The 60,948-nt window shown below is 39.6% G+C and overlaps 1 protein-coding gene and 2 long non-coding RNA genes across 3 annotated transcripts in view; 1 reads left to right on the forward strand and 2 right to left on the reverse strand.

The window, feature by feature from the left end:
* LOC121439530 overlaps positions 1 to 5,505 on the reverse strand; it is a 22,429-nt gene extending 16,924 nt beyond the window's left edge. The window contains exon 1 of the long non-coding RNA XR_005973261.1: positions 5,320 to 5,505. This is a non-coding gene — a long non-coding RNA (uncharacterized LOC121439530). The remainder of the gene's footprint in view (positions 1 to 5,319) is intronic.
* Positions 5,506 to 9,793: 4,288 nt separating this feature from the next.
* LOC121439529 lies at positions 9,794 to 12,783 on the reverse strand. Its single transcript, XR_005973260.1, has 3 exons — positions 12,687 to 12,783; positions 10,074 to 10,141; positions 9,794 to 9,847 (listed from the first exon to the last, which is right to left on the reverse strand). It is a non-coding gene; the product is annotated as an uncharacterized LOC121439529 (long non-coding RNA).
* A 1,705-nt stretch (positions 12,784 to 14,488) lies between these two features.
* LOC121439471 (X-linked inhibitor of apoptosis) lies at positions 14,489 to 60,721 on the forward strand. The gene is made up of 7 exons (XM_041639965.1): positions 14,489 to 14,612; positions 38,835 to 39,740; positions 40,936 to 41,035; positions 43,123 to 43,201; positions 44,330 to 44,372; positions 46,444 to 46,644; positions 57,989 to 60,721. Exons 2-7 carry the CDS (start codon positions 38,867 to 38,869, stop codon positions 58,180 to 58,182), a joined length of 1,491 nt encoding a protein of 496 aa, XP_041495899.1. The 5' UTR covers positions 14,489 to 14,612; positions 38,835 to 38,866; the 3' UTR covers positions 58,183 to 60,721.
* Positions 60,722 to 60,948: the final 227 nt, after the last annotated feature.

Here is a 60,948-nt window from a genome sequence, read left to right on the forward strand (position 1 = left end):
AGAGTAGGGCTCGAAATGGTACACTCCTAGCTGCCTTGGGGTACTAAATGGAGCATAGTATGTGCATGCTTTTGATTGGCCCATTCCTGGCTATCCTTGAGGCAGCACCATTCCAACTATTATCAGCTACAGCCAGATGGTCCTTGTCGCATACTCTCTGTTTTTCTGAAGTGTTTTTCAAACTAACTTAGACAGAGTGACCAACTTAAGCAAAAGCAATAAAGTTGCTCTGACATTCTTATTCCTCTCTTACATTTTGTAATTGAGTTGTTTTCTTTTTCACTATTAAGGTATTTTTTGCTTATTTGTTTTTGAAACAGAGTCTTGCTACATAGCCCAGGCTGACCTGGAACTTAATATATAACTCAGGTTGGCCTTAAATTTACCATCCTTTTGCCATAGTCTGCCAAGTGCTGGAATTGTAGCATGTTTTGATGTGGGGTTCCCCTTTCTATGCTGTGAATATGTTTCATTACCATTAGTTAATAAATAATGCTCTTTCAGCCAATGGCTTAGCAGAGCAAAGCCAGGTGGGAAATCTGAAGATAGATAGATAGATAGATAGATAGATAGACAGACAGATAGATATGCAATGTAGCTGCTGAAGGAGACAGACTCCGGATCCTTACCAGTAAGCCACAGCCTCATGCCAATACATAGATTAATAGGAATGGGTTAATTTAAGATGTAAGTGCTTCTTAACTTCTGAGCTATCTCTCCAGCCCCATGGAAAGCACTTTGGCTTTAGTTGTTTTTGTTTTGTTGTTGTTTTACGAGACAAGGTTTCACATAGCCAAGGCTCGCCTTGAAATTTTCGTCTTCCTGTCTCCACCTCCGAGATTCTGAGATGGTCCATACCTGCTTTATATGACACTGGTACAAGCATTCTACCAACTAAAGTACATCTGCATCCCCAGGTATTCTTTTTATTCGTGTACTGATCCAAAACATAGAAGAATGCCAAGCATGCAGGATATTCTCAAGTTAGGTTCCCTCTACCCAAAGCCCTCTACCACCCATCTACCTAAGCCCACCCCTGCAGTGACTTCTATCTCTGTTGTGGAGGCAACAAGAAAGGCCCTGGATGCAGATCAAAGCAGGCTACACCAGACTTCAGCAGTAATTTGCTTTTTAATATAGGGTCTCATGTAGCCCAGGCTGGCCTCAAACTTGCTATATAACCAAGGCTGGCTATGGACACTTTTTTACTGTTCTGCTTTTTTTTCAAGGCAGGGTCTCATTATGTAGCTTTGACTGTTCTGGAACTTACTCTGTGCACCAGACTGGCCTTGAACTCAGAGACCCACTTTCGACTTTGCTTCCTAAATAATAGCACCAAAGGCGTGCATGCGCCACTAAACTGGGCTGTGGCTCTGAACTCTTGATATTCCTGTGATGAGATTATAGGTGTTCAGCACCTTAACTTGCTAAACTTCCATCCTGAAGGACAACAAAGAATTAGGTAAATGAAGCAGTGAGACAAAACATAATAAGGCATAGAAATGGAACAAAAAGCCTTGTACACTGGAATGGCAGTTAATGCCTTCTGTTCTCTCTCTTGTTCTCTCTCTCTCTCTCTCTCTCTCTCTCTTTCTCTCTCTCTCTCTCTCTCTCTTTCGTGACAGGGTTTCTCTGTGTAACAGCTCTAGCTGTCCTAGAACTAGCTCTGAGACCAGGCTAGCCTTAAAGTCACAAAGATCCGCCTGCCTCTACCTTCTGAGTGCTGGGATTAATGGCGTGCACCACCAGCACCCGGCTCTGCTGCCGTTCTCACACTGTGTGCTGATTGTGCTACACAGTGACAAAGCCTCTCGGACACAGGGTTGTGTCCTAAGTACAGTTAGTCCAGTTTTTCTAAACACCTGAGTTTCTAGCAACCACCACCCTCAGTATCTGATCAAATTTCCTCATTCTGTGCTCATCACACTGGCCTGCCTCCAGCAAAAATTCCCCTAGAATTTGACATTTCCTCTTGGTAGTTTACCATCTGCTGACCCCTATCCTTTCCCTTGGCTACAAATTATGGGGTCCTTCCTTGCTATGCGCGCAGCTGAGCCTAACTAACTTCCTCTTACTGACAAACCTCACTGCCGTGGTCACTATAGCAATCACGAGAGAGCCTTTCTTTACTAGATATCATTAAAAGGATGTTAAGAAACATCACGTTTGTTCTCCATGGAACCCCACGAGGGGCATACTTTGCTAACACCATCTTCCAGACCAGAATACGGGAGGGGACTCGAGAAGTATGCTGACGATTCAGATTTTAACAGGGCTGAGTGGGAGGGAGGATGGAAAGAGTGAGAGAGGTTCTAGGGAACTCTTCCGACAAATTTGTCCTAGTCCATCTGAGCTGCTATAACAAATATAGCAGATGCAATTTTGTTTGGTCTCAGGTCAGAAGGCTAAAAGTCTTTTTGTTGTTTTTGAAGGACAAATTCTAAGCTCAAGGTGTGAGCAAGTTCTAAGTAAGGCTGCTGTTGTTTGTGGGCTTTTTGGTTTTGTTTTGATTTTTGAGACAGGGTTTCTCTGTGTAGTCCTAGAACTAGCTTTGTAGACCAGGCTGGGCTTGAACTCACAGAGATCTGCCTGCCTAAGCCTCTGAAGTGCTGGGATTAAACGTGTGTACTACCACCGCCCAGTTGATGTTTCTTTTAATGGTCTTCTGTCCTATGATAAGGACAGCAATAAGGTTTTAGCAGGTTCCACCCTGAGAGTTGCACTTGAATTTAAATACCTCTTCAAAGGCCCTTTCTCAAAATACAGTCACATTCTAAGGTACTAGGAGATAGGGATCCAGCACACACATTGGAGAAGAGACAACTGAGTGCACACATGTCTTAGAATGGATTTGAGCTTTAATCTATAGAGAAGTTATTCTGAAACCTGGTGGTGAGTCAGATGCACTGGAAGATCTTTGGGAAAGTTCTAGTTCCAGGCCATGATTCATATTCAGTCACTCTGGGCTAGATTCTGGGGAGAAGTTTAGTTCCTCTGTCCTTTCCATTTGATTCTGGGAAGTCGGATTTTTCTCCCTACCCCCCTCTTCATCCAGGTACTAGGATTGAACACAGGATCTTGTATGTGCTAGATAAGCACTTATCACCAAGTTACATCTTCAGCCCTTTTATTAAAATTCTGAGGGCCAAGAAAATGGCTTGAGGGTAAAAGCATGTATTTGCCTTGCAAGCCTGATGATCTGAGTTCAATTCCCAGATTTAAAGGTGGAAGGAGAGAATCAACATGTGAAAATTGTCTTCTGATCTCCAAACCCAGACACTGCACACAAACACCCATGCTCACACATCATACATACACAATCACAGTCACATAATAAAATTAAAAATTTAAAAATAAAAAAACAAAAAGAACACATAGACTGTGACGAACATTCAGCAGGCACTAACTGCAATTATCTACATTTAAGATATGAATCTGTTCAGTACTCTGGCTTCTGGTTCATACTCTTTCTATCTAAACACACATCTGATTATTCATAGTGACCCTCTAATAAGCCAGCTTCCCTCCTGGACCTCAACTCCAGTAGTTTTTTACTTCCCCCAATCCAGACTCACAGGGACAATTCCCTGACCTTGACTGTTTTGAGATTGTTGTCTCTTTGAACACTGCAGAGACAGTGTATAGCCATAGGACTGGACTAGTATATAGAAAGCTTAGATGGGGGCTGGAGAGATGTCTCAAAGGTTAAGAGCACTGGCTGATCTTCCAGAGGTCCTGAGTTCAATTCCCAGCAACCATCTGTCATTTGATCTGGCTCCCTCTTCTGGCCTGCAGACTGAACACTGTGTAATAATAAATAAATATTTTTTTTAAAAAAAAGAAAGCTTGGATGGACTTTTCTCTTAGTTTGAGATGACTGTGTGCTCTTTTGATCCCACCCCAAACTATGACCATGTCCCTAGAAGATAAAGCCAGAGAAGGAAAAGGGAGGGCTAGATAGAGATAGCAGCTTTGTCAGCTCATGATTTACACAGACAGGAAATTACAGCTGCAAGAAGTGAGGGAAAGTTCAGGTATAGAGATACCAGAGCAAAATTCAGGAGATAATCCAGAATGATTGGCCCACACCTCACATTACAGGAAGTTGAAGTGGGAGGAGTTCCAGGAGTTCCAAGCCAGTCTAGCCTACAGTAGGAGACCTTATTAAGAAAGAAAAGAGGGGGGATAGAAGGAGAGGGGGGAGAGAGGAAGGAAGGGAGGGAGGGAGGGAGGGAGGGAGGGAGGGAAAGAGGGAAAGAAAGGAGAAGAAGGGAGGGAGGGTAAAGGAGGGCAGGAGGGGGGAGAAAGGAGGAGGGAAGAAAGGAAGGAGGAAAGGAAGTAGCCAGAGGGGAGAAAAGCAGATGCTACAAGTAGTTGCCAATTGATGACCATAAATGATCTTCAGGAAGGCCATCCTCTCTGACATACCAGTGTGATCCTTGACAGGTATGTACCTCTTCCTGTAAAAACGCATACGACAATAGTTCTAATGGCAAAGGCTGAACTCACCCTACCCACACCCCTTCAATCAAGGGAGTTCTGCTTTCGATCTACTATATTTGGGCTCTAACTTAAAACTTCTTGCAAAAAAGTTCCAATGTTAAACCACTGTGACTGTAAGTATGAATTTTGCTTTCAATGAAACCTAGTTACCACTCAAGTGTGGCGACTACTGTCAAATATTCTCCTCTATTTAGCTGCATCCAATGCATTTTAGTCTTGGAAGGAGTGTACTTTCTCCTACTCAAAGCAGATGCTTCTGTTTGTACATGATTCTTTTATCTTTTCCTAATTTCCTATGACTTCTTAGGCCATTCATTTTTTTTCTCCTATGTGGCAGCATACTAAATTCCTGTTTTAATCATTTAGAGGGCCACTGGAAGGGTTTTGATTTTCTGTTTCTTGTTTGTTTGTTTTGAGTTTGGGTCTCAAGCGTCTCAGGTTGGCTTGAAACTCACTATGTAGCCATGGATGATCTTGAACTTCTGGCCCTCCTGTCTTCACTTTATAAATACTAAGATTACAGGTGTGTGCCATCATGCCTAAGCTTAAACATTGTTGCTTTCACTGGTTGCAGTCTTGGATCCTGTATACTTTTCTCTAATATTTTCCTTAGCTTAGAAAATTCCAAGCAAATATCCTTGCACAGGTAAGAATAAGCTCTCAATAGATTTTTTTCTAATTTAGCATTTCTATGAGTCCTTGGACATAGAACCTAGACATCATATCTCCCAATGGACAATTCACTATTTACCAAGGGTCTAAATTAGTCACAAAATGCTTGTTTATCCATTCTACAAACATCTGCTGAACACTTACCACATCAGATGTTGTTGTGAGCACTTGGGCTATATCTCTGAACAACAGAAAGGCCTCTGCTCTTTGTAGCTTTTTTCCTTTCTTCCTTTCTTTTTTTTTCTTATTTGTATGTGAGGCTGCAAGAGTTCGTTTACACTACCTGATGATTCAGGCAGAGAGTGGGCATCAGATCACCAGTAACTGGAGTTAACAGATGGTTTGGAATCACTATGTGAGCACTGGGGACTTAGTGAAGGTCCTCTGCAAAAACAGAAAGCATTTTTAATCAGTAATCCATCTTTCCAGTCCCTGTTTTATCTTTATTTGAGACAAGGTTTGACTATGGAGTAGCGCTGTCCTCAAACTCTTGCTTTTTGCAGCACCCTCTTAAATGCTGGGGTTACAGAAGTACAGGACCATGCTTGGCTCCTGATCCTTTTGTTCTTGAAGGTTTTATTATAGCAGGGATAAAAGGAGGAAATACACAGTAAATAAAACAGATGAGGGCTTGAAAGATGGCTCAGTGGTTAAGAGCACTGGCTGCTCTTCCAAAGGACCTGGATTCGATTCCCAGAACCCACATGGCAGTTTACAACCACCTGTAAATTCAGTTCCAGTGGATCCAGTGCTTTATTCTGACCCCTGCAAGTACCAGGGATGCACAAACTGCACAGACATACATGCAGGCAAAACATTAATACATATAAAATAAGAAAACAAGAACAGCTGAGAGGACATGGAATGGGGGGTATGTTGAGGCTGCCTAAGGAGAAGTGGGAAGGAGGTAGGAGTTCCTATGTGGAGTGGGAAAGGGGAATTTGGGTGCATATGATCAACATTTATTGTTTACATATATAAAATTGTCAAAGAATAAATAAAAGATAATTTTTTTTTTGGTTTTTCAAGACACGGTTTCTCTGTAGCTTTGAAGCCTGTCCTGGAACTCGTTCCATAGACCAGGTTGGTCTCGAACTCACAGAGATCTGCCTGCCTCTGCCTCCCAAGGGCTGGGATTAAAGACGTGTGCCACCACCACGCAGCAATAAAAGATATTCTATCGAAAACAAAAACAAGAGAAACAGCTGGATCCCACCCCAAGTGGTTAGAAAAAAAAAGAAAAAAAAAGAGAAACAGCTGGAGAGATGTTTCAATGGTTAAGAGCAGGTACTGCTGTTCCTGAGGACCTCAGTTCAATTCCCAGCATTCACAGTGTTCATGCTGGGAGGTCTGTAACTACTATAGTTCCAATAGATCTGATGTCCTCTTATGGCTTTTCTGAGTATCTACACTCGTGCACATACTCCCCAACACAGATATTTACATATACACATAATTAAAAATAAAAATAAATATTTTTAAAAGAGAAAAGAGTAAGATAACTATATACTGCATCAGAAAATACAGGCGATGGATGAAAAGAGTGGGAGGAATATGAGCAAGACAGCTGATATTTTAAGTATGAAAATATCATAATAAAATCTATTATTCTGAGCCAGGCTGTGGGTTACACGCCTTTAATCCCAGCACTTGGGAGGCAGAGGCAGGAGGATCACTGTGAGTTCAAGGCCAGTCTGGTCTATAGAGCCTGTTTCAGGACAGCCAAGGCTGTACAGAGAAACCCTGTCTCCAAAAATCAAAAAAATAAAAGAATAAAAAAACAAAAAACAATGAAAAGAAAAAACTCTATTATTTTTAAACTAAGTATAAAAATATTAAAAAGGAAAAATAGCTGATCATAGTGGAACACACCTTTAGTCCCAGTACTTAAGAGGCCAAGGCAGAAGAATCTCTCTGAGTTTGAGGCCAGCCTGTTCTACATAGCAATTCAGGCCGGCCTGGACTATTTAGAGAGGCCCTGTCTCAAAAAAAAATTTAAAATGAAATAATAGATGCTGTTGGAACAGAAAATATAGAGTTGGGGAAAGGAGAATGAGAGAATTGGTTGGATCAATTATAATTTTAATTCTTGGGAACAATCCTGGGGACTCACTGCTACATGTCCTAAACATGGTGGTTCCTGGAGGCCTTTTGGAGAAGGTGACAACTAAGCAAAGATGACAAGAGAGGTGAAGGACAAGCCATAGACAGACTGGGCATGAAGACAGTGCTCCAGGCAGCATGGGCAGTGATGACTCTGAAGCATGAAAGCTAAGGGAATAAAAGGTGAGAGGAGAGGACATGGGGATGACAGGGAGGAGGGCTGTGGATAACTTTTAGTATCTGCCTGTGTGTAATACACTAGTAAATCGCTCTAAAACTTAGCTTCTGAAAAACAAAGAAGTAAGGCTGTAAGGCTGGGAGGAAGGATAGTGCTTTCCTCACAAGCATCAAGACCTGACTTGAACACCCAGAACCTATGGTGGAAACAGGTATGGTAGCACACGGCCTTGTAAGCCAAGCATTGCGGAGGTGGAGACAGGTGGACTCCCTGGCTAGTCAGCCTGGTACACACAGTGAGCTCCAGGCAACACGAGAGTCCTTGGCTCCAGAGCCAGGTCTGCAGCTCCTGTCTTAGTTTGCTTCTCTGCTGATGTAATAGACAACACGATCAAAAGCAACTTGGGGTCAAAGGGGCTTTTTTCATTTTACAGTTTACAGCTTATCATGGAAGGAAGTCAGGCCAGGAACTCGAGGCAGGACTCTGGAGGCAGGAACTGAAGCAGAGAAATTTAAGAGGAATGTTTGCTTTCTGGCTTGTTTTCATGGCTTGCTCAATATGCTTTTTTTTTATCCCGCCCAGGCCCATCTGCCTAGGGGTGGCACCACTCACAGTGGGCTGGGCCCGCCAACATCATTCATCAAGAAAATACCACACAGACTTGCCTATATGTCAATATGATAGAGGTATTTTTTTTCAAATGAGGTTATCACAAACTTTAGCTTGTGACAAATGAACAAAAATCTAATCAGCATAGCTCTTGAGAAACATTATCTGAAGTTGTCTGACTCACATACAAAAGGAAAAAGAAAAACAAACAATGCACCCAAGTTCAGGAGAAAGGTTTATCTGGCTAGCTCTAGCTTTGGTTCTCAATAGGTTATATGGTTTTGTTTGGGGGATGCAGTAGTTTGAAAGTAATTGGCTCCCACAATCTCATAGGCAGTGACACTATTAGGAAGGGTGGCTTTTTTGGAGTGGGTGTGGCTTTGCTGGAGGAAGTATGTCACTGTGGGAGCCGGTTTTGAAGTTTTCTATGCTTGGGATACCTAGAACCCAGGGTCTAAGAGCACTTCCTGTTGCCTGCAAGATGTGGGACTCTCTAGCACATCTGTTGGCCCGCTGCCATGCTCCCTGCCATGATAATAATGGATTGAAGCTCTGAAATTGTAAGCGAGCCCCCTCAATGAAATGTTTTCCTTATAAGAGTTGCCATGGTCATGGTGTCTCTTCACAGCAACAGAAACCTTAACTAAGACTAAGGGATTTGTTTATTATTTATTTATTTATTGTTTGTTTGTTTGGTTTTTCGAGAAGGTTTCTCTGTGTAGCTCTGGCTGTCCTGAAACTCACTCTGGAGACCAGGCTAGCCTCGAACTTACAGAGATCCACCTGCCTCTGCCTCCTGAGTGCTGGGACTAAAGGTGTGTGCCATTACCACCTAACTTGATTTATTTTTTTTAAGAAAGGGTCTCATGTATCCCAAGCTGGCTTTAAATTCACTATGTCACTGAGGATAACCTCCCAGGTGCTGAAATTATAGGTATGTACCACCATAGTAAGTTTACATGGTACTGGAGATCAAACTCAGGGCTTCATGCATGCTGGGCAAGTGCTGTATGACCAATTGAGCTACATGCCAATCAGTCCTCAAGAGATTGTAGCCACAGTAATCTTAGGCTTGAAGTAGCCTCTTCAAAGTGTGTCAACTGGCTGGTCCACAGGGAAAAAAGATGGGAAAGGGTAGAACTCATTTTCTCCTTATTAGTTCTAGTTTCTCACCTTTCATTCTTTTCCTTCTCTCCTCTCTTTTGGGTGGGGTTTGAGATATGTAGCCCTGATTGGCTTCCTAGGTAGCTAAGGGTGATCTGGAAATCCTGGTCTTCCTGCCTCCACCTCTGCCTCCAAGGACTAGACTACAGGCTTGTGCCAATAGTCTGTTTTCTTTCTTGAATTAAGGTCTTACTATGTAGACTAGGCTGGCTTGAGATTCCTAACCTGCTTGCCTTGGCTTCCTGAGTATTGGGATTAGAGTACCGAACCACTGCAGTTAGTTTCACCTTCTGGTTTGAGGACTCAAACATGCCTGGCTTAATGCACAGCAACCAACCCAAGAGAGCAAGGGAGAAACCACAAGGCCTTTAATGACCTCACCTTAAATGTCATGCATCGCCACTTCTGTATTCTATCAGTCACATGAGCCAGCACTAATTCTATGCAAAAGAAACACATGTAAGCACACGACTAGTAAGAGATGAAGACTGTGGGATGTCATGTAGTAGCAGACACATTACCTTTGGAGGTGGCCTTTGGTTGAGTGAACTGGAGAGCCAGCGAAGGGATCTGAGCAGAAAAGTGATCTATATTGTGGTTTCCACGTGTAACTGGCTGCTGTGGAAACAAAGGGGAGAAGGAACTGAGAAGACCAATGAGGAAGGTACTGCAAGCCAGGAGAGGGATGGACTTGATGAAGGAGGGGGGTGACGTTGATGGAAACTGGTATTCTGAACCTATTTGAAGAGAGCAATGGCAAGCTTTCCTGGTGGGTTGGATGTGAGATGAGAGGGTCTAGATGTGTCCAGGGGTTGGGGGCCACAGCTGTGGGGAGAAGGCTTACCTAGTATGCAGAGTCCCCAGTTCACCAGCAAAGCATAAGCAGGGCGTGGCAGTACACACCTATAATCCCTGCAACAGGGAGGTAGAGAAAGGAAGATAAATTCAAGGTTGGGCCTACAAGAGAGCTCAGCAGGTAAAAGCATCTCTCTTGCAAGCATGGTAGCCTGAATTTGATTCCTGGAAGCAATGGTAGAGGTAGAAAACTACTGAAATATGCCCTCTGACCCCCACATATACGTGCCTGTCATGTGCCTGTGGAACGGACAAGCCTGTACTTAAACACATCTCTCTCACACACACCTTAATAAGAAAAAAGAAAAAAGTTCCAGCTATGTAATAAGCCTGGGATATACAAGACTGTCTTGAAAAACAACAAAGGAAGAGCTAGCGAGAGGGAGCAAAGGGTAAAGAGACTCACTAACAAGCCTGGCGGCCTGACTTTGATTCCTAGAACCGAAATGGTGGAGGGAGAGGCAACTCTAGCAAGCTGTCCTTTGACCTCCACACACGTGACATGGCATCTGCTCCCGTGAATAAACTGAAAATTCGTAAAAGATGACTTTTAAGGATTTTCCAAAAATGAGTTTGACATAGATCTTCCCATAAATGAGCTTACCCCATCGGAGAGAAGAGACATTTATATAAGCAGCCGTACTGTGTGACATACTGCACTGCGCGCTGTAACAAAGCACTGACTTTCACCATGAAGTGAGATGGAAAAGTTCTAGAAATGGACAGTGTGATGGTTGCGCAATAACAGGAATGGACGCGATGCCACTGAACTATGCACTTCCTGCCAGATCCCAAAGACACCCAGGAGATGGACTACTCACAGAACCCATGGCTCCACCCAGCACTTCTCCCCCCACTCCCTACCCTTGAAAGACCCTCAGAGAGGACCTTTCCTCTCTGATGACGACCCCAGAACCAGGACACTCCGAGACCAGGCCACAGGATACAATTAGCAAGAGGTTTATTGAGTAAACACAGGTACCTGCGGGCAGCAAGTCTTTCGGAGGACTTGCACGCTCCCAGGTTGGAGCAGTGGGTTTTTTATAGGGTAGGGAAGCAGAAGCGCGGTGACAGAAGCGAGAAGCATAGTTACAGGGTTCTGATTGGGCAATTTAAATAAGGCTCGGGTTCAAACTGAGTACAGTTCTGTAGTTTCCAAGAAATCAGATATGCATGCTGACTCGGCCCATCTAGGGTACAAACTCTTCTTCTGGACCCCAAGTCCCCTGCTGGCAGTCCAGATGGTCGACCATAGATATCCTGTCTGGCCCAACGCCCTTGCCCCTAAGTTGACCAACGCCCTTGTCTCTAAATTGAACTCCCCTGTCCTAGCTTTCAGTTATGTTGCTCAAAAATTCAAGCCTTGCAAAATATCGTTATTGCTGCTGCTAACTTAATGCTGCTAGGTAGGGGTCTTTCACTGTTGGTAGGGGTCTTTCACCCTGAACCTTTCCTGTCCAGGGACTAACCTTTGCTTCCCTTTCCCCAGCTTCTCATTCTTATACAAACCTGCCATTTTCTCCAAGAGTACTCTTGGTCCTTGGCTTCTCTCTTGATTCTCTTGCCCCCTCTCCTTTTCTCTTTCTCTTCTCTTCCTCTCTTGCTCCTTGCTCTCTCTCGTGGCCTAGTTCAGCCTTGGCCCTCCCAGATGCCTCTGACTGAATCCTCCTCTTCAGCCATACCTTGGAGCGGTCATGTGCTCATTTTCTTTCACTTACAATGGTTAAAATAGTAAATTTGTGTATGCTTTACAATAAAAACAATGCTATCTGATCGGGACATAATCTCGAATGTATAATCTCAGCACTCAAAAGGTGGAGGCATAGGACTGCCATGAATGAGTTTGAGACCAGCTTGGAATATGTAGCCAGAGAAGGCTAGGTAGCACAGCCTTGCCTCACAAAATAAAGCCAGGCGTGGTGTGTCAATCACATTACTGCAATACCCCCAGGCAAGAAGATCAGCAATTCAAGGTTGTCCTCAGCCAAGTAGCAAGTTTACAGCAAACACGAGGTACATGAGACCTTGATGCAAAAAACCCAAGCCAGCACTTAAAAGGATCACTGGTTTCAGGCTGGCCTGGCCTACACAATGACTTCTGAGACAGCCTGGGCTATTTAGTGAGGCCTTGTCTCAAAAAACAAAATAACAAAAGCCCCAAACAAAAATAAAGACTCTAAAAAACACTTTAAGTTCAAAGAATAAACGAGAACAGAAAATGAGAAAACATAATCTTCAGGTAAGGGGGTTAGAGAAGGCGCTGTTTCTGTTGAGCTAATTTCAATAAATTACCAGAAGGCAGGGAAACTGGCAAGAGAGCCAGGGCAAGATAAGTAGTTTTCTTAGAAGCCACTATACATTGTCATAGTGGAGCGTGAACTCACAGCTAAGGGGATTTACTCTTATCCTGACGTCAGAATGGAAGGATTTAACTCAGCCTCCTGAAAGCTAGACTGGGGGAAGTGGGACAAGCCTAAGACCAGAGAAATCCGACTGGGTGATGGTTGGGCAGATGTGTGAGCAGAAGATCCAGGGTTGAATAACACAGACTAGCACAAGTACTTCAGCCTTTTTAAAATGTGGCGATGACAGACCAACTTACTATAAAGACAAAGAAGGGTCGCTTGAGGTGAATTTTTGTTTGTTTTGTTTTGAGACAGGGTCCCATTCATCTTAGGCTGGACTCAAACTTGCTACCTTGAACTCCTGATTTTTCTCAAGGAAATTGAAGGTGGCTTGATAAGATTTTCATCTAAAGAAAAAAAAGGGGGGAGGTTACTAATTCATATTTAAGTAAGAGTGCTCTGAAAAATAAGGTAAATATTTGTTTACAGTTTTGTTTTGGCAGTGATAAGGTTGGAATCCCAGACCTCACACACACTAGACAAGTGCTCCACCAATGAGTTCCATCCCCAGTCTTTGCAGGCAATTGCTATTATCACAGTAGATCAGAAGGAATCCTCAGCGCTCTAAGAGTAACACCAGGGCCTGGATTCATCTCTGGAACCCACGTGCTGGGAGAGAAAGAACTCCCCAAGTTGCCTCTAGCCTCACACACTAAATCAGTGTAGTCATTTAAAAGAAAAAAAGATGGCATCAGAAGAGGTTTTACGTTAGTAAAAGTTTAAGGGCCAAAAATACTCTTCTTCTTTTCCAAGTTCCTTTTCATCAAAGGCAGCATTATTTAACCAGGCAGATGGTACTCATGATCTTGGAAATGAGATTCAGAATCCATCTTACTACACTAGCCACCAAGTGCCCACATTCCTGAAACCTAAATTCACGTTTCTCTGACAACCCTACAAGCATACATATCTGAATAACCTAGGGGCATGATCATCATTTTGTGTACAAAGACTTCTTCGTGTTTCTTTTCCATCTTCGTTCTTTTCCTTTTTTTTTCTCTTCGCAAATCAAACATCTCTCACTTTCTCTAGGTCTCAGTTTCCCCCGGACAGGGAGTTTAATAGGGGTGTCCTGCCATTTAGGCTTTACAAAATAACAACAAAGAATACGTTATAAAAGTCCCTGGTATCCAGTAAGGAACCAGAATGTTCTGATCCTTCCCCCTCGGATTTTAATCCTCTTACCTGTATTCCCCTACTCCTCACCCTAAAGTCCAGGTAAAGACCATGGGGGGAAAACAAAAAGTCCTGGATGCTAAAAGAGGAAACGCATGAGTTGGGGGCGGGGACTGCGAGGTGACCTGTGCGCATGTGCACCAGCTGGGTCAGGGTCTGGCTTGGAGCAGGAGGGGGGGGGTCGGGCTGCATAATGAGAAGGACTGGCTTTTTTTCTCCATGCCCCCTTCCGGCTCCAGAAAGTGGCGGGACGTTGGCGGTCGCCTGAGCGGGTGATACGCTAATCGAGGGCCACTTGGGCCCGAGCGGTAGGTTGGAAGATGGCAGAGCGGAAAAGAAGGAGGGGCTTTGTCAGGCGGGAGCCAAGCACCCCGGGGGGGGGAGGTGGGAAGGACATGGCCTTAGGCCAATGGCTGGGCTGGCCTGGAAAGCTGGCAGACTGCACCCTGTGGCTTTTTTGACGTGGACGCACTTGGTTCCGGTCCCAGAGTTTTCTCTGAGAGGACCGTCCGGCCTGTGGAGGCCGAGGGAGGGGGTCATAGCGATTTCCGTTTCCTTCTCCTAGGCCGCGGCCGGCCGCCCAGCGGAGTTGGGTTTTCCTGATCCGGCTCGGGCTGCCCCTCCTATGGGACCCTCCCCTCGGGAACGGTCGCTCATGGTGCTTGGGACAAGCTCACTCTGTGTGGTGGGTACAGTTCTTGTGGGTTTCCCGCCCTCCCCTCCTTTTCCTCTCTCCTCCCTCCTCCTCCTCCCCGCCCTCATCCTCTTCCCCCTCCCTTCCGCTTGGGCTAGTTCTGCCTAGTTGGGCGGGAAGGCCGCGCCTGCCCGCTGGGAATGCTGGACTGGGCTCCTTGTCCAAAGTTCCCGGGATTGATCCTGGAAGCCGTGGGTAGGGTGGCCGGCTTCAAGCTTTCGGGTCAGCCTCCTTAAACTTCGTGACACCTAAGGTAAATCTAGTTAATTAAAAAAAAAGGTGATCAACCTCCCTATCCCCCCAGTCTCACGTATGGGGCAGGAGAGTGTGTTCCTGGCAAGGCTGTGCGAAACCAGAAGAATGAGGGCCAAAGAGCTTCCAGAGGAGGAAATAGCTGATCATTCTTGCCACCCCTGGTCACTTGCCCTGCATGGTTTTGAAAGAAAAATGTCAAATTGACTTTCAGTTTCATTATTGTAACTCCACAGTTTGCTTGAGTTGGGGAGGTGTTGTTCTTCTAAGGGAGGGCAATGGTGACTGCAGTGGCGCTCCAGAAAGGAAGACGTTTTCACGGAAACTTTGGGAAGAACAAACTTCCCAGATTTTATTAATCTACTACTTTGCCTTCAAGCACAATTATGTCACTACTTCCGTCATCACATCCGTACCTTGATAATGAGCCAGTCATCACATCTGTGCCTTGATAATGAAGGAGTCATTGAGATTTAATCTTGTAAGACTGGGGATTGCTGTAGTATTCTTCGTTCTTTTCTCCTTAATACTTTTTTTTTTTTTTTGGTGGCCAGTTCAAGAGAACACTATTAAGAGCCGGCCATCTTAGAATCAGCTATGATTCTTTTAGAGTTGGCTCAATCCTTTGCTTTACAAAACAGAAACTGAGGCTCAAGGTTTCATGACTTGCCTAAGGTTACAAGATTAGAACTCAGTTTCCGTGGCTCCTGACCACCTCGCTCCTGTAGCTTCATATATCCTCTAAGTACAAAATCTAACACTGTTCTTTGTAACATTTCTGTACTGCATAATACTAATTCATTTTGGCGCCCGCACCTTTCCCAGTGAACTGAACATGTATGTACTGAACATATGTGTAAAGATTGTGCCTGGGATTGCTTTCCCCCATTACTTAAGAACGGAAAACATCTTAGGCCAAACAGAATTCTGACAGACACAAAAACCTAAGTTTGTGTCTTCTTGGACTGGGTTCCCTGGATCCTTGAAAGACACATCGGAAAAGTGATTAACACTGGATACTTCGAAGAAGAGAGATGGAAAGCTTTTCTCTTTGCTTTTCTCCTGTGCCTTAAATGTATGTTTGAATGTTTTGCTATAAATGAGTTTTGATTTTATTACTAAAAAGTTTTAAAGTATACAAAGCTGGGTATCAGCATAAGTATTTGGAATAGGTATTTATTGCCATATCTAGTCATGTCAGTGATTTATACTATATAATAATGTGTGGCTTATGTTGTCTTAACAGAGCAGGTTTGATTATTTGGGTATTCATGTTTCTCTTTTGACTACCACTTATTGTTCCCCTGTTCGTGTGAAATGGTAAAAAGGTTATGGTAGGCTTCCTGATTATCAAATTGTGTAGCAAACTGTAGAATTCAGATATCAAACTTGACATGTAGATAAATCTGAATCACATGGTCTTTCTGAATTACAATTATTTTTTTAAAAATTTTGAGCATGTAAAGATTGTATTGGGAGATTTAGCTCAGTTTGGTACAATGAGTGCTTGCTTACCATGTACAAGGCTCTGGGTTTGATTTTGAACATCTCAAAGAAAAGGTTAAAAGTTGACCAGAGTACATTATATAATATGTGGAAATATAACATTGTTTTGTACAATGAATATACACCAATAGAAGAAAGGGTGGGGGGAAGCAAGACTTGGCAGCTTAATCACTGTAAACAGTGCAGGGTAACTGCAAATTCTTGTTCAACCTAGGCTACATTATGAGTCCCTGCTTCAAAAACAAAGATAGATTGAAGAGATGGCTCAGTGTTTAAGCTTCCTGACAGCTTGCTCTTCCAGAGGACCTGGGTTCTATTCCCAGCACACACACGGTTTCTCACAGCCAACTCTAACTCCAATCCCAGGGGATTCAGTGCCCCCTTTTGGCCTTCATGGGCACTGCATGCAAACCACCCATACACATAAAATTATAAAATAAAGAGAGTAAATGCTCACAATTGTAATGTCTGCATTTGATAGAAAAAGGATCATGTGCTCAAAGCCAGCTCTGGATGTATCAGACTGTACAAACAGAATCATAATCAATAATATTTTTATATAGCATTGTATTATTTGGTACTTAAGTGTTTGCTTTTTTCCATATTTACCAACCTCATTCACGTTATGCAGTTTTTAAAATGGTAAATATTTTGGATTGGGGATAAATGCTTCAAAGAGTTTGGGATTCTAATTCAGTACAGAATGTTTGCATAATATTCACTAGGCCCTGTAGTCAGTCCCTAGAACTTAAAAAGAACAGGTAAGACTGCACACATCCCCAGTATGAAATTCTCTTTTTCAGGCTGATAAGGATCCAAAGATGAAAAAATGAATTGCTCAGTGTTATATTGCTTATATTAGCAGACTTTGGATTGGGCTCTACATTCTAGTCTAGAACACTTGTAGTTTATTGTTTTCATTCAGTGAGGCCAGATAAGGCAACAAAATAATGCTGGCTAAAGGTTAGTCAGACATTTCAGTGGGCAAGCAATATAATTAATATGCCAGTTAATTTAGTATAGCACTTAGAATTTTAACATCAATTTTCCCCTTTCATGTTGTGCATTAATTTAGCCTATCCTCTGTATCTAATGATTGATAACTCCAAATGTAACATAGTGAGATTTCACTGTTTTTGCTTGATTCAACAGTTAAGTCTAGTAGCAAGTGCTAGCAAGAGGGAAAAGGCTATGTTTTAGAAGATAAACATTTATTGAGTACCTAATAGGTGCCAAGAAACTACACTTTGTTTGAGAATCTAGAGATGAATAGATATCATATACAGTCATATACATTTGTAATTTTTGTACTTGGGAAAGTTAGGCAAGAAGGTAACATGTACTAGGACAGCCTGCGCTGCATATTGAGACTACCCACCTCAAAAAAGGCATTAAAAGATGAATAAGGTAAAGTGCCCTTGTTATTTTGAGGCAATAAGATTATGATAAGCTGGTGATTCTTAAATTTTATCTCTGGGGTAATCTGTTAATAGTATTATATAACCTGTTAACATTGTTTAAGGTCATTGTACATGTCGATTCAAGGAGACAGACAGACAGTATTAGAAAATGAGAAATTAATACTGAACTTAAATAATATACAGTGGAAAATACCCTGAATTGGATCCATTGGTACTTGTTTGTTTGTTTGTTTTGGGAGGAGTCTTGGCTTTATATCCAGTTATCTTTGGGATTGTGACTCTTAAGTGTTACCATGTTTATTTTCTTTTTCACAAAGATAGGTTTATTCTATTTAATTCAGTACAAAAAGTGTGTTTTGTGTATTTCAAAGGGCATGTTCTAGAAAGTTTATGAAGTTTGAGGTAGGATAGAAAACTAGGGCCCTGTTATTCAGTACTTTCACAATCAGAATTTTGTTGTGTTTCCTGTGTCAAAAAAGTCTCACAAGGGCCTGGATAGATGACTCGGGGGTTAAAAACTGACTGTTCTTCCAGAGGACCTGGGTTCAATTCCCAGGACCCACCTGGCAGCTCACAACTATCTGTAGCTCCAGTTCCAGGGGAGCTAACACCTTCACACCAGCGTACATAAAATAAAATTAAATAAATTTTATAAAGTCTTTAGTTCCAGGACAGGCTCTAAAACTACAGTGAAACCCTGTCTCAAACACCGCCCCCAACAAAGTCTTTCAAAATGTAATATTTGGGGGGGGGTCTGATTCACGAGGAAAGGGGTAAGTGCTAAGCTCCAGGCAGCTCCATGTCACTCAGGTCTCCCTTATTTTTTATTTTATTTGAGACAGTGTTTCTCAATGTGTAGAGCTTACTGTCCAGGAATTCTTTCTGTCTGCCAGGCCAAATTTAAACTCAGCGATCCAGCTGCTTCTGCTTCCCGAGTGCTGGGAGTAAAGGCTGAAAATAGAATTTTTATCTTATAACCTATTTAAACTGTACAGATTTGAGCTTCTTGATTTCAAAGATTCAGATTCTGTTATATTTTTAATTATGTCACTTTGTTGTTCTTGTTGTTGTTTGGTTACCTTGACATGGGATTTCTCTGTGTAGCCCTGGCTGCCCTGGAACTTGCTCTGTAGATCAGGCTGGCCTGGAACCCACAGAAATCCATCTGCCTCTACCTTCTGAGTCCTGGGATTAAAGGGACACACCACCACCTGAATCTTATTTTTTTATTTTGCATTTTGTGGCAAGGTTTTGCTGTGTAACTTAGACTGGCACATTTATATAGTGCCAGCTACTCTGGGTCTTAAGCAGAAAGATGTTTTTGGGGTGGATGTTTTTATTTTCAATTGATTTTTGCTGAACGATCTCTTGAGCTTGGGATTTTAAAAACAGACTGGCAACCGTGAGACCATGCCATTTTTAAAAGTCTTATAATAATATCAGTTATATTTTAAAGAGACAAGAAAGTAAGAGCAAGGTGAAAGTAGAACCTTAGTAACTTGTGGTTCATACTTTATTTTTTGAGATAGGTTAGACCCTAATGTGTATCTTCAGGGTGACCTAAAACCCTCCCCTTGCCTTATTGAGACTTCAGTTTCCTGAGTGCTAGGATTATAGATGGATGCTTCCACACCTAGCTTTCTTTCATTTAATTTTATGTATTTATTATTATTGTATATTTTATAAAACAATTTTATTATATGTGTTATAATAAAATATTTATTTTGTTATATTAGTGGTGGTGGTATTTTGAGATTCAATCTGTCTGTTTAGTTCTGGCTAGGTGTAAATGCACAGAAATCCTCCTGCCTCTGCCTCCTGAGTGCTGGGATTACTCAGAGCCTCTTGGCATTTAATTTCAAACTTCTTATGCTAAGTATTTCAATTTGAATTTTTTGGAAGTATAAATGGCAGTTGCTGGTCTGTTTTTGTTTTGTATGGTAAGTTCAGAATGGGATTTTAAAAAGAAAGAAGCAGACTTCTAGATTTGAGAGTAGGAAAATTTATGGGAGCTTGTAGGAGAAGGGCCCACTTTTTGTCCCGGCCACCCAGAACTGGAATAACCACACAGAAATTGTATTAATCAAATCACTGCTTGTCCCATTAGCTCTAACTTCTTATTGGCTAACTCTTATATCCATTTAACCCATTTCTATTAATCTGTATATTGCCACGTGGCAGTGGCTTACTGGGTAAAATTCCCAGCGTCTGTCTCTGGCAGCTCCATGGCTTCTCTCTGACTCTACTTTCTTTCTCCCAGCATTCAGTTCTGTCTTCCCCGCCTACCTAAGTTCTGCCCTATCAACAGACCAAGGCAGTTTCTTTATTAACCAATGAAAACAACATAGACAGAAGGACCTCCTACACCAGGAGCTCACAGACTCCTTTTCTGGGCAAACAGTTGTAGAGATAACATCAAAAATCAATGCATAAATTCTAACTATACCCATAATACCCCATATGGTGGTGCACACCTTTAATACTAGCACGTGGGAGCCAGAATGAGGCGGATCTCTTGAGTTTGAGGTCAGTCTGGTCTACAAAATGAGTTCTGGGCCAGCCAAATCTGCATGACACCTTGTCTCAAAAACCCAGAGACAAAAATGACATTGACTATAATATTAGATGAAGTTCTTAGTAAAAATAATTATTAACCCAGTGTTCATCAGTTAAGAGCACTTGTGGCACTTCTTCAGGACCATTTGGTCCCCAGCATACACATCATGTAGCTCACAGCTACCTGTAACTCCATTTCCTGGAAATGAGCCTTCTTGTAACCTGTTAGCACACCTTCATATATATTTGAGCATGTTTTGTTGTGTAGCCCATGCCAGTCTGGTATTCCCTGTGTACCCCCGGGAGGCCTTGAATTTGGGATCCTCCTACCTCAGCCTCATGAGGAATTGGGATTATACATGTAATTTGCTCTACCTGTTTCATGATCTGGTTTTATAGTTATTTTCAAGAATTTGAGACATGGTGAAAAGCAATTAATTACTAATCGTAGACCGGGAATAAGTAACACTGATTGAATGGTCAGACTGAGTGAGTTTAGACGTTTTACATTTTGAGGTAAGGCATGCTATGTAGCCCAGGTAGGACTTGAATTCGTTTTTTTTGTTGTTGTTTTGTTCTGTTTTTGTTTATCGACACAGGGTTTCTCTGTATAGCTCTCGCTGTCCAGGAACTCCTGTTGACTAGGCTAGCCTTGAACTTACAAGATCAACCTAATGGCAAGCACCACAGTCACCCAGCTGGGATTTGGATTCTTAATCTTCCTGCTTTAGCTCCATGGTCTTGAATGCTGGGATTATAGGTCTGATATATCCATGTCAGGCTAAGATCAACCTTTTTTTTTTTTTTTTGATTTTCAAGACAGGGTTTCTCTGTAGTTTTGGAGTCTGTCCTAGAACTCACACTGTAGTAGACCAGGCTGGCCTTGAATTTACAGAGATCCATTTCCTCCCCAAGTGCTGAGATTAAAGGTGTGCTGTGACTGTGTAGAGTTGGCTAGTCGTGAATTTGTGGTTGGTCCTCCCATCTGCTTCATAAGTACTGAGATTACAGATAATGTGCCACCATGGCTGGCAAAGACTACCTTTTTTAAAGGGTATTTGGTTAAATGGAGAAAAGGTGCTGCTACTATGCATTCCATGGCATCTATACTTACGTGTTTAATTTATATTTTTATATATCTGTAACCATTTTTTGACCTTAGAACATAGACTTGGAGTCTGTCCAGGATGGGACACTATGTTAGTAGTTGTGAGTAGAGAAAGGAAGACTTTTAGTTCATGGACAGCCTTGGCAACATAGTAAAACCCTTTCTCAAAGTGAACAAAATAGGCCCCTCACTGTACATGCCTGTGTGATCTGATCTGACTTTCATGCTTCAGAACATTTTCAAGCATAGAAAGGTTGGGAAGCCTCACATTTTCTTATACCTCTGTAGATGCTACCAGTAATATTTATGGTACTTTCTCTAGAACCATATTAATAACAAACGGGTTTTTTCTCTTTCATTTGCTACGTTATGTCTGACAACCACCAGTCAGAACCACAGTTTGCCCATTTTATACCTGAGAGTTATAAGTGTGTTTTGTAAAGTTAAATCAGATATCACATATCAAAACCCCCAACTAAATTTTAAAAGTTCACTGACAAATTATAGTTATGATCAAAAGAAATATGGTAAAAGAAGGAAAGAGGACAAGATATGAAATTACACAAATATATACTTAAATTCATTTCTTTTCAGCATGTTTTCTAGATTGGAGCAAATATTTACCTACAGCTAAGCATTTAGTTATAATATGGTGTTAAGGAAAATAAAAATTGCAAGGTAATGTTTGGTACTTGAGAACATTAAATACATACTCTTTTTTGTTTTTTTGAGACAGGGTTTCTCTGTGTAGCAGCCCTGGCTGTCCTGGAACTTTCTCTGTAGAAACAACCTGGCCTCGAACTCACAGAATCCCTCTGCCTCTGCCTCTGCCTCCTGAGTGCTGGGATTAAAGGTGTGCGCCACCACCACCCAGTTTAAAAAATACTTTTAAAATCAAGGCTAGCATAACTGAGGTAGATTACTTTCTCCAGTATTTAAGCTAAAACCCAAGTTTAGTGATGCATGCCTATAAGTACTTGGTAGGTGAAAGGAGGAGGATCACGAATTGTAGGCCAGCCCACGATACATAGTAAGTTTTAAGCCTGATTTTCATGACACCTTACCATTAAGAAAAGGTAAAATTAATTCAATAAAGATAAAACCTAGACAGACTACACCTACTAAATGTTTTAGTATAGACAACAAAGTTGTTTACAGATAGAGCAAAATATTTGTTGTGGGAAAAGGAAAAAAAATAGACTCCCGTCAGGAATTTGTTTCAAGGGCTTGACACAGTGGTGCGTGTTTGTCATTCCAGCACTCAGGAGACCAAAGCAGAAAGATCACAACTTTTGAAGTTAGCCTGAACTACATAATGTGACTCTATCTCAAAAATAATAATAAAATAGCTAGGCATATTTTATATTACAGCGGTCTACACCTCTGTAATCATAGCACTTGGGAGATAGAGACAGATGGATCAAGAGTTCCAATCAAGATCTGTTGTAATAAGAGCAGCGGGGCCACCCACATGGCTAGCTTATGCCCCAAAATAATTACACGGAAACTGTATTCTTTTAAACACTGCCTGACCCATTAGTTTTAGCCTCTTAACCCATTTTTAATAATCTATGTAGCACCACGAGGTGCGCTTACCAGGAAAGATCTTAATCTGCATCTGTCTGGAGTGGGAAAACCATGGTGACTCTCTGATTCAGCTTTTTTCTCCCAGCATTCTGTTCTGTTTTCTCCGCCTACCTAAGGGTTGGCCTATCAAATGGGTCTAGGCAGTTTCTTTATTAATAAGAAATCACTCTCACATCATTTCCCCTTTTTCTGTTTAAACAAAAAAGAAAGGCTTTAACTTTAACATAGTAAAATTACATATAGCAAAACAGTTATTATGCAAGAATTACAGTTACATTATTTATATCTATTTTATCCTTTATAATAACTAAGGAAAACTATGATTATCTATCCATTCTTCAACTCCATCAAAGACTCCAGAAAGATACAATATTACCTAAGTAAACAAGAAATAAGAAAACTCTAGAAATGACAGAGACATCTCACTGCCTGTATAGTCACCCAAAGTTCTTTTGTACCGTTGGGGCATCCATCTTCGGCCTACAGGCCCATAGTATCCAGCAGACATTTCCATGAAGCAGGAAATTTCAAAGGCAGTTCAGTCACTATCTGCTGTGTCCTGCAGAATGTCTTGCAGACTCTATGAATCAGAAACCCCGAAAGATCATCTCACCTTTAGGCAAGTTCAGCAGTCCTCTCTCTGCAGGTTCTTTGTGTCCAGTTTATGCAACAGTCCAGGCAAGAACAGTTTCTTGCCCAAATGGCTATCAAACTCCATAAGGAGCCTCTTCGATGCCCATCTTCTTCTCGAAGTAGATTGGTGCCGCCAGGAGCAGACATGTCTCATTGTCATGAAAAGTCCTAAGTTATTAAAACATTTAAAATGCCATGCTCTATAATCTTTGAAAAATATGAAGAATGCCTATCTAAAATATATCTATGTACATCTAGAAAATCTTAACTAACATGACTACAAGCTTGACTATTATTATCCATTAACAACCTATATACATTACATTTTACACGAACTACACAATCACAATATCTTAATCAATAGCAGAAATATGCATATACATATAACAAAATTGACCTTAAAATCCATAACAATGTAAATTATTCATATCTATATCATATCCCCCTTTAAATGTAAAAGAACATTTATAAACAATGTTTGGGAACATGGGCACAGTTTTTTCTCTCCAAACTGCCTCCTGCTGAACGGGGGCGCTGTTAATCAGATCATTTAGGGTGTAACCTGTGTGCCAGGTTTATCTCAGTTGGCAGTTGAGTGAAGTAATTTTTTGAGGGTGTTCACAGCAACTTTTCGGGAGGTCATGGTCTATCATACCATATCGGGATAGAATCAATCCACAGGGTCTGGTCCTCTGTGAAAACAAAAGAAGACCCTCTCCAAAGCATCATATCCTTAGACCCAAATTTTGAAATTGTAATACTCTTATATCCATTCTGGTTTAGCTTGGCAGCCCATTTAATGAAATGTCTCTCTGTACTTAGCTCCTTCACAGTCAAAAATTTTAAGGAAAACACAATGTACATAATCCAGACTCTCTGTGAATTTTCCATTTTTATGTGGATTATTTTTTTTTATTTCTTTTAATCTCTTAACTATCTGTACTCTGTCTCTTTAAAGACTTTACCTTTTTTTTAAGACATTAACTTTATTCTTTATATTCTTTTTCTTCTCTCTCTCAAGCCTACGTACATTCATCCAACAGTGTCTGAATCTGTTTTATTGTGAATCTGTAATTTTTTTTTTTACTATCCAGGAGCACTTTGTTTTGCTCCTTTAAATCACTAAGCGTTTAAGAATCTAAGCTGTGACATTCCTAGGTCAAAAACCAGGTACTGCCTGCTGGCCCCGCCCAGTCCAACATGGCGGAGCCGCTCATGCCTCTGATCCTTGCACATTGCACCACTAGCATGGCAGAGCTGCTTGTGCCTCTGAGCTGCGCACAGTTCCATGTACAGAGCAGTCCACATTGACATCAAGCAAGCCGTAGCATTTTACTCCAAATGCTCCATTCAAAAGCTCTGTCTCCTGCAGGAGCCAGACAGAGATCATAATGGCGGCACAGCCCAGAAAGCCGGCATTTTAAAACAGCCAGTTTTTTACTGCTGCTGAGTCAGGATAATTTCTTTGTGGCACGCAACCCAGAAACAGCAAAAAGCTGTCTTAAATTCTCTCTCTCCTTTTTAAGCCCTCTCAGGTTTTACGTGGAGTTCATTAGCACGTTGGGTGCCACTCTGTTGAAATAAGAGTGGTGGGCTGCATCCCTGGCACCCGGCCGCCCGCACGGCTAGCTTTACCCGAAATAATTACACGGAAACTGTATTCTTTTAAACACTGCCTGGCCCATTAGTTTTAGCCTCTTAACCCATTTATAATAATCTATGTACGAGGTGCGCTTACCAGGAAAGATCTTAACCTGCATCTGTCTGGAGTGGGAGAACCATGGTGACTCTCTGATTCAGCTTCTTTCTCCCAGCATTCTGTTCTGTTTTCACCGCCTACCTAAGGGTTGGCCTATCAAATGGGTCTAGGCAGTTTCTTTATTAATAAGAAATCACTCTCACATCAAAGATCCGTGCTGGTGAGATGGCTCAGTATGTGAACTTTCTTGCCTCCAGTCTGATAACCTGGATTAAGTCCCATAGTGAAATGAGAGCGCCAGTGACTGCGAGTATTCTTCTGCACATGCTCCCCAAACTAAATAAATAAGTAAATGTGATTTCATATTTTTTTTTTTTTGGTTTTTCGAGACAGGGTTTCTCTGTGGCTTTGGAGCTCGTCCTGGAACTAGCTCTGTAGACCAGGCTGGTCTCGAACTCACAGAGATCCGCCTGCCTCTGCCTCCCGAGTGCTGGGATTAAAGGCGTGCGCCACCATCGCCCGGCGTGATTTCATATTTTTAAGTTCATGACTAACCTTCCATGCCCACTATAAAACAAGTGTATGGCTAGCCTGAGCTATGTGAGGCCTCATCTCAAAGTAAACAAATAAAAAAGGTTGTTTAGCACTTGCTTGAGATTCCTAGCATGAACATAAGATAAATATTTCATGCTGGGGTTTCAAAGTACAGCCTGGTAAAATGTTTTCCTTGCATGCATGGGCCTTGGTTTCCATCCCAAGCATATTTAATTATTATTAAATTAATAATTTATTCTGTGAAATTTCTAGGTTAAGTAATATAACCCACTTGCCAAAACGTTCACTAAATGAACACCGACAGGGCATTGTGAGATCACCTGATTGTCAATACTGACCCTGATCCCAGAGTTATGTAATCAAGTACAGAAGATCAGAATAACTTGTCAGTAATCAGCTATGTGGCCTTGGTCAAATTTTCTTTTCTGTGTGCCTTAGTATCTGTATCTATGAAAGGAGCGATTTCTGCTCTCCTGTTCAGCACATAGTCTCATATATGAAATTTTTTAATCTTTTGAGACTATCTCACTTTGTACCTCTAACTGGCCTGAACTCACAAATGTCTGCTGCCTCTGCCTCCCAAGTACTGGGATTAAAGTCATGGATACCATGCCCAGTTCATTGTGTGCAAGTTTGCTTTTGAATGGCTATAAAATGAAATATTTCTAATTTTCAGTATAATTGTTTCTCAATCAGCTGCCCCTTTGTAAGATATATGAGGGATAGAATAAAAAGGAAAGTAAAATGAGAGACATTTTTGGCTAGAGGTAGGCATAATCCTTTGTTCTTATTAGGTTTTTAAAAACCATTGTCCTTTTTCCTTTTTTAATTTCTTTTTTGAGACAGGGTCTCACTATGTAGCCTTAGGTGAGTTGTAATTCACTATGTAGATCTGACTGGACTCAGATTCACAGATTTACCTGACTATGCTTCCCTAGTGCTGAGAGATTAAAGGCATGCATCATCAGGTCCTCCTAATTATTTTTACATGCCAGTATATTAATGGTTAACTACAGATCAGTTAAAAATGCTTTTAAACAAAACCCATTTATTTTCAACTCAAAACTAATGAGCCAGATAGAAATGTGGCTTATACCGGTAATACCAGCATTGGTAAGCTAAAGCAGGAGACATTGCAGACCATCATGAGCTATCTAGTAAGTTCTAGGCCAACACAACCCATTGTACAGAGTAAGATCCTATCTATCTCCAAAATTGAGAAATTTACCCTCCTCTCCAGCAAAGTGACAATCAGGATTAAGTGGGTTTTTTCCCCTTTTTGTAGCTGAGTTATTTCCACGTAACCAGTGGATCAAAAAGCATTTGTTTCCTGGCAAGTACCAGGAACATAACCTGTCCATCGCTAAGACTTCACCTTTATCTTCTCCATCTCTTGTCTAACCTGTTGATCAACACTGTTAACATCAATTTACAGTTTCTCCTCTCTTGTTTGTTTTCCTCCTAGACAGTTATCTAAGTAGCAAACTGGCAGGAAATCTTAGACTAGGTAGCAAACTAAAGAATGTATTGTTCTCTCTTCCGTAATTTATGAAACTTGTCTTTAATGGAAAGTCAAAACCTGGCAGTACAAGGCCCCAATACTCAGCTTATTAGGTCAATGTATTCACAGATGAAGGAAGCATTTTGACATGGATAGTAGCCAGATGACACTCTTGTGGGCAGGATTGTATAATGATCCCCTGACAAATTAAGAGTCTGCCTGCTTATTCTATTTATTAGAGTTCAGTATACTAGCTGGATAAAAAAAAAGAAAGCACAAAGAAGAAAATAAATCAGTAATAGCATTACCCAGAGATAACAGGTTTTTTTTAATAGGGTCTCCCATTGTGATCCAAGCTGGTTTGGAAATCACTGTGTATCCCAGGCTAATCTCAAACTTTGAGCAGTTTTCCTGCCTCAACCTCCTGTATATGGAGATACATTTGTCAGTCACCATGCCCTCAACAATAGAATTTCAGTGTATAACACTGCCATTTTATATGTTCTTATTATTGGGGTTACACAGCTTATAGCAATATCATTATGCTATTCTGGGGATCCCAGGACCTCGTGCATGCTAAGCAGGCATTGCACGACTTAATTACACCAAAACTCTGCAAACAGCTTCTTAATACAGTATCATGAAAATATGTTTGCTGTACGTTAGTATTCATCCACAACCCAAATTTTGTGACTTTTTGTTGTTGCTTGCTATGGTTCTGGGGATGGAACACCACACAAGTATTTGATCTAATATACCCCTGGCTCTACAATCTGGGGTTTGCTTTTTTTAATGATTTGCACGGGGGGCACATGTGCCACAATGTCACCTGGGAACTGCAGATTGAACTCAGGTTGCCAGGCTTTTACCTGATGAACAGCCTCATCTGTCCAACCTGAGTTTATAATTATTACTGTTTTTTCCAAGACAGGGTTTCTCAGTGTAACAGCCCTGAGCTGACTTGGAACTCACTTTATAGACCAGGCTGGCCTCGAACTCACAGAGATCCTTTTGCCTCTGTTTCCCTGAGTGCTGGGATTAAAGGCGTGTGCCACTATTACCCAGAAAGTTTATAATTATTGCTTCTGTTTCTGGTACAGAGAATTGAGCCCAGGTTCTATGATAAGTGCACTGTGTGCTGTTAAACTGAACTTACATCTTTTTTTTTCTTTTTGGTTTTTTTATGATAGGGTTTCTCTGTAGCTTTGGAGCCTGTCCTGGAACTTGCTTTATATACCAGGATAATTTCCAAATCACAGAGATCCACCTGTCCTGTCTCCCTTTAAAGGTGTGTGCTACCACTGCCTGGCCTATATACTTTTTTTGAGATAGGATCTCCTGTAGTCTAGGCTAGCCTCAATTTAGCAGGATTACAAATATGTGACTATGTTGATTTGGATGCAAATGGCCCCTATGGGCTCATAGGGTGTGGCAGTATTAGTAGGTAGGGCCTTGTTGGAGTAGATGTGACCTTGTTGAAGGAAATGTGTCACTATCGAGGTGGGTATTGAGGTTTCATTATGCTCAAGTCATGCCCAGTGTGGCAGTGCACTTCCTGTTGCCTATGGATCAAGATACAGAACTCTTAGCTCCTTCTCCAGCACCATGTCTGCCTACATGCTGCCATGCTTCCTGCTAGTCTTCCCGCCATGATGACAATGGACTAAAACTCTGAAACTGTAAGCCAGTGCCAATTGTTTTCCTTCTTAAGAGTTGCCGTGGCCGTGGTGTCTCTTCACAGCAGTAAAAGCCTAAGTAAGTCAGCCATTTGTTTTATTTCCCTAAGCACAATGTATCAGGTTTTGTCTGTCCAATTCCTTCCAATGTTTATGGGTATATTGACTTGTGATAGTGATCTTTGCCGAATAGGATAAAAAAGTATCATGTAATTATTCATTTTTGATTACAAATGAGATTCAGTAATTTTGCTGATCTTTATTTGCAAATATTCTGAATCTCTGTTGGGATGTTCAACTTTTTCGTATAGAATTCTGAGTGAATTTGATGATTGCTGAGGTTTTTTTTTTCTAAATTGGGAGCATGTGTCTCAAATTCTGTGCCTACACCACTTGCAAAGCTCACTGAATTTGAGGGTGAAACCCATTCTTTCAGACTCAGCTGAATTTGTTCTTTAGCTGTAGGAACACCGTTAGCTAGTAGCATACCACTGTTTTTGTGATAATGTGATTTTCATCGTTATCCTTTTTTTGTTTTATTTGACTTAGGGCTTTGTGTAGGTTAGTCTACCCTCAAATTCATATAGTGGTGGCTGGCCTTAAATTGGTATATAACCCAGGTATTAAGCCTGTGTGGTTGCTTGTCTCCCAAAAACTTGGACTTACTGAGGTATCATGCTTGACATATACCATTGACCTTTTTTTTGGTCTTTGGAGACAGGGTTTCTCTGTGTAACATTCTTAACTGTCCTGGAGCAGGACCTGGCTGGCCTCTAACTCACAGAGATCCCTCTGCCTCCTAAATGCTGGGATTAAAGGTGTGCACCACCACCATCCAGCTACCATTAACTTCTAAAAGCTAACATTCTTCTGTTGTGAGCCAGAGTTCCTGATATAAGGATCCCTATTTCATTTTTCCTAAGCCATATGTTATATTCTCTTAAGGTGAAAACATCCCAGATATAGAATTCTGGGGAATATTTAATGTTGTGATTGTAGATGGAAACCCTTTGATAAGTTTATGGGAGAGCATCCGTGTCTATAATAGAAAATAGAAGTCTAAAGTCTTAAAGCATACTAGTGAATAGATATTGCCTTTCTGTGGTTAATAGAACAGAGTGAATCAGCTAAAACATTCTGTGTGTGTGTGTGTGTGTGTGTGTGCGTGTGTGCGTGTGTGCGTGTGTGTATGTGTGTATGTGCACATGCACACGGACGCATGTGTACACACACCTGTTCGTATATGGATGCATGTGTGTGGAGGTCAGAAGACAACCTTGATCCCCTCCTTTCACCTGGGATTAAAGGCGTGCGCCACCACCGGCTTATCAGCCTTGTTTTTAAGCTCGACAATTACAGTTCATGTTGAGTATTCCCTTAGGAATGATAGGCTTGTAAGCACCTGTAACCCATGAGCCCATAGATGCATGTGCCTGAAGATGTAGCTGGTGTCTAGCCTTGAGTTCCACTGCTGTTAGTACAATTTTGCTGCTTTTCTTTGTGGGGGCTGAGCAATCTACTTTTTTGCTCCTTTTCACAACTTTGTGGGCACTTGACCAGCATGTAGGAACAAGTTGACAGTTTTTAAGTGATAATACTAGTTTTTGTAAGGAAAGAATAATTTATCCTGAACCAAATAATACTAGTTTTCTTTCTTTTTTGAGATAAAGAGCATTTGTAATCTTGCCAGTATAACATTTTTTTTTTCTAAAATGGTCTCACTATGTTGTAGACCAAGCTGACTTCGAACTCATAGATATCCTCCCACCTCTGTCTTCTCTCCTAAGTGCTGAGGTTGAAGGCTTGCATCTACTCCTAACACTTTAGTTTTCTATTAGCAATAATCATGTCCCAGTAAACTTTATTGGCTGTGATACTATTACTGAACAAAGCTAGCATTATTTTCAAATCATTGATTACTACATTCTGGGTCTTGATCATTAGTATGCTCTAATACGGTAGCAATATTATGGCTTATATCCCTTTTTTGTTCTTTTTTTCCCTTTCAAATAACCTTTATTTTACATCTCTTAATAAAAATTTAGGAGAAAAACTTTTGTGTTGTCTGTAAACAGAAAAATGGCAGGGTTTTTTTGTTTCTGTATGTCTCAACCTACTTCCTTTTTTTTCTCCAGGTTAGCAGTCTTCTATTCTTAGCACCTGCCCATAGTTTTATTCACAGAGCTGACTAGGATGTGTGTGTCTGTGTACACATGTGTATTTTACTTTTTTGAGGGGGAGACAGGATTTTATGTGATCAGGTTTATTTTGAACTCACCATGTAACAGGCTGCACTTGAACTCCTGCTTCTACCTCCCAAGTGCTAAGATTGCAGGCATGCGCCATTAATCCCAGCATTTCATGTGTGTTTTAAACCACCTATATTGCCATTATAAAGTACTTCAAATCCATCATAAAAGCATGCACCATTTCTTGCTGCTCCATTTCATTTCATTATTGACTTCCATGGTATAGTTTTTCCCAATCATTATTTCCCTCAAGATTTCCAATTGCCTTCCCCCTTTTGGCAAAGGTTTCTTTGACATTGTGCTCCCTGCTTTTCTCAATTTCTGGTTACCCAGTACAAAGCCTGAATATATTGATACAGAGAAGTCTTAAATTATCTCAGCATACATTATTGCTCCTTGGATCTTTTCCTTCTTTTCTTTCTTTTATTTTTTAACATGCAAAGCCATTCTGTAACCTTTCGCCAATAGGCATATACCCAATTTTCTTCTATATTCACAATTTTCTGCTTTTATAGAATTATGCTTCCCTCCGGTCCCTTCCCAGCCTTTATTTCACGTGACTCCTTACTTTACTGTTACCTTCTTCCAACCCCGGGTTTGTTTGTTTTGGTGTGTGTGTGTGTGTGTGTGTGTGTGTGTGTGTGTGTATTGCACTCACATATGTGTGAGAGAGAGACACACACAAAGTGCATGACCAAGTACAACTTTTTAGAGTTGTTTCCATCCTTTGCCTTTTATATCAGTTATCAGGATTTAACTCTGGCCACAGAATTGTGTGGAAGAAGCACTTTAACCTACCAAGCCATGCTAGGTGGTGGTGGCGCATGCCTTTAATTCCAGCACCTCGGAATGCAGAGGCAGGCGGGTGAGTTCAAGGCCAGCCTAGTCTACAGAGCTAGTTCTAGGACAGGCTCCAAAGTGTAGTGGGGAGCGGTGGGCTGCGTTCAGGCCACCCTGGGTCCCGCATGACTAGCTTATGCCCCGAAATAATTACACGGAAACTGTATTCTTTTAAATACTGCTTGGCCCATTAGTTCCAGCCTCTTATTGGCTAGCTCTTACATATTGATCTAACCCATTTCTAATAATCTGTGTAGCCCACGAGGTGGCTTACCAGGGAAGATCTTAACCTGCTGCTGTGTCGGGTGGGAGAATCATGGCGACTCACTGACTCGGCTTCTTTCTCCCAGCATTCTCTGTTCTGTCTACTCCGCCTACCTAATTTTCTGTCCTATCAGGCCAAGCAGTTTTCTTTATTAGTTAACCAATGAAAGCAACAGATAAGATACAAGACCTACCTCCATCACCAAAGTCACAGAGAAACCTTGTCTCGGAAAAAAAAAACCACCTATTGAGCCATTTTTACCTCCCCCCACCCCCAGGTTTCTCTTGAGTCACTTCTCTGTCACTTTTAGCTTATCTGATATCTCTTATTTTGGTGCCCTTCTACATCTTATAACGTTATATTTAGTATTCATTCAAATACCGGCTTTTCAAACCTGTGTAACCTAAATCAACAGCATGCAATTGGTCCCTGAGAAAGTGAAGTCTCCTTTTATTTATTTATTTATTTTTGAGACAAGGTCTTAAACTCATCTTGAACTCATCGCCTTTCTGCCCTAGACTCCAGAATGCCAGGATTACATGAATGTGCCACTATATTATCCACTTAAAGTCTCCTCTTTGAAGCTTCACACAGAGATACTTCTGTAGAATGACAAAGTTCCACTATTTGGAATGGGATAAATAATTGAACCTCACAAAATTTCTGTCACTGCTAAATAAGACTAGATCTTTAATTTTATATGTTTTGATCATCTCAAGATATGTAATATTACCTCAGGGACAATGAGTTTCATGATTTTGTTTATGCTGACCATTCTTCAGGATAATTACAGAGTTGAAAATGCTTAGTCTTCTGATCTACACTGAAGAGTGTAGTAATAGGGGCGGCGGGGCTGCGTCCCCAACACCCCAGCCGCCTGCTCGGCTAGCTTATGCCCCAAAATAATTACACGGACACTGTATTCATTTAAACACTGCTTGGCCCATTCTCTTCTAGGCTTATTCTCGCATATTAATTTAGCCCATTTCTAATCATCTGTGTGTAGCACCCCAAGGTGCGCTTACCGGGAAGATTCTAGCCTATGTCCATCCTGGGTCGGAGCTTCATCCCGGGAGCGGGGCATGGTGTCTCTCTCAGGCGTCTGCCCCCGAGAGGAGAGCTGTTGAGTCTGAGCTCACTTCCTCTTCCTCCCAGCGTTCTGTTCTGTTTACTCCTCCCACCTATCTCTAACCAATAAGATGGGCCAAGGCAGTTCCTTTATTAGCCAATGACCTTCCTCCATCAGAAGAGGTCTCTTACTAAATGGGAAGAACTCACAATCTTCAAGGCAACCCAACTCATTTTGTACCACACTTGCTTGTTTGAAAGTTGATTTATATATGAGGCTAAAATGTATTTGTTATGAGCCAGCCAGAGGACTCATCACAAAAGCATTTGTTGCCAAACCTGATGATCTGATTTTTATCTTTGGAGATCACATGGTAGAAGAAGAAAACTGGGTCCTGTGAGTGGTCCTCTGACCTGTGGCACATACCCTGCTGTGTGTGTGTATTTGTTTGCATGTGCGTGTCTGTGCAAATTTTAAAATGCAAAAAATAAAATACTAAATATATCCATTGGCTTTAATTCCACCGTGAGGGTAAAGATACATGGAATTTGAATTGCTTTTCCACATGCTAATCATTCCTCCTTTTAGGATAAATAGTCTTGGCTTTTTCAACTATTCCTCATATGATAATATCTTTTTTTTTTGGTTTTTTGAGACAGGGTTTCTCTGTAGCTTTGGGGCCTGTCCTGGAACTCGCTCTTGTAGACCAGGCTGACCTTGAACTCACAGAGATCCGCCTACCTCTGCCTCCCAAGTGCTGGGATTAAAGGCGTGCGCCACCACTGCCCGGCATATGATAATATCTTGATTGTTCTTCTGAGGACATGAATATTTGTCAGTGTTCCTCCAAAAATGTGTTTGGAACTGGAGGTAGTATTCATTATGCTGAATTGGATGTAAATGTTCCACATCTGGACACTAACACAGTCTGAAGGCTGTGAGTTTTTTAGCAGCCATGTAATGTTGGCTTGTAATGAATTTGCAATTAACTAAAATCCCAAGGTTTTAAACTGGAAGTTTGCATTTATATGACTTCATTCTAAACCATTTCTTCATTTTCCTTAGTTATACAACAATTTTAAAATATATATATAAATTTTACATATTTATTAAAGTTTTTCTTGCTTGCTTATCAAATAGACTTTTGTTTCTTTGAATTTCTTGCTTAATCATCTAGCTTATGCTGAGTCAACAAAGAACTTTGAACATTATTGTCAGAATGTTTTCAAACATCTGGAAAATGCTAGTCAAAAGTATCTAAAACTGTGTTCCAAAAAGTTGCTCAGAGACAGATAAAAGTCAGCTCTTAAGGGATATATGAATACTAGTGAAAATTGGCAAGGCCACACAAGTCTGAAATTTATTGTCATCTTTCAAGAGAGGCATTTTTTAAATATTACTCAAAAGGAAATTAATGTTCTATGACATAATGTGTTAACATAGTGCCCAAAGTTCTGCATAAGTCTTCCCAAGATCCCAAAAAATTAGTGTCTAGAGGCACACAAGACATCATGTCCGCCGGGCGATGGTGGCACACGCCTTTAATCCCAGCACTCGGGAGGCAGAGGCAGGCGGATCTCTCTGAGTTCGATACCAGCCTGGTCTACAGAGCTAGTTCCAGGACAGGTTCCAAAGCCACAGAGAAACCCTGTCTCGAAAAATAAAAAAAAAAAAAAACAGACATCATGACCATTCTGAGGTGTGTGTGTATTTGTGTTTTCAGAAGGGCCTTATTATGTAGCCCAGGCTGGTCTCTAATTCAGTGTCCCCTACCTCAGCCCTCTGTAGTCTTTAATATATATGTATATGTGTGTATATATTCTTTAATATATATGTATACATAGTTTGTTTCTTCAAATGATTTTTTCATGTGCATTGGTTTTTTTGCCTGCATATATGTCTGTATAAGGGTATTGAATCCCCTAGAAATGGGATTACAGACAACTGTGAGGTGTTGGAAAATGAACCCTGGTCTTCTGGAAGAGCAACCAGTGCTCTTAATTGCTGAGCCATCTTTCTAGCCCTTAAAATATATTTTTAATTGACACAGTAATTATGTGTATATGATACAGTGTCACAAGTTTCACTACATGGGAAATATATACTGAATCATATCAGTAATATTCATTATCATTTCAGACATTTATTTTCTTTGAATTCAGAATATTCAAAACTTGTCTATTAATTAAAGTATCTGGTTAGTTATTTTCATCCATAGTTTTTCTAGTTTACTACAGAACATTAGTAATCAGGACTGAGTAGTTGGCTAAGTAAGGAAACCATTTGCATGCAAGTATGAGGACCTAAGTTTTGATTCCCAGGGCCCAAATAAATGCTGGGTGGACATAGTGGCATACCTTTAATTCCAGGAGGAGACAGGCTTTGGCAGGGCATGCTGGCTGACAGACTGGACATTATCAGTATGCCTACGTTTTATTTAGAGATCTTGTCTCAACAGTTAAGATGGAAGGGAAATTGGGGGTGATTCCCAACACCAGCATTAGGCTTCCACATGCACAGGCCTGCACTTGCATATTCACCCACACACATGAAACAGGAAAAAGAAAAGAAAAAATTCCTTGTCCTGCAGGGCTTGGTGGTACATGCCTGTAATCCCAGGTCTCTGGAGGCTTGGGCAGTGAATATGAGGTCAGCTTGGATATGTAGTGAAACTCTGTGTCCAAACAAAATGGAAAAAAGTAAGTCACTTCTGTTCAACTATACCCTTGTGCCCATTAACCTTTTAGCTTCCACATATGTACCTAACGTGTTTTAATTCACATAATTTCATCCAGTTCTATTCATGTTTCTGCCAGTGGTAGAATTTTAATCTTTTTAATGCTAAATAGTATTTTGTATCCATATACTATATTTTCTTTGTCTGTTCAACAATGGTTACCTAAAGCTGATTCCTCATACAAACAGTACTATATTAAATGTGCAAATACAGGTAATCTCTTCAGCATACTGATTTCACTTCCCTGGATGTATGCCCAGTGGTGAGACTGCTAGATGCTGAGTTAGAGCTGCCTCTGCTTTGTTTGTTTTTGAGATTGTGTTTCACAGGCTGGCCTAAAATTTGTTATGTAGCTGAGAATGAGCTTGATATTCTGATCCTCTACCTCAGGAGTTCTGAGATTACTACATGGGAAATATGTACTATACAGAAATATATATATATATATATATATATATATATATATATATATACAGATTATTGTACCACCGCACCCAGTTTAAGTAGTGCTAAGAATTAAACCCAGGGATAGGTAAGTACTCTACTACATTAGCAACATCCCCATCATTGTCTAGTTGGTTTTGAAACTTATTTTTAATTATGTGCGCGCACATGTGTGTACCTGTAAGTGTGGGCATGTAAGTGTAGGTGCCCAAGGAGGTTGGAGATGTTAGATCCTGTGAAAGTGAAGTTACGATGATTGTGAGCAGCCTGATGTGGATATAGATGCTGGGAACTGAACTCGGGTGCTCTGCAAGAGCAGTAAATGCTCTTAACTGCTAAGCCACCTCCCCAAACCCCAACTCTGTCTTATTTTTGAAGAGACTCCATTTAGGGGCTAGAGAGATGGCCCAGTGCATTGCCAAGGCAGAAACTGGCTAGATCAGCCCAGTCAGTGAGAGATTTTGCCTTAACAAAGTAGAGAATAGTAGAGAATAATAGATATCCATGCACATGCATGTATACCAGGCACACATATTTATATAAAAATCAAAAGGGTGGTAATGGCGCACGCCTTTAATCTCAGCACTTGGGAGGCAGGCAGATGTCTGTGAGTTCAAGGCCAACCTGATCTACAGAGTGAGTTTCAGTATAGCTAAAGCTACATAGTGAGGCCCTTTCTTGAAAAACTGAAACAAAACAATAACAACAAAATAAAAGCAAAAAGAACCTCCATTTTGTTTTTCATAATGGCTGTGCTAGCTTACATTCCTCTTTGCAGGTCCCTTTTTTCATATTTTCAGCAACATATGTTGGTTTTTGTCTTTCAAATAATAGCTATTCTAATAGGTGTGAGGTGATACCTCATTGTGGCTTTAATTTGCATTCTCCTGGTATTTGATGTGATGGTTGGCTATTTGTAAATCCTCCTTAGAGAAATATCCAGATATGTATTCATTTTTACATCAAAATTTTCATTTTTGCAGTTATTTGAGTTTTAGCCATTTGTTTATTTTTCATTTGACAAATATACTGAGGACAGTATGGCATTGTGGAAGATTCTGGAGAAGCAGAACCAGGTTTGTCTTGTAGGTGGGGTAACCACATGTTCTTTTGACTGCTGTGCCTAAGGTGACTATGATTTCCACTTTGTAGTACTTGTGCAATTAATAGTAGCATCATTTTGCAATTTACTGAGTTAGAGGACAAACTATCTTACCACTCTTCCCATGATGTAGCTGATTCCTTTTGGTGTGTTAGTTGGGCTAAACATTACATAATTGTAATTGGACAATTCTAATGAGGCTGCTAAATTCTCTCCCATTTAAACAGACTGTTCCTTGACCAACGGAAAATGATAGCAAAAGTAATTTCAATTAATATCCGTAAATATTAAGCCATTATCTGCCTGGCAGTTTTGGGTATATGGGGTGTGTATACATAAAATAAGGAGTGGTCTATTTCCAGCAAAATGGGCTCTGGACATGAAAATGAGGAAGCATTTAATATCCTTAACATGATGGACCCAATTTTGTGAATACTTTCTTTGTTTGCTTAATACTTTTATTCTATGAGAATTTTATACATTGCATTTTGGTCATTGTCACCTACCTTTCCATCTCCTCCCAGATTCACCATGCGACTTTGTCTTTTTTAAATTTGTGCTTCCTATATATTCTTGGGTATGACATTCACTAGAGCACTCTTTTTTTTTTGCTAAGCAAGAAAGCAAAAATATATTTTAAATTAATCCATGAACATTCTAAGCGTTCATTTCTTTTTAAATAGTAAAAATGAACTTTGATTCCTTGAATATGAAATGATTCATTATAACAATTATGCATAGTCTTTATTTAATAATCTGCATATTTTATGCTACTTTCATGTCTTTCCTAATTAATGACTTCACGGGTTTAATATTTATAATTTTTCTGTGCATAATTTACATAGTTATATAAAATGAGTGATTAAGATTAGTAATTCTGCTCTGTTTGTTTACATATTGTTTTCTATCAAAAGAGAAAATGGGACTGAGATAGAGGCTCATTTGTAGAGTGCGCTTGCCTAAAATGCAAAAAGCCCTGAGATGGATATCCAAGACTGTAATAAATAAGAGAGAGAAACAGGCTGGAACTGTGTTAGAGCAGGTGTCTGGCATTATGTGAAGCCTTGCCACTGAAAAGAGAAACCAAAAGCATCAGATTTTAAAGCTCAAGTAGCTTGGTAATGTAAGGCTCTAGTGTTTAGAATTAAAGTGTGCCTTAGTAATTGTGCCATTGTTTTTAATGTTATCACTGGATTATTTGTTAGTGCTTAGTATCAGAAATAAGTTCCTTATGTTATGTGCTTGGGATTTCCTAATGCAATGTTCTCTTTTTAGAAAAGGTGGTCAAGTCCTCTTTTCAAGAGAAGATGACTTTTAACAGTTTGGAAGGATCTAGAACTTGTGTACCTGCAGACACCAATAAGGATGAAGAATTTGTAGAAGAGTTTAATAGATTAAAAACGTTTGCTACCTTTCCAAGTAGTAGTCCTGTTTCAGCATCAACATTGGCACGGGCAGGGTTTCTTTATACTGGTGAAGGAGATACTGTGCAGTGCTTTAGTTGTCATGCATCAGTAGATAGATGGCAATATGGAGACTCAGCTGTTGGAAGACACAGGAAAATATCCCCAAATTGCAGATTTATCAATGGTTTTTATTTTGAAAACAGTGCCACACAGTCTACAAATCCTGGTGTCCAAAATGGCCAGTACAAAGCTGAAAACTATGTGGGAAACAGAAATCATTTTGCTCTTGACAGACCATCTGAGACTCAAGCTGATTATCTTTTGAGAACTGGACAGGTTGTAGATATTTCAGACACCATATTCCCGAGGAACCCTGCCATGTGTAGTGAAGAAGCCAGACTGAAGTCATTTCAGAACTGGCCAGACTATGCCCATATAACCCCCAGAGAGTTAGCTAGTGCTGGCCTCTACTACACAGGGATTGATGATCAAGTGCAGTGTTTTTGTTGTGGTGGAAAACTGAAAAATTGGGAGCCCTGTGACCGTGCCTGGTCAGAACACAGGAGACACTTTCCCAACTGCTTCTTTGTTTTGGGCCGGAATGTTAATGTTCGAAGTGAATCTGGTGTGAGTTCTGATAGGAATTTCCCAAATTCGACAATTTCTCCAAGAAATCCAACCATGGCAGAATATGAAGCACGGATCATTACTTTTGGAACATGGATATACTCAGTTAACAAGGAGCAGCTTGCAAGAGCTGGATTTTATGCTTTAGGTAAACTTAACCAATACATTACTTTCCAACTGTCATAGGGCCCTTAAAAAGAAAATCATTGTCTTTAGTCTTCTGAACTGATAAATATTTAGGTATAAGTTTTCAGTATTGTTTATCATCAGTATCATTTTCTGAACTCATATGTTAACTCTTTAATGTAACTACTAAATTTATGTTAAAGGCTATGCAATTATGAGTCAAATGTGTTCATATAATTGTTTGGGGGTAGAATTGAGAGAAAAAATATTTATTCCTGATAGATAATGAATGGGTCTAATAGTAATAATAGCTACCATTTATTGAACATCTCTGTGTGCTTCAAATACCTATTACATGGATTTTTCTCTAAGCTTTAACTACAACCCTATAAAAAGAGTTAACAGAGAAGTTAGTTTGGTTCATGGTAAATTGACATCAAGCTAACCATGGTGCCACACACCTATAATTCCAGCAATCCATAGGTTAAGGTAGGAAGATCAGCCTGAGTTTGAGGGCAGTTTGAGCTTCATCATGATACCCTCTCTCAGAAAGCCAACCACAAAATTACCATCTACCTTTAAAGCATACACTACATGTTTGAAAGCTACCCGGTATTATGCCTTATTGCTTCAGAACAATTTTGAAACAGTTCCTGTAGATATCTCAAGAAAATCCAGTATTGTGGTGGCTTCTAGGAATATTTTATATCTACATGCCTGGCCCATTTATTTTAAGATTAAATAATGCCAAATTCAAATATAAATTATTTCAAATCTTTTCATTTATCTAACATAGTAATCTTAAAGGTCATTTTCATGTCAGAGGGCTCTATCCTCGAAGACACTTGTAATTTATGCTGAGTTTTATTGTTTTTAACATTTGGAATATAACTTGTACAAATTTCAGTTTGATGAAGTAAGTATAATAGTTATGACCTAAATGACATACACTAGAATGTAACAATTATAGTTTCTAGCATTAAAAAGTTTGATTTTACTTTTGTAGTCTTCTACAAAGCACCTCATATTGAGATGGTGAATTTAGTATGTATTTCCCCTCAAATGACAGAGATCATATCTAGATAGAATGTGAATGTCTTCTTTTAAGCCATGAAATTCTTACGTAACATAGACACCCCTTAAATATTAGCACGGGCATTTTTCTGAAAACATCTCCTTGCACAAATACACATAGTTTTACTTGTCTGTTTTCTTAGGTGAAGGTGATAAAGTGAAATGCTTTCACTGTGGAGGAGGGCTCACAGATTGGAAGCCAAATGAAGACCCTTGGGAACAGCATGCTAAATGGTTTCCAGGGTAAGATTCTTAATCGCTCATTCAGTAATAGGCAAGTTGGACAATGTTCAGTGGAAAGATTTGAATTACTTTTTACCTCAACTATTTTTTGCCTTCACTAGGCTTGAAATTCACACCAGGTTTATAGAAACAGGGTCACCTACTTTGTAGGCAAAAAAAAAAAGAAAAACCACAGAAGACTTCTGGTAACCAAAAACAATCACTGTTCCTATATCATATGATACTTAGATGGTCTGTTTCTAAACACCAAATTATAAAAATGTGTACATTTTATTTATTATACTATAGAAAAATGTATGCCTTTCATTTAGAAGTAGGCTCTTTGGAAAATGGCCTGAGCCCATGGTACCATGAGAAGTCCTGAATATTATTATTTATTATTTGTGTTTTGTTTGGTTTTAACTTGAATCAAAGTCTCAAATTAGCTGAGGTTGGCCTAAATTCACGATGTTTTCCAGGCTACCCTCCATCTTGAAACCCTCTAGTTGTTTCATGTTCCTTTGTCATCTTGCCTCTGTAAAATATAGTACTCAGCTATATAAGTTGTATGAGTTTATAATATAAAAATAATCCAACTTAAATCTTTGGATGATTCATTTGAAATGAATCTTCCTTAAACTACCTTAAAATTAAATGAGAAAATAAAAGCTAAGATTTTTAAGTATTCACTATTGACTAAAAAAAAGATTTACCATTTTGAACTTATGAAAAGTGTTGGCTAGGTGTTGGTGGCCCATGCATTTAACCCCAGCACTCAGGAGGCAAAGGCAGGTGGACCTCTTAAATTCAAGGACAGCCTGCTCTATGGAGTTCTAGGACAGCCAGGGTTACCCAGAGAAACCCTGTCTAGTAACCAACACCCCAAAAAGATCAGTGTTGGAGTACTACTTTAATAGCTTCTTTTGTCTGTTTTTAATTTTGAATTTTTGTTTGCATTTTTGTATGTGTGTTTTAAAAATAATGGTCTTGTTATGTAACCTTAATTGGCCTGCAGCTTCCTAAGTAGACTGATCTGGACTTAAGCCTTGTAGCAGTCCTCCAGCTTCTGCCTCTTGAGTATTATAGAGGTGTGGTACCATGCCTGTCTTTTTTATTTTCTTTCTATTTAGAGACAGGATCTCTTGGAGCTCAGGCTAGCAAGAATTCACTATATAGCCAATGATAGTGCTGAAATTCTTATTTTATTGGCTTAACCCCCTAAATGCATAAATTCCAGGTATTTGCCACCATACCTGACTAATAACTTTTTCAACTTTTTTTTTGGGGGGGGGGTCTGGCTATATATAGCCCAGGCTAGCCTGGTTTTCATATGCTGGAATTACAGACATATGCCACCAAAATTGGCTCCTAATTTAGTAACTCTTGCTTAAAAATCGAAAGTTCTAAAATTTATATTATTAGCATGAATAATAGGAGCATTGTTTTAGCCTTGAAATGACAACTGGATAACGAATTGAGTAACAGTTTGCTTTGTGGCTCCCTAGAAACAGTGATGCTGAGGCCTTTAATCTTAGGAGTCTGATAAAATAGATTTCAAGGCCTGTCGCGGTTAGAAAGCACAGTCAAGGCCCTATCTCAAATGAAAAGTTGTATTTTTAAAAGAATAGGGTGATTTGTGCCTGTTCCTGACTATAATCCCAGCACTGGAGGTATATAGGCAGGAGGATTAGAAGTTCAGGGTCATCTTTGGCTACATAGCAAGTTCGAGAATCATAGTTTGGATCACATGAGAACTTGCATGAAAAAAGGAAGGAGGTGGGAATATATATATATATATATGAAAATGATATATAGTTTAAGTGATAGAATGCTTGTTTTGTATGCACATGGCCCTGAATTTAAACCCTAGTACCATGTACAAAAAAGACAATAATAATGAAAAGGTACATTTTTAAATTACCTTTATTTATTTATTACATGGGGTGATGCACATCTTCTTAGTACACGAGTGGAGGGTAGTACAGCTTGCAGGAGTTTGTTCTCTTCCACTGTGTGAGTTCCTGGGATTGAATTCAGAGAGAGATTGGCTTTAGTAATACTTCACTGATTTATCAGTTAGTAGAGTTTAATTTTCTTTAATCTTTTAGGTGTAAATATCTATTGGATGAGAAGGGGCAAGAATATATAAATAATATTCATTTAACCCATTCTCTTGGGGAATCTTTGGTAAGTTGCCTATTATGTATATATGGCTTCAAATTCTATACCATTTGTTTTTCTAAAGATTTCTTCCAGTAAAATGCATGGTATACTCATAATTAATGTGTAGTAAACTTTAAAGCGGAGATACTTGAAGAAAGCTTCTAATTCTTAACTCTGAAGCAAATTTTTGAGAAGATTGGGGTAAAATAATGTATTACTGTGGTCAGAATGGGTGTAAAGAATTTAAAATACTGAAATCATTTAGCCTTCAGAAATTCTGTGTAATGTACTTTGAACTCACAAATTGTTTCTACCTTTTTTTTTAAAAAAAAAAAAAGCATTTCACCCCGTAGACCAGGCTGACCTTGTGAACACACAAGATGTGTCTGCCTTTGTCTCTTGAGTGCTGAGATTTAAAGAATCTGCCACCATACCTGGCAGTTTTCACCTTTAAAAAAAGATTGATTGATTGATCGATCGATTGATTGATTTAGAGAGTGTGTGTTTGTGTGTGTGTACATCATGTGTTATATGTATTGTGCAGGTACTTGAGGAAAACAAAAGAGGGCATCAGATCCCTAGAGCTGGCATTACAGTTACAGGCAGTTGTGAGTTGCCCAATACGGATTCTGGGAACTGAACTCTGGTCTTCTGCAAGAGCAGCTGAGGCATCTCTTTAGTTACCTTTTAGCACATAGTACTTAAAGTTGCAAAAATAGGACTGGAGATATCCATCAATTATACCTTATCTGGCTATCATAAACAATGGCCTGGGACAAAATAAAATGTAAAACATATCTGAATAGATAAATAGGACAAGGGTTCTCAAATCATTAGTAAAATGTGGGAAGAATCCTGGACTGGATTGGGAGTCTAAAATTAACATGATAGTTCTGCCACTGGTTTTTTAGTTTAGTTTGTATTTGTTTCTCCTCCAGGAAGTTGTTTGATCTCATGGGGCCTCAGCTTCTTGCCTGTAGTGTTGTTGAATTAAATATTCCTAACTTCTTCTGTTCTATTAGGCTATGTTCTTGTTAATAGTCATGTTTTAAATTAGAATAAAGCCGTTTTGTTTTAAGTTCATTAATTTTTCAAATTGAAACAATTGCTTTCTACTAAAGTGAATTCTTACCATTCATAATTTTATTTTAGGTAAGAACTGCTGAAAAAACACCTTCACTAACTAAAAGAATCGGTAAATATGCTTATTAAAATGAATCTTTAATTTTGTGGCCAAATTAGTATGTTTAATGAGGTCACTGTAAATCTCAGAAGTTAATGAAGTGCTTATACTTTTATACCATGTATTTCTATAGTGAGGATGTTAATAGGAAGCCAGGTATTGCTGGGCAATGATGGCACATGCTTTTAATCCCAGCACTCAAGAGGCAGAGGTATGTGGATCTCTGTGAGTTCAAGTCCAGCCTGGTCTATAGACTGAGTTCTAGGATAGCCTAAGCTGTTATATAGAGCAACCCTGTCTCAAAAAAACAAAAGAAAGAAAGGAAAGAAAGAAAGAGAGAGAGAGAGAGAAAGAAAGAAAGAAAGAAAACCAGGTGTTGTGGCTTAAATCCATAATACTAGCACTTGGGATATTAAAGCAGGGGAATTCCAAATCTATGGCTAGTTTGGGTTGCATGACATGGGTTTAAAAAAGCTAGGGAGGGAGGAAAACTTGTTTCCACTTATTTATTTATTCATTTATTCATTCATTTAATGTGTATGGGTGTTCAACCTTCACAAATGTCTACCATGTGCATGCCTGGTTCCCCCAAGCAAGAAAAGAATGTCAGATCTCCTGGAACTGCAGTTATAGGTGATTGTAAGCTATAATGTAAGTTCCAAGAACTGAACCCAAGTCCTCTAAAAAAACCAGTACTTTTAACATTTGAGTCATCTCAGTGGTCTACTGTGTAGACCAAACTGGCCTGGATCTCTCTTTTTGCCTCAGTCTTTAAGTAACCCCACACACAGCTAAAGCAGATTCTGTGATGGTGTTTATTGTTTTTCCAGGCTGGTGATTGAGCCCAAAGCCTTTCTAATGATGAGTACTCTGAGCTACAGCTCTAGCAGTTATTCCTACTTTTCAACCAGAGAAACAAGGAGGTTATATGCTCTACTCACAGCCACATTATATGTTTTTGTTGTTGTTGTTGTTTTGTGGTTATTTTTTTTTCCGAGACAGGGTTCTTCTGTGTGTATTCCTGGCTGTCCTGGAACTCACTCTGTAGACCAGATTGGCCACAAACTCAGAGATCTGCCTGTCTCTGCCTCCTGAGTGCTGGTATTAAAAGCATGTGACATTATAAATAATGAATAGATCTAGAACTGTAAACAAGATCCTAAATCCCGTAGCACATTGTAGATCTAAGTTTTGGTGGGGTTATTTATGGGTTTTTGATGATGTTTTGTTGGTGTTATGGAACAGGGTTTCTCTGTTTAAAAAACATGGCTGCGCTGGAACTCATTATGAAGGCCTGGCTGGCCTCCAAACCCCAGACACCATCTTGCCTCTGCCTTCAGAGTGCTGAAATTAAAGATATGTACTACAATATCCAGCTCTGGTGTTGTTTTTGTTTTGTATTTTTAGATTTCATTTTTCAATTGAGGCAGTATGTTTCAGAAATAGAAAATTTAATTTAGAGTACCTGGTGAGTCCTTATTCCCTGATGTTGTACCATCACTATTTGTATACCTACCCTGCATCAGTCATTCTCTATTTTCCTACTGCTGGGCCCTGACAAATGCAGGTGTTTTTTTTTCTTAAGACATTTTACTATATGTAGAATCATCTTCTGTGTCTATATATAGTTTCATGTATTGAGTACATCATTCTTTATTGTTTTGCTTTATTTTGAGACAGGATCTAGTGTATCCTAGACTGGGCTTGAATTTGGTAGATGGCTGAATATGACCTTGGTCTCCTAGTCCTCCGACTTCTACTTTGTCATTTCTTGGGACACACACTACCATACTATGTTGATGTTTTGCTGGAGATTTAATGCCAAGACTGCATGCCTACCAGGCAATCACTCTTCCAACAGCCTCATCCTCTGGATACTTTTCTTACCTGTTTTAACCTATCTTGCATTTTTCTTTCCAACTTTGGGAATCAAAGCCTCAGCAACGCACATAGTAGCAGACAGTCTACCAGTGAAGTACTTCTCAGCGATGGCATGGTCTTAAAGCCCTATTTAATTGTTTATTTGTGTTAATGAAAATATTTGTTTCTGCTATGTTCTTTCTTCATCCAACTTTGATTTCAGATGATACCATCTTCCAGAATCCTATGGTACAAGAAGCTATACAAATGGGATTCAGTTTCAGGGATATTAAGAAAACATTGGAAGAAAAAATCCAAACATCTGGGAGCAGCTATCTATCACTTGAGGTTCTGATTGCAGATCTAGTGAGTGCTCAGAAAGATAATACACAGGATGAATCAAGTCAGACTTCATTGCAGAAAGGTATGGATTGGGTATTTTGTTTGTTTGTTTGTTTGTTTGATTTGGGGGGGTTGTTTTGGTTTGGTTTGGTTTTGGTTTTTCAAGACAGGGTTTTTCTGTGTATCTTTGAAGACTGTCCTGCAACTCACTCTGTAGACAGGCTGGCCTCTAACTCAAAGAGATTCATCTGTCTCCCAAGTGCTGGGATTAAAGGTGTGTGCCGCCGCCACCTGGTACATTGTTTATTTTTTGAAACAAAAATAACAACTTTGCAACCCATTCATTTCTTTTTTTTTTATAATATCCCCATGGGGAGGCCTCACCCTTTCTGAGCAGTGGATTGAGGGTGGGATTCGAGGAAGGTTGTGGGAGAAGGAACTGGGATTAGGATGTAAAATAAAAAAGATTCTTTGGCCAGGCAATGGTGGCGCACGCCTTTAATCCCAGCACTTGGGAGGCAGAGCCAGGTAGATCTCTGTGAGTTCGAGACCAGCCTGGTCTACAGAGCTAGTTCCAGGACAGGCTCCAAAGCCACAGAGAAACCCTGTCTCGAAAACCAAAAAAAAAAAAAAAAAAAAAGATTCTTTGATTAAAAAAAGGAATAGAAAAAGAAAAATGAAAAAAATCACCATGAAATAAAGTTTTAATTTTTATTCCAATAAATTTCAAACATACACAGAAGTAAAAAGAATGATAAATTAGCTTCAATAATAAGCAGCTCTTCCCCATCTTGATCCTCTTCTCCTATCTTTTTCCCCAAAGCACTTCAAAGTCAATATAAGACATCCTGTGTATCATTAGCTACAAATACTTCAGTATATATTCAAGGGTATTTTTTAAGTTTGCACTCAGTGCTGTGTTTCTCAAGCTACTATAACAAAATGCATTTGTTTCTCACAGACTGAGAAGTCTAAAATCTAGGTCTTTTTGCAGATAGTTGCCTTCCCAAAGTAGTGTGTATAACGTCAGGTCTTTCTTCCTCTTCTTACAAGAATGTTATTTCCCCCAGGAGTTCTCATGCTCATGAGTTAATATACACCTATTGTATTCATGCATTGCTTAACAGTGGAGATATGTTCTGAGAAATGCATTGTTAAACAATCTCATCGATGAGTGAATGTCATCAAATATACTTACACAAACATAGATGCCATATGTTAATCAATTTATCTGGCTTCTTGATGCAATCCAGATATTTTGTAAACATGAGATGTGTGCCATGAGGTTCCTGCTGATGTGATATGGCATATTATTTCATTGTAGTTTATTTATATAAAGGAATATATTCTAATAATAAAGTATGCAAGGTAATAGAGAAACCAGTAGCATAATTGTTGGGTTTTTTCTTTTCTTTTTTTTTTCAGGACAGGGTTTCTCTGTGTAACAGCCCAGGCTGCCCTAGAACTCACTTTGTAGACCAGGCTACAACTCACTTTGTAGACTTTTGTAGACCTCGAACTCACAGAAATCTGCCTGTCTCTACCTTCCTAGTGCAGGGATTAAAGGTGTGAGACACCACCGCCCGGCTGGTTTTCTTCTCTTCATTATCATGTTTTAATTATGTGCTATACTTTCATATGACCCAGGTTAGTTAATATCACCATTATCCCAAAACATTAGGCTGGCTGAAACATCATTAGATGATAGGATTTTTTCAATTCACTTCTGATCTTCTGGAACAAATACATGCTTTCTGGTTTATCAAAGTACTGTTCAATAACACATTACTACCTAAAGCCCTTCTTCTGACCATCACTATGTAGAACATTAAGGCTGTAGCATGTGAATGTTAGGAACACAAATATTCAGCCCATATCACATTCTTATCACACTTGACAAAATAAACTTATTCTCTAAAGCATCAGAAACCTAGTTGGCTTTAACACCCTGCCTTATTTTTAGTGCTCTAAGGTAAGCTCAGGGCCTGGTACATTTTAAGAAGGTACTCTACCAATGAGCCATACCCCTCATTTCTCCAGTTTCTTAAAACATGTCTACACTTGATCCATTTTAATAAAGATCTAAGTAAGATTCTCCAGTTTCTTCATTTTATTTTTAAATACCTCAATTGCATATATTAATTATATATAATGATAGGTTTCATGGTGTTTTTGTACATGTACTTGTATTTATCCCCCATTCCTTCTACTAATCTGCTATTTCATGCCCCCCACCCACCCTTTGTAACCCAATTAGGAGCACATGGTTTATGTGTGTGTGTGTGTTTGTGTGTGTATGTGTGTGTGCATGCTCATATGTGTGCATATGCATGTGTGTGCAAATAATTGTAAAGGCAAGAAGTCAGCCTCAGGTGCCCTTCACCCTGTTTTTTTTTTTAATGGGTAATTTTTCAGTGACAGTAAGATTAAATAAAATGTCTCCAATAACCATTAACTGTGTATGAATTCTCAGGGAAGAGTGGGGCCCTATGAGATTCTCCCCATTACATGGCAGGATGTTTACTGACTTAATCTTGGAAGATCTTATACAGAAATCATACTTTAATTTTGTTTTTAAGATAGAGTCTCTAACACAAGCTGGTTTTGAACTATTAGTAGCTGAGGATGACCTTGAATTTCTGTTCCTCCTGCCTCCACTTCCCAAAGTTGTGGGAGTACAGGCAGGCAACATTACCCAGTTTATGAGGTACATGGGATTGAGCCTAGGACCTTGTGCATACTAGACAAATATCCCCAGCCTTGATTTTAAAAGTATGAATTAAATTAATTTTTTGATTGTTTGAGATGGGCTCTCACCTTGTAACAGCCCTGACTGTGCTGGAACTCGCTTTGTAGACCATGCTGGTTAAGTAATAAGGGCGGCGGGGCTGCGTCCCCAGCACCCCGGCTGCCTGCTCGGCTAGCTTATGCCCCGAAATAATTACACGGACACTGTATTCCTCCAAACACTGCCTGGCCCATTCTCTTCTAGGCTAATTCTCACATATTAATTTAGCCCACCTCTAATCATCTGTATGTAGCACCCCAAGGTGCGCTTACCGGGGAGATTCCAGCCTAGTCCATCCTGGGTTGGAGCTTCATCCTGGGAGCGGGGCATGGCGTCTCTCTCTGAGGCGTCTGCTCCCGAGAGAGCTGTGGAGTCTCTGAGCTCACTTCCTCTTCCTCCCAGCATTTTGTTCTGTTTACTCCTCCCACCTATCCTCTAACCAATAAAATGGGCCAGGGTAGTGTCATTATTAGCCAATGACCTTCCTCCATCATTTCCCCTTTTTCGGTTTAAACAAAAAAAAAAGGCTTTAACATAGCAAAATTACATATAACAAAACAGTTATCAAGTAAAAGTTACAATAATCTTTATCATAACTAAGGAAAACTATAACTATAACTAACTATTCTTAACTCCATCAAAGACTCCAGAAAGATATATTACCTAAGTAAACAAGAACTAAGAAACTTCAAACTCTAGAAATGACAAAGACATCTCGCTGCCTGGACAGTCACCCAAAGTTCTTTTGTACTGTTGGGGCATCCATCTTCAGCCTTCAGGCCCATGGTATCCAGCAGACATTTCCATAAAGCAGGAAAATTCAAAGTCAGTTCAGTCACTATCTGTTGTGTCCTGCAGAATGTCTCCCAGACTCTTTCAAAATGAATCAGGAACCCCAAAAGATCATCTCACCTTAGGCAAGTTCAGTAGTCCTCTCTCTGCGGGTTCTCTGTGTCCAGTTTATGCAATAGTCCAGGCAAGAGCAGTTTCTTGCCCAAATGGCTATCAGACTCCATAAGGTGCCTCTTCGATGCCCATCTTCCTCTTGAAGTACATTGGTGCTGCCAGGAGCAGAGTGTCTCATTGTCATGAAAAGTCCTCAGTTATTAAAACATTAAATGTCCTATTCTGTAATCTTTGAAAGACATGAAGAATGTCTATCTAAAATATATCTCTATATATCTAGAAAATCTAACTAACATGACTACAAGCTTTACTATTATCGATGATTATCCATTAACAATCTATATTTCTTAATTATACAGTACATATTTAAATGAACTACACAATCACAATACCTTAATCAAAATCAGAAACACTTATACATATAACAAAATTGACCTTAAATCTCTATCAATAAAGCAAAATCTATACTAATGCAAATTATTCATATCTATATCATATCCCCCTTTAAATGTAAAAGAACATTTATAAACATTTTTTGGGAATTTGGGCGCAGTTATTTCTCTCCAAACTGCTTCCTGCTGAATGGGGGCGTCGTTAATTTGGTCTTTCATGGTATAACCTGTGTGCTAGTTTCATCTCAGTTGGCAGTTCAGCGAAGCAATTTTTTGAAGGCGTTCACACCAACCCTTCAGGAGGGCGTGGTCCATCATACCAAATCGGAATAGAAGAAATGAACAGTGTCTCATTCTCTGTGAAAACAAAATAAGAAACTCCTTTCCAAAGTATCATATCCTTAGATCCAAATTCAAAATATCTATGTTGGATTAGTTCAGCAGCATTTATAAATAAATACCTTTTAGCAGCTGTTGTTCCTTCCTCAGCATTCAAACAATTCAAAGAGAGCATAATAGCATACAGTATCAAAATTCTCTGTCCATTTCCCATCTTTGTACAGCTTTGTTTTGACCTCTATTTCGTTTATTTTTACTTTTAACTCTTTGCTTTTTGAGACAGGTTCTCTGTATCTTTGACCTAAAGTAACTCTGTAGACCAGGCTGTCTTTGAACTCTCAGAGATCCGCCTGTCTCTGCCTCCCAGGCATTCGGGATTAAAGGTGTACACTGCTACACCTTGAACTCACAGAGATCCATTTGTCTCTGCCTTCTAGGCACTGGGATTAAAGGCGTGTGCTACCACACACAACAACTCTCTTCCTTTTTTTGTTTTTTACTTTAAGAACTTCAACTTTTAGTCTGTATATATTTTTAACACACTTTAAACCATTCAGAAATTTTCTCTGTCTTTGAATCTCTCTTTACTGTTTATCTCTCTTTTTCTGACCACATGAATCTTTAATTTACCAAGCAATCTCAGTAGGACTAAAGGCGTGGCTTTGCCAGCTAGATCCAGTCCATTCCTTAGCTTTCCAGCCTCATGGCGGATATACAGGCTGTAGCCATGTTTACTGCAACAACTGTATGGCATTTTAAGGTCCCTGCCAGCAAGTGAGCTACAGCAGACAACACTCAAGTCCTCTCTCGGTAGCCGGCCCTCCTGCCTCAAACAGTCAGAGTTTGCCCTGGCAGGATGGCCCAGAAAGCCGGCATTTTTAAATGGCACAGCTTTTTTCCTGCTATGGCTGAAAACCGAAAAGCATGTGTTCAGCTTTTCGTCAACACCGTTTAAGTGTTTCGTGGCAGGACCTCTTAATGAGCTGCAGGCTTTGCAGCTAAAGCTGAGTCAGGAAGCCTCTCTTAGATGAGGCAATTGCTTGCCTCTAGCAAGCAGAGTAGAACCGAGAAATTGCTGCTACCAAGAAACCAGGCACAATGCTTTCATTTTGTTCTAGAATTACTTCCCAAACTGACTCAGGCTTTATGTGGAAGCAGTTGTCCACGTGGGCGCCATATTAAGTAATAAGGGCGGCGGGGCTGCGTCCCCAGCACCCCGGCTGCCTGCTCGGCTAGCTTATGCCCCGAAATAATTACACGGACACTGTATTCCTCCAAACACTGCCTGGCCCATTCTCTTCTAGGCTAATTCTCACATATTAATTTAGCCCACCTCTAATCATCTGTATGTAGCACCCCAAGGTGCGCTTACCGGGGAGATTCCAGCCTAGTCCATCCTGGGTTGGAGCTTCATCCTGGGAGCGGGGCATGGCGTCTCTCTCTGAGGCGTCTGCTCCCGAGAGAGCTGTGGAGTCTCTGAGCTCACTTCCTCTTCCTCCCAGCATTTTGTTCTGTTTACTCCTCCCACCTATCCTCTAACCAATAAAATGGGCCAGGGTAGTGTCATTATTAGCCAATGACCTTCCTCCATCAGTTTGAGATGGGCTCTCACCTTGTAACAGCCCTGACTGTGCTGGAACTCGCTTTGTAGACCATGCTGGCCTCAAACTCACAGAGCTCTATCTTCCTGCTTCTGCTTTCCAAGTGTCGAGGTTAAATATATGCATCACCATTGTTGTGTGGTTAGGGTATTTTAGAGAAAGAACAACAGAGGCTTTTATTGTGTGTAGAATTTAAGTTTTGTAATTTAAACAGTTTGGTTTTAAAGTATTTTGCAACTTTTCATGTGTGAAATCATGAGGTGTTCATGCTATGAAGTAGGCTTTAAGTTAAAATATATCCTAATATTGTGTATTTCATAGAGAAAGCCAGATGGTGAGCCACACTTATAATTTCCATATTCAGAGAGAGAGGCAATAGGGTAACTAGTTTTAGGCTAGCCTTGCTGCATACTAAGAACTGTTGAAAACATCAGCAAAAAAAAAATACGTTAATGTTGAAATAAACTTAAGCTTTTAAAGATTACTGAAATGGGGTAGCAGCTAAGTGGATAAACTACTGCTCTGTAAACATGAGGTCCTATGTTCAGATCTCCAGACTAACGTAAAAACCAGATGTGGTGTGCACCTGTAACCCAAACACTGTGGGAGTGAGGAAGAGAGATAAACAGGTCCTCCGTCGAGCCAGTTGGTGAACTCCAGGGTCAGAGATCTGCCTCAAAAAATAATGTGGAACAATTGAGAAAGATAACTAACATAAGTCTCTACCCTTCATGTACACAAACAAGCACACTTAATTACACAGGCATCCACCAGCCACATAAATATAGGCGCATGTACACACATAGTTTTTTTTTTAAGGTTCTATGTATTTTATTATTGAAAAAACAATTAGTTTATATGAAACAGAAAAGCAAATCAGAACTCAGTATAAACATGACCAAGTCTCTAGAGGTTAAAATGTTCAACTCCATCTGATAGAACTGATGGATGACCATGATTCTTCTCCAGTGTCTTCTCTTGGAGTTGTACCTGACTTTGTTACCCTTTCTTTCTCGGCCAATAATCTATAGATTCTGAAAGTCCTTGGGAAGGCACGGCAAAAAGCAATCAGGCCTCTGGCTCATAATAAGGAAGAAAGGCCCACATGCATTTTGTTCTGTTTTAATACATGAGGGGGGAAATTTTAAAAATATATAAAAGGGGCTAGAGAGATGGCTCAGTGATTTTAAAAATTATAATACTTTTGCAGAGGACACAGGTTTGTTCCCAGCATCTATGTTGGTTGGTTTGCAACCACCTGTAACTCCAGAGCCAGGGTATCTGACACCCTCTTGTGGTTTCCACAAGCACCTGCACAAATGTGCATATGCACACACACACATTATTTTAAAATATATGGAAAATGCAAGTTCCTAAAGGGGACATAGTAGTCCCAGCATATATTCTCAGCTGCTTTAGAGGCTAAGGTGGTAGGATCATTGAGCCTAAGAGTTTAAGGCCAGTCTGAGCAACATAACATGACCATGTCTCAAAGTTTGAAATAACATACTAAAAATATTAGAAAGTGTCACCACATGTTATCTAGATACCAAGCCTTTATTGTTATGTACCAAGACATCCTGATCTCAGAGGGTGCCTTGTGGAAAATACAAGGAGAAAGCCTTGAGCGTAGTGACACAGGCTTTTAATCCTAATACTCAGGAGGCAGAGGCAGGTAGACCTCTGAGTTCAAGGCCAGCCTGATATAGCAAGTTCCATAATATACAGAGCTCCTTAGAGAGACCCTGATTCAGAAACAATAACAAAAGGATGCAGTAGGCAAGGTTGTAGAGCACAATAGTCACCTTTTTGGTATGAAGCGGTTTCCAATGATAAATTACTAATCAGGGGCATTTTCAATATGTGACTAATCATATCACTCTTTGAGTTCATTCCATTGGGACTGTAAAACAGAATCACAATAAAACCCAAGATAAGGGCTGGAGATATGGCTCAGAGGTTAAGAGCACTGCCTGCTCTTCCAAAGGTCCTGAGTTCAATTCCCAGCAACCACATGGTGGCTCACAACCATCTGTAATGAGATCTGGTGCCCTCTTCTGGCCTGCAGGCATACACACAGACAGAATATTGTATACATAATAAATAAATAAAATATTTAAAAAAAATAAAATAAATAAATAAAACCCAAGATAAATATTAATTCCTGGACATTATAATCCCAGTACTCTAGAAGCTAAAAAGAACTGGCATTGTTGACCATTTTAGGCTACATAGCAAGACTCTGCCACAAAAGGAAAGGGGTAGTCTCAGGATATAGCTAACTTGATAGAGATCTTGTGTACCATGTGGATAGCCCAGGATTCCATCCCCAGCACAGAATAAACTGGGGCAGTTAATCCCAGAGTTTGGGAAGTACAAACAGGAGGGTCAGGAGTTCAAGGTCATTTGTTTTGCTACGTGAGTTTGAGGTTAGCCTGGGATACCTGAGACTATCTCAAAGACAAAACAAAAACAAATAACAAAAAAAACAACCTAGGTTGTATTATACCTCTATGATTTCAGTGAGCAAAAATACAGCAGATAAACTGTTGCCAGGAATTATTTTTTAAGTTGTAAAGTGCACATCAAATTTACCAACTTATAACTGGGGATATATCTCAGTGTTAGAGTAATTGCCTAATAGACCTGGAGACTGTGGGTTTGATTCCCAGCACCACATAAATGACTATCTTAACCTTTTGTATGATTATATTAGTGTTAAATATGTTCATACTGTTGTATTATACATCCACTCTGGAGAATTGGTCTTGGTACTCAAACACAGGATCTTATACATGCCAGGATAGGTAAGGCATATTTTCAGCCAGAGCCCATAAATTTCATTGCGTATAGAAGGTTGTTTCTTGAGAAGAGACTAGAGAGGCTGGAGAAGTAGCTCAATGGTTAAGAGCTCTTCCAGAGGACCTGGGTTCAATTCCTGGTACTCACATAGCAGCTCACAACTGTCTCTAATTCCAGTTCCAGATGATCCGACATGCTCACACAGGTGCACATACAAGCAAAATGCAAGTACACATAAAAATTAAATTTTAAAAGAAAAAGATTAAAACAATACTTTGTTCCCTTCCTACCCAGAGAAACTTCTCTGGAGCTTGTATGTGACAGTGCTTCTCTGGTTTAGAACTCACCAGCTCTCGGGACCCTCAGAATCAAGTCTCAACTCTTCGATGCTTTGCCGTATCTTTAAGTCAGTTCTTGCTGGCTGTTTGTATCTGGTCTTTTTTTTTTTCAGATTCAATGACCAGTTTTTACCTATGTTCTTACAAGTCACATGTTCTGTTACTTAGAGCACAATTCAGTCATTTCTTTCACCCAGAACACTTCCTCTAATTGCTCCGACTTCCAAAGTGCGTCCTAGGTAACTCACGTACATTCAGTGTCTCACAGTTTCCTGTTATGTTCTCTACGTGTCTGATATCGGATGCCTAAGGTCCATATATATTCATTGTATATGCACTGCCCAAGTGTTCAATAAGTACTTGGATGAAATTAAACTATTGCTTTTCAAACATGTTTTATAAATAATGTTCCTGTTAGGACATTAAGTGCCTTAAAAAGAAGTGATGCCAGGCATGCAGCACAAACCTTTAATCCTAGCATTCATACAGCAGAGGCAGGCAGATCTTTGAGTCTGTGCCAACCAGGCTACATAGTGAGACCCTGTTTTTGTTTGTTTCATTTTGGTTTTGTTGGGTTTTTGGCTTGTTTGTTTGTTGGTTTTTCAGAACACGGTTTCTCTGTTAACAGCTCTTACTGTCCTAGAATTCACCCTATAGACAAGGCTGACCTCAAACTCACAGAGATCTGCCTGCCTCTGCCTCCCAAGTGCTGGGATTAAAGGCTTGTGCACCACTACACCTAACTTGTTTTTAAAGGAACTACATAGTTGAATAGGGAAATGCTTTGTGTACACACACACACACACACACACACACACACACACATCCCGTGGCAGTGTGGCTACCATTAGAAGTTTTAGAGTTAGTAGACAAACCTAGCAGGGATAGTGTGATTGTTCAGCAGATAAAGGCACTTGTTCCCAAGCCTGAAGACCTGACTTGAGTTTGATCCTGGAATCTATCTTGAAAAGTTGCACTCTGGCTTTCATATATGTGCTATAGTGTACACATCCTCATCACAAATATAATTAAATAAAATAAATTTTTTTAAAGAGAAATAAAACTTGCTTTTTAAAAAAAATGCCACAAGAGGTAGGAATGTGGTACAATGAATGGTATACAATATCCTGGACTTAATACCCAACAGTGCTGACTCCCCCGGCCCCCCCACACACACCAAAGGAAAACAAGCAATACACATTTGAGGCCAAATTTATAAATCATTAGTATACAGTGATTACAAAGATAGTTAAAATATGTATTTATTTGTAGTGCCTAGCACATAATATTTATGCTCTATTACTGTTGGTTGTTGATGCTGTTATCTATAAGCACAAGCACAGTTTTATGGCATATTTGTTAGACTTTCACAAAATCAGTTTTGGCAAAAGTTAACCATGCAGCTACTTCAGTATTGTATGTATGTTAATCATACCCAGATATGTTTTTGGAAACCTTGCTAACATCTCAAATATACTTGAAAATGTAAAACTTCTACCTCCTTTTACATTTCCAGTAATTATCACTGTCTCCTTGGCACATTAGCAAGCCCAACTTTAGTTCCTCTTTTTTTTAAAGAGTGAAATTATAGTATTGGGTTTTTAAAAAAATTATTTTTGTTTTCTGTGCATTGGTGATTTGCCATGGGTGTCAGGTCTCCTGAAACTGGAATTACAGACACTTGTGAGCTGCCATGTGAGTCCTGGGAATTGAACTCAGAACCTCTGGAAGAGCAGTCAGTGATTTTTATTACTGAGCCATCTCTCCAGTCCCCTCCTCTCTTTAGCCCTCACATCTAAGCACCAATTCCTATTTATTTGGTCAACTGGAGAAGTGTCCATCAAATGGATCCCTTTCTGGAATTACCAATGCCCTTCAGATAACTTGTTACTTTTACTACTTTCTTGCTTTTCTGCATGGCAAATTGTTGCCTGTACTCAATTGTCAATCTACCATTGCCCTCCTTCTGACTGTGCCTCCCTTAACCAGTTGGACAGAAAAATTTGTTCATCTTGCCCCAGAGCACTTTGCATTGAACTTTATTATAGCGCTTACTACTTTATACGTTGTACTTACTCTCTAGATGTAGCTCACAATGTCTCCCACTAGCGTACAAACTACTTAACAATGTGTGCCATGTGTGAGTCATTTTCATATCTCCCAAGACTTGAGTGTCTGGCACACAGGAGGGGTGCTTTTCAATGAATTTAAACAACAAACCCAAAAAAAACGAGTATATGTTGTTTTTCTCTTTGTGCAGACATTAGTACAGAAGAGCAGCTAAGGCGCCTACAAGAGGAGAAGCTTTGCAAAATCTGCATGGATAGAAATATTGCTGTGGTTTTTGTCCCTTGTGGACATCTGGTCACTTGTAAACAATGTGCCGAAGCAGTCGACAAATGTCCCATGTGCTACACAATCATTACGTTCAAGCAAAAAATTTTTATGTCTTAATGCAGAGCCACAGTAGGCATGTTATGTTCTTCTTACTCTAATTGAATGTGTGATGTGAGCAAACTTTAAGTAATCAGCATTGCATTCCATTAGCATCTGCTCCCAAGTGGAAACAAATGTTAACAGCACTGTTGCAGTCTAAACTTTGAATTTCTAAATCTTTTAGGCTATTAGCTATATTGTTTATCCAGTATTTTACTCAATTGAAACCTTAGACAAAGAAGCATTTAATATTATAACATTTTACCTTGTGTATTTGTAATATACCGGTTTGATTTTTATGTGGAAGTGAATTAATCACCTACATTTTTTCATTCCTTTCAGATAAGCTTAATAAATGGGGTGTTCTGTATAAGCAGGGAGATTTCAGTTAATCTGCCCAATCACTTAATTTGTTTATTATGAACAGGGAAGAACTGTTTCACACTGGTGGGAGGATAAACATTGTTTGTAGATGTTTGTCCGTGTTTTAGGATTTTGTCTGTTTCCTTTCAAAATTATAAACGTACTTGTATGAATGATTTTTTAAAAGTGATTTTGCCATCTCCCAAAAGCTATTAAATGATAGACTACTATCTAACTAGCATATACTAACATGGAAAGACAACAAAGATACAGTAAGTGTAAAATACAAATGGCAAAACACTATGTATAGTTTGAGTCAAATCAAGGTGTGTGAATTTTTATCTGTACAGGACAAAAAAGATTTGGAAAGATATGCATCACACTCTTAAATATGTTTTTTTTTCTTGAGGGGGTGGGGGCATGGGTCTTAGGGGGGCTTATAGGTGCCCTTCTTTTTTTATTGTTTGAAGTTTATATAACTATGTATTACTTTTATATAATCATAATTTTTAGAAAATATTTTACTGATTTAAAGGCTTAGGCATGTTCAAACGTCTGCAAAACTACTTATCGCTCAGTTTTAGTTTTTCTAATCCAAGAAGACAGGCCAGTTAATTTTCTGGTGCCAATGTGAAATTTAAATGTTTTTGTTTTACCTGCTTTGTGGATGAAAAATACTTCTGAGTGGTAGTTTTCTGACAGGTAGACCATGTCTTCTTATCTTTTTTCAAAATAAATATTCCTGATTTTGTAAAATTAAATATAAAATATGTCTCAGATCTTCCAATTAATTAGTAAGGATTCATCCTTAATCCTTGCTAATTTAAGCCTGCCTAAGTCACTTTACTAAAAGATCTTTGTTAACCCAGTATTTTAAACATCTGTCTGCTTATGTAGGTAAAGTAGAAGCATGTTTGTATGCTGCTTGTAGTTTTAGTGACAGCTTTTCATGTTGAGATTCTCATGTCATTTTGTGTCCTGAAAGTTTCGTTTCATGTGAGTTTTTACTGTTAGGATGATTAAGATGTATATAGTACAGAATGTTAAGTCTCTGATTGTTTTATGTTTGTTTCTTGGCTAGCAATGGTAGTAAATACTTTTAAAACTATTTTCTCAAGATCCTTAAAACCTCTTGGAAATTGTAGCATACTGACAAGAGTAGTTGTTTAAGTATGATTTAACAACTTATGTAAGAGTCAGTAAGAATAAAATCAAGCTAAAATGCTTCATAGAACACAGGATTTACCTTAAATAATTATCATGATAAGACCTCTTATAGAGACTGGTCTATTTTACTACAAAGAACAGTTTGGGAGTGAAACTGTTACAATTTAGACTTTTTGTTGTATTTTCTAAGAGAAAGAGTATTGTTAGGTTCTCCTAACCTCTGTTGACCACTATGGTAAGTGATGTCATTTTAATTGCAAATTTAAATAGAAATTAACAGAATTAAGTAAATGACTACCCTTTTTTCTCTTTCCTTTTTCCATGAAAATCCTTAGTTCTTTGTATTGTCTCCTACTTAGGTTCAGTTATATAGTCATTAAGTTGAGCTTGATCTAAATTGACTAAGTTTTAAATTTAAATTTACATTTAAAGCATTCTACAAGGGGATGAAAGTGTTGATTTTAAGAAAATTTTTCTAAGACTCTAAGGTACAAGTCACGTAGGTAGTTTGTTTAATCTAGTTGTTAGCCAAGGATTCAAGGACTGAATTGTTTTTGAATAAGGCTTTTCATGTTCTGGGAGCCTCAGTTCATTTAAAACTCTTCTTTTAAAACTTGTGTGCTGAGAGTTAAGCAAAACCTTTTTTTTTGTCTTCATGAGTTGCAAAATTGAATTCGTGAAGCTGATGCGCTAACAGGTTTATTTTAAGAATTGTTTAGAAAATGCTGTTGCTTCAGGTTCTTAAAATCACAGCGCTCCAATTCTAATCAAATTGTTGGAGGCTTACCAGAGTTGGTCTGAGCTCATACTAGGGGAAAAAAGCCACTGAATCCTTTCCAATATAGCTGTGCAAAAATTGCTCACTTGGAAGGTCAAAATATAACCAGATCCAAATCACCCCTGAGTGATGGTGTTCTTTTCTGTATAAAGTTCACTCTAGGATTTTGAAGTAACCACCTATTTTACTACATACTAGTCATGTGAAATTTAACGTTATTTTGTAATAAATAGCTAATTTTATTTGTAATTTGTGTTGATCAAAACTTTTGTGAATGTTTGGCATTTATTAAATAGAGTTTATTTGATTAATGTCTTAGTATTCCCTTTCCTGCTAGATTTTGCCTCTTCCTTTGGTTAGGGGTAGAGGTGAGGTGACTGTAGTAAGTGAATATAATGTGGCTATGTTATGGCATTTTGTTGTTTTGGTATTTAAAATGTGTATTTTTCTGTTTTAATTTTAGTAGGTAAAATTTA

This window comes from Microtus oregoni, unplaced genomic scaffold (assembly GCF_018167655.1).
Source record: "Microtus oregoni isolate MIOR12 unplaced genomic scaffold, Mior012 000061F_ref0000440, whole genome shotgun sequence".
In the NCBI taxonomy this organism is placed as follows: Eukaryota; Metazoa; Chordata; class Mammalia; order Rodentia; family Cricetidae; genus Microtus; species Microtus oregoni.

Bases quoted from the DNA above. Each gene is read 5' to 3' on its own strand.
- LOC121439471 (XM_041639965.1), top strand. From the start codon at position 38,867: ATGACTTTTAACAGTTTGGAAGGATCTAGAACTTGTGTACCTGCAGAC. The intron at 39,741-40,935 runs GTAAACTTAACC...CTGTTTTCTTAG, and splicing joins AGCTGGATTTTATGCTTTAG to GTGAAGGTGATAAAGTGAAA. The intron at 41,036-43,122 runs GTAAGATTCTTA...TTAATCTTTTAG, and splicing joins CATGCTAAATGGTTTCCAGG to GTGTAAATATCTATTGGATG.